This window comes from Thermobia domestica, chromosome 3 (genome assembly GCF_964235325.1).
Source record: "Thermobia domestica chromosome 3, izTheDome1.hap1.1, whole genome shotgun sequence".
Classification (NCBI taxonomy): Eukaryota; Metazoa; Arthropoda; class Insecta; order Zygentoma; family Lepismatidae; genus Thermobia; species Thermobia domestica.
The window spans coordinates 268966994-269039082 of record NC_137456.1 but is presented as its reverse complement, the minus strand read 5'-3'; positions in this window follow the sequence as shown (position 1 = coordinate 269039082).

Genomic DNA, 72089 nt, shown 5'->3' with positions numbered 1-72089 from the left:
GTATGTCTTGCATTTCTTGCATATGTCGTGTATAGCAACCACTAACAGAAAGGAAAACGACCATGTTTTCTTTCTTTGCACACCGAAGTTTGTTCCGTCTAGTTAGAGATTTAACTAGTTCAATTAGAAATATTCTCCTTCTGTAATTAATTCCGCTAATCTATTCAGGATTGAATGAAAGCCAAATGAAGAAAGCGTTGAGAGCACCGAAGGTACTGACCAAAAGACAGCGTCCTCGAAATGACACTAATTATTCATCATTATTAAAGTTATCATCTGCTACATATGCATCCTGTACTGTATTTACTCATCTACCGTATTTACTCTAATTTGAGATAATTTGTCAGGAGTACGATCTTTGCTGGGTAAGTGCAGGGTCAGTAAATCGTTTCTCAGCGCCATTGAACAAGAGGCAACGAAATATCTGTGTAAATTTATTCCTCGACATTGATTTGTTGGAAATAGGTCGATCATCTTCTTTACTCCAAAAATGTGTAATACCTTCATTTTAATCTTTGTATACACCCGCCAGTATAACAATACCTAAGTGAAGTACTCAGACATTTGGACATTGTTAGGTTACGTTCATCAATAACATGCTGATTGGTAAAACAGGTTTGAGCTTACTTTTTGTACTGGATTAGTAAATGACTGACTTATTAAATAGGGTATGGTCTGCTTATTAAGTAGAACGTTTATAATGGATAGCTCTTATCAGCAGGTGGAAAATGGCGCCATATTGATACAATTTTTATATCTACTATTCGGTGGAGTTCAGGATAAGAGATAAAGTACTTCATCTCATTAAAAGAATGGAAAACTGAATTCGGCTAGCATACAAGGGTTCGAATCATTAAATAAATCCTTACAAGGTCAGAATTGAAGCAATATTACCACTCTCTTATGTTGTGGGATATAAGCGTAACATAATTTGATGTTTCAAAGCAACCGACTCGAGTTTCGGCAATTTTGGAGATTGTTAACTTATCTTATATATATAACAGATTATAGCTGTCTTGACTCAGTTTACGTTAAACGAGAACGGCAGTTCTAGTTTGAGATTGAGTTATTTTCTTATTCTGGGAGGGATATTTTTGAGGAAACAAAAGGTTAAAATCAACTTTGTAAAGAAATATCTTAGTGTTCGCTGTTCAAGAAGATAAGTAAATCCATTAAGAATAATGTTACAAAACTAAAATTATACATGAAGATGAAAACAACGATTTCAAGGAAATTATATTAATCACCAAAAGAAGTTGCAGTTAGTATCCGCAAATATTTTAGTATTTATTATCCGAGAAACAAATTTAGCAAATTTTGTTAGTTCAATATAATGGGAAATAAACTGATATATTATAGTTATCAGGTTTTCATTCATGTGTTCAAAACAACTATTCCCTTTAATGATAATTTTTCCTCTGCATGCTTGAAACTTGTAACTCTGTGTCCTTTTCCGAGTGTGGTTTTTCTCCGGTTTTGGTACTTCAAATGCAATAGTGGAACCGGAGCATTCGGTCACTGGGGGGAACATAGAAGTGGTTACAGATGGAACTGATTAAAACCGTCATATGTGGAGATATTGTGATCCTGAGAAAAAGTCTCAATGGGCCGAACCACCCATCAATGACCGCTTGGCCACTATAGATTCACTTTTTGAAAACAAGCAGGACGTAACGGTATTCTGGATTTCTGTGCAATTGCTTGAAACTGTGATATGTGGTACGGCGTATTCTAGAAGTGGCCGTCAACCCTAATTGGTGTTTTCTGACGGTTTTAGGTTTTACCAACATTTGTTTGGTAACATTACTTGTCATGAAACACCAGGATGGGGCACAAACGCACTTCGCGGTTCCCGTACGCAATTACCTGAATCAGACGCTGCGTTGCCGCTGTACTGGAAGAGGTTGTGCATCTTCACCAGCTCATTTTGCCTGGCCTCCAAGAAGTCCAGATCTAACGACACCAGACAGTGCTCTCTGGGGTTTCATAAAGCAACAAGTAAGAACATTGGATATCACACAACGCAGGAATTACGAGCAGCTGTGTGACACGCCTTCAGCCAGGTGACTCCGGAGGTTCTCCGCAAAACATCTGCGATAACTTGGATCAGAATTAAGCTGTGTTAAAATTCTTAAGACTTCAAGGTAACTCCATACAGATATTCTACCATAACTAATACTATCTGTTGAAACTTAAAAGGGGAGGGTATGCCCATTTCCGGATTTGGAGCCACATTTTTTAAAAGAGCAAAATATAAGAATACTCTGCAATTTTGGTAGAATTGTATGAAACCCTGAAACGTCCTATAGCGCAACAGGATAAAGGGATGGGGAGAGTAGTGGCCAACATCATTTGAACATAGACAACATACATATGTTCGTCTTGCGGGACAAAGGAAAACCCTGAAAAGCCCTAAAAAATTTTTCTGAGGATCATGACATCTGCAACATGTCACAGTTTCATTCATTTACATCGAAATCAAAAATATCGTTATACCCGCCTGGTTTTAAAAGAAAATCCGGACCTGTAGTGGCCAAATGGTCATAATTCGATGATTTTGTCCTTTAAAACTTTTTCTCATGATGTGAAGTTCTTCAACATATATATTAGTTTTACCCAATCTAACCGCAATCCAAAACATCGTTATACACGGCTGTTTTCAAGAAAGATACCCTGCAGTACCCAAGCGATTAGTGATTTGTGGTTGCGACATTTAAGACTTTATCTTAAAATAACAATATGAACACCATAGGTATTACGGTCTCTGTCATTTTGACTGAAATCCTTCATATCACTATCTTCGGTTGCTTTCAAAAAAAGTGCCCTCATAGTGGCCAAGCTGTTAGTGAGTGGTAGTTTGCCCATTAACACTTTTTCTCAGGGTAAAAATATCTACAACATATCATAGTTTCAAGCAATTCTACCGAAATCCAGAATAACATTACCTTCTGCTGTTTTCAAAAATGTGGCTCTGTGGTGGCTAAACGGTCAGTGATTGGTAGTGGTGCCCCTTGAGACTTTTCTCAGGAACATCATATCTGCAACATATCACGGTTTTAAGCAATTCCACTGAAATGCAATTCCCGTAAGGATTGTGAAGTTCTTTTGCTGTTTCGAAGTAGGCCATTACCTTTATAACCCTTTTCTCGAAAAACGACAAAACACTTATTTCCTACTTCGAAGCCACCTTTTCATCGGCAGAGTTTTGTTTCTTTAATGTGTCCCTCTCAGTCTATTTTAGTCTAATGTGTCCCTCTTAGTCTTTGCCTCCTTAATTTATTTTTCGAAACAAACAAAAATACGTTTCGATTTATTTTCTATATAGTATATATTGCCATTCGTTGAAGAGAATCGGATGGGGAGAAACCCTTGTGAAACTATATCCTTTACACTTTCACTTTTTAGACTTAACGGGCTTTTGCCCCAAAGTCTTCAATATACAAGGCACGAATTTCAATTTGATCTGCATAACTGAAAATTATGTGCAGACCACACATTGTAACAAACGAGAGCATATATTTAAGCTTCATTTTAATTGATTTACCACTATGGACAAAGTCTGCAGAATATTGATCATCTGAGATTTATTGTATTACAGAATGGTTCGAAAAATACGTAAACAGTTCATTATTAAGCTACATATTGCACATAGACAATTTAGCAATAGTTAGACTATTAACAGTGAGCATTAGAAAACATATGTTCATTGTCAGTATTTCTGTATTTGATTGCACCTTTACTCGTGGGAAGAATTCGTTCAGACATATCTTACTGGATACCTTGATATACAGAATTATCCCTATAAAATTTGTTTCGATACAATGAATTTCATCATTTTTTAATTGAAATATAATTCTAATTTATTCATATACAACAATTCAGAAGGCCTATGGTTTATTTGCCTAAAATTGATACAAAATTTATGCATAACAGGATATTTACCCATCATCACAGGCTTCAAAATCCCTATGAGATAACATGTAAAATTTAATTAATTAATATTTTAAAAATGCTGCAATTAATAACTTGCTATTTTGTACACAAATGCTAAAGAGCAATACAATTAACGTTTTTGTCACAATTTTGCGCCTAATCTCTTAGCTTATGTTCATTGTCAGTATTTCTGTATTTGATTGCACTTTTCCTCGTGGGAAGAATTCGTTCAGACATACCTTACTGGATACCTTGATATACAAAATTATCCCTATAAAATTTGTTTCGATACAATGAATTTCATCATTTTTTAATTGAAATATAATTCTAATTTATTCATATACAACAATTGAGCAGGCCCATTATTTATTTGTCCAAAATTGATACATAATTTATGCATAACAGGATATTTACCCATCATCACAGGCTTCAAAATCTCTATGAGATAACATGTAAAATTTAATTAATTAATATCTTAAAAATGCTGCAATTAATAACTTGCTATTTTGTACACAAATGCCAAAGAGCAATACAATTAAGGTTTTTGTCACAATTTTGCGCCTTATCTCTTAGCTTAATCGTATTGTTTAATTCCGTAATGAGGTTATCACTACTACCGGACTCCTCAGAACACTTGCAGACCCCCTAATTTGCTACGGGTGACATTCTTTCAAGAACACATGCCCAGGAGGGATGCACTGTGGCATTTGAAAAGCGAAACTCATGTCTACCACCTCCATTTTCATAATCGTTTATGCCTTGAACAGCCTTTCTTCCTACCTCCAAGCCCCACTTCCCTAGTAAGTTCCTACAACTTTACAACGGCAACTACCTATTTTTTTTCGCCGGAAGCTGGTGTGACTTACGTGTCAACAAAACACTGGTAGAACAAATATAATGATCTTTGAAACCTCAATATCGAACATATATTTCCCAATGGTTGTTGCTTGAAACGGACGTATTTTTCTTCGAAGGAGTAGTTTTCAAATATGCGCTCACTATTATAAAACCCAGAAAAATTTAAATCTTTCTTATCTATGTATTTCTTTTGTTTTCTGGATTGGCAAGTTTCATTTCATATTATATTATTTTTCACAGAAAACAAATAGTACGCTATTTCTCTAGTTATAACTGATTAATTGTATGTAAGGGCAGCAGTAACCAAGTTTCTTTTTTTCTGAATAACTAGAGTTTAGTCTGCCAAAACTCCTTTGTATATATTTACCATTCCCTTGTGTGCGACAAAAAAAAGAAAGAAAACTAAAGGGCTACTTCATGGATCGTCACCAAATTTTGTCAAAATGTAGTCAAGGATTAGAAATTGAATTTCTTAGTAAATCCGCGTACTCAAACCTGAAGTTGTTTAAATAAATCATTTCTGGCGTGACCATTGATCATCATAGATCGAAAATGGTAATACCTAGTGAGATCTGGTTTTCTGCTTGATAAGAGCATATTTAATCGCTGTTATTAATTCTCTAATAAACCCGGAAGTGGTTCAAATCAACAACAATTTCAGGTTCAAATAAATATTGATTTATATACATCTGAAACGTTAAAAAATAGATTAAAGCAGTTTTCTCCAATCAGGTCGCTCTAAGGAGTATCAAGTGTGTTCTTCATCCAATATATTGATCTTCTATTGAAACCGGAATCCTTACAAATCAACCACTTCCGGTTTCAATAGTGATCTCCATAGAACAGGAAAGGTAATAACAATAAGTCTTTTTGCATTCTATTTAGTGTTCTAAAATAGCTAGTATGTCCCATCCTAAGATTCTATTCGCTACGAAAGAGGTAGAAATCAACCACTACTGGCTTTAACATTGATGGCTATAGAATAAAAACTGTAATAGATAAAACAAGCGATTTCATTAGCAATCGATTAGCTGCCCCAGAATATATTTCGCTCTAGTTTGATCTCTTTTCTAGAACCGGAAATGATATAAATCTACTTCCGTTTCTAATTTCAATATTGATTGTTAAAATATCTCATCATAGAAAACAAAATTCTTTGCGTGCTTTACATGTGGCTCTTCTACTTGTTTAGTACCTTTCTTTTAATTTGTGGATAGTCGTGGCCCCTATTTGTTAAACAACAAACTAAGTCAAACTCGATGTCATAGGTAAAGTAGTTTTACAAATGGTCTACCAGTAAAGCACAAATTATTTACCTGTCTCTCCATTCAGTATTGATAAAGGTTGACTAAGCCAAACTAAGTAACGCGTTTGAATAATTGATTGTGAGTTAGAGAAACTAATATTTGAGATTATTCGCATGAGAGTAAACCTACTTTAGATTTGCGATAAGGGAGAAGAAATTGTAAATATTTGATAGGTTATTTGGTACACACAGTTACAGTAAAGAATAAGTAAGCGCCTAAAATAGATTGGCGTAGAGCCTAAGTTAGGATAAAGCGGGAAGCATAAAACCTTTCATCATGCTGTCTTGTAACAACTAATTAGGTTATGTAATATCCAGTGAAATTCGTAAGTCCTTACCCACTTCCGTAAAGAAAGTGTTGATTCTGAACGAAAAATGATAGTTGATTTTTGATATCGAGTTGGGTTTGTTTGCGGTCATTTCTTGAGATTGAACCCAAACTCAGTCGAATTAACACAATCAAACCGAAGTCATTTATTAAAAAATGGAGCACCATGGTACAACATTTTTAGTTTATTTAGATTACATATAAATAGAGTTAAGTTTTTAGCACGTTCTTACGTAACAGTGGGCTACGAAAGACGCAACCTACAGTTTAAAGTGGGATACAACCCACTACTCGGTTATTCCTCTACCCAGTTTGGAGAAATATTCCTCTAGCTGGGCTCAAACTTGGGACTCCTGATTAAAAAATCCAATTATTTACACTCATTCACTTACAACACCTGATAAAAATATATTATCCTGATCTTGCATGTACTTGTGAATATTAAGGGTCACTTTACAAAAAGAAAAATACACGATTGCATAAGTGAAATCACTACAAATAGTGAAGATATAATTTAATTCCTCCAATTAAGATCACAGAGATCACAGAGTTTATACACAGGAAAGTTGGTTCATGGCGTTGAATCCATTGTTTCTATTGAATGGATATTGAAGTAAAGTTGATGTTTTTTCATTACTTTCAGAAAATTATTTAAATAATGATGGCTTAAAGTAGAAGTGCTTACCCGTAACGAATTTCAAATTCCAGGCACTAGAGCGAATTGTGAAGTTTGTATCCCTGCAAACGTCTCATACAAACTTAGTGGTGTAAAGGAACTCCAAATTTCAAACATGATCTGTATAATTGTTGATCCCGCTCTCCAATGTATATTTTCTACCGTTTGAAAGTGTTATTTCAAAGAGTTGCAACTTAGTAATATAAAATTGGTGGCTAGCAATAATTATCTAACTATAGTTATTAGTAATGAACAGACTGACGTTCTCTACTAGATCTTTCCTTTCCCAGTATACATCATACAGCAGAACTCAAGAAGCAAATAGTATAAATTGTTGCGTTCTTCTTTTGTGGCGTTAAACAGAAAATCTTCTATCCGCTCTGGAACGAAAGAAGGAAATGGGATGAGGGCTTCACCCTGCAGCGTTATACTACACTAATTGAAAAGGGAAACGACAGGGGAGGGAAATCCTGCTTATCAGCAGGACGTCTTTTTGCCAAGATCAAATTGGTAAAGACAAACTTCAATATATAGTTTATTACAATGTAACCAAAAGTAACTCAGTCTTGAAGTACGTCACTAAACTTAAAATTGAAAGAGCCACCCAGTCTACCGCCTTTATGTATATATGTGGAGAATTTACAATACTTCCATACTTCTCTAGATATTCATGATTAAAATTAACATGTTATGTGAACTGGGAAACGATCGGTAAAACGTATAAGATCCCCTTAAGAGCGCAATCACCTTTCGACATCTCTATGTCAGTTTATTACATCTACAAACTCGTTATATACAATTATCTCATTATGTAGCTGGAGACCAATGTGTATTTATACTATGTTATCTGTGTCTCCCGAAAGGTGTGCAAAATTAACGCCATTGTTCTAAAAAAATTGACAACAGGGTTTACAGTTTCTATTATTAGATACTGTTTAGAAAAGTAGCGCTTTCTGCATGAGCAGTAGCAACTTTTTGAATAGTATTTGATCAACTTTCTCCTGAAAAAATTGTAAAAGTGTTAAAATTGTCTATTATCTTTTAGATTGTGTCCGATGCATATTATTTTATATTTCGAAAAAAATAAACATTTCATTAAGAACACTGGAATGTTCCAAAGGTAATTAGTGATTAAAGAATCCTATGGGATACCTAACTCTACAAAAGTAATATACTTTCAAGTAGTGTTTCTCAAGAATGAATCAATTATTTCCGTTCACATATTTACTATACCTAGGAGGAGTTATTAATAAGTTTGGGTCTACTCTTGCGTTGTTATGTACAGCTGGAACTAACTTTTGTAATATATTTGTGTTTTCTTTCCTGGTTTTTATATACCTTATCCTAAATCTTAAATGAATTTATAGCAGGTTGACCTCTTTCTTTGTATTTCTCATATGTAATTCGATTGTTGTGTTTAATTTCCATAATTCTTTTCACTATTTTATTTCCTATCTTACGTTGAAAAAATTTCTTAGTTTTATTAACATCAGTTTGTTATGTAAATAAAATAAAAATATAACGAAACGTAAAACCCACCCTCATATACCTTTAGATATATTGAAACACTTTTAAGAACGTTTTTATGCGTTTACATTTCATTTTTTTAGAAATGTTTAGTGTTATTTTTATATTTAACATTGTTTGGTATTGTAGCCGTTAGTGTTAGTTGTCCTCACCCCACCTTGTGCATAATGTTTTTAAATTTTCTAATAATTATTATTTTGGTATTTTTGAATTGATTTGTCCAAAATAGAAATAGTTTAATCCTTCAAGACGACCAGCACTAAAGTATTGTATCAAATTGTTTTGCCCTTCTACAGTGAAATCATCAAACATTACTACAGAATCATTCTCAGATTCATCTAACGGAATAATTTCTTCAAACTCTCCTTTTACTATTCCTACTTCATCATTAATATGTTCTTCTATGTCTGGAAAAAGTTTTATTAGTTGTTGATGTTTAGGTTAATTTTGATTTTAGAATATATATATATATATTACCGTATTTTAACAATTCTCCTTTTAATAAAATATTATCAATCATTGCTGTAATTTTTCGTAGTAATAAGCACCTGGTCCTACTAATAAGCACATTCTATCATCTGGTAATACATTCCATTCTTTTTGGTAAATTGTTCTTACCTTCATGTCACAAATATCCATTTTATTTATTATATAATTTATGAGAATATATTATTTAAATTTGTATCTTTCTTTATTAGACATGAATCTGAATTAGAATTTGAAATCAGTAAACAATTTACAAATAGCTCTTCCAGGATTTTACAGAACATACTTAACGCCAACCATTACAGACGATAATAATAAATTAACAATTCTATATAGTTGCTCCACTCGAGAAGAATATTAATAAACCAGATATTGTCCCAGTACAAGTCACAGCTGCACCTGGTTAATATAATTCGAAAGAATTAGAAAAATATATTAAATCCCTAATTCAACCACACAATAGTAATTTAGAAAATAGTGTTAAATGAACTGAAGACAGAAAGAAAAATATGAAAATATTAAGTAAATGTTTTGACATAACCTCAAATGCTATTAATGCGGTATTACATTTTAGTCAGAAGAATTTATTTCCAACAAGTAATATGTTGTAAATAAGTCTACAAAGCTACATTCAATGATTCTATAAATATTTCCTTTGATTTAGAAGAAGATATGATTTCAATAGCTATCGATATAGTGCGTAAAAAACATATTTATTTGCATACATATTTGGCATATGTAAAATTAATACAACCAGTTATATGAATCGAAAGAAATGAGATTTCCTTGCAACATAGTACAATAATTTTAACAGTATCAAATTTTCAATTTGAGACAAGATTTTTTTGTTGATTTTGGCGGAGGTAGTATAACTTTTCATTTCACTGTTAAATATTTTTTATATGATAAATATGGGCCTCTTTCGTAATATTAATGTTAGGTAAAATAATACTTCATATGTTACCATTAGTTCGAACCAATTAGAATTATCTTAAATTATTTTAAGAACGACGAATTTCAGAAATATGAAATAGATGTTTTCAATATTAGTGGAAACTATTAAAACTAATAAACAACTTAAGTGATGTTACTGTTTAGAAAGTACTATTTGATAAAGATGATTCTAAATTTCCACATTATATGACTCGTTAAGCTTTCGAATTGAACTAGAAAAAGTTTTGTATCAAATAATGTTACATGAGTTTATTTTAAAAATAAAGATTTGTTAATGTAGATAACGCTTTAGATCAACACGATGTAGTAACTTTAGAGCAACTTCAGTCAATAAATTGAATTGATCAATTACAAAGTGATAGAAAAAAATGAAGATGTATTGAAATCATTACACGCCGAACAGATATAAGATCAGGATTGTCTAAGTTATATTTTATATTAGCAGATTGATATATAAATATGAAAAGTAGACGAATACAATTTTACGTGATGTAATCGCTAGTTATCATGAAGCACTAAATCAGTTTGAATCACTGAAAACTTTTTTGAAGGAAAATGTATTTGCGTCAACTTTAGATACTCTTGCTTCAGAAGAAGATGTTTAAAAGGTAAACAAAGTTGCAAATATAATTATTGCATAGAAAGTATCTATGAGCTTAGTATGTTAACTAAGAACTAAAAACTTTAAAAATCGAATCTCTCAGAATATTTGCTCTATGTAAGAGCTATAAATTTATCTATAATGAAAAATAAATACAGAATTGAGGCTTGATAAATATATCTCTATTTAATTTTAAACATATATATATATATATATATATATATATATATATATATATATATACAGATAGATAGATAGATATAAAGATAACTTTATAAAAATTGTTTTTCGAAGTTGTAATTTGATATATAGTAAGAAATTGATACCTTTGGTAACGTGAGAATGCTATCCGAGTTAAATCATACTGCAATAGAAAATATACTATGGAGTTAAATCAAGCGTTTGATTTAATTTATCCGTTTGAAAATAAACGATTACCATGTCTCTGAATAAAAAAATGAAGATCTCTTCTTTGTAGTACATAATTCATCTCCAGCTTACAAATTCCTTATAATGGAAAATAATATATATCGATTAAAGTCTTAATACATATTTTATAGACGTATTCTCAAGCGATAATCAAATTGAAAATTTTCCTTTAAATTTTAAAACAAGTGAAAAGTTAACAATTATACCAATTATACTAGTAATAATTGACTATTCTTCAAATCAGAATCTTTAAATATACTAATTAAATATTCTGATTTGAAGAGTAGCTGATTATTACTGGTAATTTTGTAAGTAGAAAAGGAGGATTGAGAGGCAAACGAATCAAGTGATGATGAAGATGTGAATAACGGTAAAGCAATATTAGCTGTCGAAAATTATGAAGTTTTAAGATTTCTGTATAATAAATAATAATCACGTATCGTGTTCAGTGCAGGCTATCAGGATGCGATGACAGATACTATTAGAGTACAACAATGAATGAGTTGAACATGTATGAAGAATGGAGTAATTGTTGTATGTGGTAGTACTAAACTTCAATATCTAAGAAGAAATTGAGGTATAATGTATAAGGGAATAAATACCAGCAAGAAGTATCTCTACGAAATTAAATATTGTTAAAGAAGAAATTGGTAATGTTTACGAAGTTGACCTTATTTAAATGGATAGTGATATACTGAAAGATATTTGTAAATTTAATAAAGTTTATAAATACCTACTATCGATAATTGAAGTGCTTTCGAAATAAGCATTTATTATTAGAGTTCAATATAATAGTAGTAAGAATGTTAAAGAAAGATTTTAATCAGGATTACAAATAAGAAAACCTGATAAAGTACATACTTATCACTGTGAAAAATTAAAAAAAGACTTCAAAGTGAGTAAGGAACTTAATATCAATCAATATTCAACTTATAGTGGTAAGGGCTTCTATCGTAGAACGACTTAACATAACTCTTAAGCAAAATATATGTAAAAATCACTACCCAAGAAAATTATAAAAGTATAGATACATTTGAAGAATTTTTAATTACCATAATAATAAAGTACATAGAAAATTGATATTAAGGCTGCAGAAGTAAATAAGAACGAGGAAATAAAATTGCAAAATGAGTATAACAAATAATACAAGCATGAGAAATATAAAGATAAATTTGGTGATTATGTTCGTTTAAGTAAATCTAAAGGTTTGTTTGAAAAAGGATAAATTGGTCAACAGAAGTACTTGTAGTTAAAGAGGTTATTCTCTCTAATCTACAGAATAAATGATTTAAACAACGAAGATGCATAAGGGAAGATTTTAGAAACCAGAGTTGTTAAAAAGTAAATGTAAAGTGAGTATATTGTAGATAATATTAAATAAGGAGAAATTATAAATTGTATGTTAAGTGGTTAGGTTTAATGATTCGCATAATAGTTGTATAGATAAGGAAAATGTATTGTAATTTAATATGTTTAGATTTTTATATATATATTAACCATTAAACTATCAATGTTTCTAAGCCAAGTATTTTCGGATTACAAAAATCAGTTGCTTTTATTTTGTAAATACTTTCTCTATAGTAAACATGAAAAAGCATTGTGACTTAATATATGATAAATTTATCCTTATTCATCATGACACAATACATATAGCAGCATGAATAGAGAAACAGCGGTTATCAAAAAAGGACATAATGTTAAAAGACAAAACATGCTAATAAAAGATCAGAAAATATAAATAGAATGTATTCATCACAATTATCTTGGAATAGTGATGAAGAAAAGGGAGCTGTAATTTATCGTGATGGCCATGGTGAGATAGATTCTTAATTATATAGTTTAAAATGTAATTATTAGAGACTACGATGGGTTATTTCAATTAGTTTTATATTTGAAAAAAATGAAAGTATTATATTTCAAAATGATCTATTAATAATTGTTCTAACCTACTTACGAAGAAAATATATAATGTGTAAAAATTAAGAATATATTTGAATTAAAGGAAATCAACGACTAAGGAAACCAGAATGTATTGCTTTGAGTTAAGAGGATGAGCAAAATGACCAGCATCAAATGAGAAATCAAAAATAGATAGCAATGTATTATGGAAGTTATTATAAGCCGACTAGATAATAAACATTTCGTAGACTATTTTGAAAACTCGGTTTGTAGAGATGTTGTTATTGAAGTGCTTTATAAGTTAGATGTTTACACATGAGAAGAGTTTTCCAAATACTCATCCGAAGAATATTTATTAAGTTACAAAACAACTAAATTCCAAACGTTGTTTTTTTTTCATTTCATTATCCACTTACACTTTACTTCTTAGAACTTCAAAACACTGTGAATTGAGTATCCACAACTAACAATAGGAATTTAGTGGTTTGTCAATAGAATAAAACGTATATATACAAATTAATTTTGAAACAGATATGTGAACAAAATAAGTATTGTTTGATGGAATATTCTGTTCTTACACCAGCGTTTATATTCGAATATGAGGACTATATAAGATCGCATTAATTGATAAATATGTACATTAGAACATTTTCGATCATATGTCTATAGATTTTTTAACAATTTAATGGTGATATAAACTGGCATGCATAACAGAAGAATAAATTTTCAACAAAATATATTCGAGATACGTAAGAAATATTACACTAGGATATTATCTCTCAGGAAACTGTTTATTTAAAAACAAGTTACGAACCATTAAAGAACACTCAGAGATGAATTTAATCTGGGTATGGTTTCAAGATGTTACAACTTTACAGGATGTGAACTAGTAGACTTTTTAAATGAGTTTGGTGATTAATTAAATTGAAAGCCTATTACAAGTTTGTTAGATGAAGCTATGATTGAGGAACAGCAGGGAATGCTCTTTGACGAAACCTAAGTTTGCTTGATAAATGTGAAGAATTTATTCTTACATATCTACATAAAAGTATAGACTTACATTAACTAATACATTGTTATAAAAGCAAGTTTTCTCAAGACTTTGTATTAGAAATTATTTGAACAATGTTTCTCTAAGCATTTTGATTCAGAATAATCATTAAAATAATATGAAAAATATTGTGGATTATTTTCTGCTAGTAAAGTAATACTGCCAAAAGAATGGAAGAAAATACTTGAATTTATTTATAACATACACTATTAAGAATACTTTTTCAAAATAGTTGCAGAATTTGAGTCACTAATAAAACAAATAAGCACATGTTAACCTGATCCAGAAAGGTCTTATTCTGATGTATATGAAATGCACAAATATAATAGTTTTACCGAAATAGATATATTTATTTACTTGGGAGAAAATAGACATAATTTTGGAAAATATTAAAATATATTAATATTAACAGAAAACGGATTACAATAGGTAGAGTAGAAATGAATGCCCGGCATGTAAGAAATTACAATCTGAAATATCTAAAAATATATGTAATCATATATTTTGTGTTAAATGTAGCGCCTATTTGTAAAGACAAAACACTTTCTTGTTATATTTGTACAAATACTTTAAAAGATTTATCAAATAGAGAAAAGGTGATATTGATAATATAGATATTGATGGGGATGTAATTATACAAAGTTTTCAACTTTTATTGCACCTAAAGATTATATGTCTTTTATGTATAAATTTTGAAAAGATAAAACGAAGTGCATGAACATAATTTTAAAACAGACAAGTAAATAATACATGGATCTACATATTTGAAAAAAATTACACAAGAACTTATACAAATTGAAAACAGAAATTGAATAATTCAGAAGATATGAACCTGACTAGATGATAAATGCTATTTTCTTGAAATTCATAATTAATAAATATGTTCAATGAACTGTTGTTGTTATATTGAACTTCCAAACATAATTACGAAAGACGAACATGCATTAATGCAAAAAACTAATGACCAAAGTCTTATCTATATTGAATTATACCCCTATAACATCCTGTCAATAATGGTGGACAAAAAGTTAATAAATATAAAATTCAAGAAGATAAGTCTAAATTAATTTTAATTTTAATTCTTCTTGTGTACAAATTAATGAAATAGCTTAGTTTGAAAATAAAACAAATATTTCTATTAGTGTACTTAGTTTTGATAAGAATTATTCCATTTCTCCACGAAGAATTACAAAAGAATATTAAGAAAGATATTTTATCTATTATACATTAAAGATAAAAGCAACAGCCATTATTGTTGGAATCGATGACTTATGGAAACGTGATAGACAAATGATTAAAAATGAACATAAAAAATTCTTATGTGAACGATGTTTCTCTGAGCATTTTGATTCAGAATCATCATTAAAATAATATGAGAAATATTGTGGATTATTTTCTGCTGGTAAAGTAATACTGCCAAAAGAATGGAAGAAAATACTTGAATTTATTAATAACATACACTATTAAGAATACTTTTTCAAAATAGTTGCAGAATTTGAGTCACTAATAAAACAAATAAGTACATGTTAACCTGATCCAGAAAGGTCTTTTTCTGATGTATATGAAATGTACAAATATAATAGTTTTACTTATTATGTAAAACGAGATGTATAAACAAACTTGCGAATTTATTAGTGAATACCTTCTAATCAATTTGTAGAGATAAAATTAAAAGCGATTAAAATTGCAAAAATTCAAAATTCATATAAGACTATGAACCTTCTGGCAGAAGAGGAAAGCTTTGTACGTGAATCAGTTGAAATTTAATTTTTTGTTATAGAACATTTAGAGAATTCTTTCATTATTAGAAAAGAAAATAGAATGTTTAAATATTTAGTTATCTATTTAAAAGAGAAAATTTAAGAAAGGGGTAAAACATATGGATGACAAACTGTATACAGAAAAATGATAATACTGACGACGAAGAAAGTTAAATATTAATAAAAACGAAAAGTGAAAGGAAATGGATAAAATATTTACTGGGATAAGAAATGTTTATAAAAAGCTTTAAGTAATATACAATCGTCTATAGGATTTTGCTAATCGTAAGGTCAATTTACAGGTGCTGCTCATTGTTAAAATAAGTTAAAATACACGTGCCCAAGATTTCTTCTGGTATTTATTCATATTTTATATGGATACTACACACATCTATTCATTAAATGTTTAAAAGTCGGAGTTGAGATGAAGAAGATATATATATATATATATATATATATATATATATATATATATATATATATATATATATATATATATATATATATAATTCCTAACACCGAATAGAAATATACTACATTCTCAAAAACATTAACATATACCGATAAGTGAAAAGAAAGATAATTCAATTAAGATTTCTTGATCCACTTAGATTCTTATCAAATGATGTAGCACTATTAGAGGAGAAGTTAAAAACCAGAGCAATTTAGAGAGACGTTGAAGTTCATTCCTAATATTTTACTTAATCTAGTAAAAAGAAAAGGTATCTATCCAAATCACTTTGCTGATTCATCTAAAAAAATTGAAGAAACTCTTTGAAACTGTTTCATTATCAAGAGATACGTTTAAGAAATTAACAGGGGAAGAGATAAGTCATCAGGTCTTTAATCAACCTAGATTAACCTTTAAAGTATTCAACTTGTAAACAAAAAATACTCAATTTTATATAAAAAAAGCAGATGAGCAACAATTAACAAATGTTGTTGAAAATATCAGAGACATAGCACTAAAATCATATTAATTGGTTCTAGAATGGCATGTCGACACTCTAGGATTTTTGTTGCATGCTATTTTAAAGACGACAAAAATTGAAATTACTGATTATTTATCATAAGATACCTTTTAAAGAAAATGTTATCAAAAGAGAAATTTCCCAGTCTTCCAAAAATTATTTAGAAAATTAGGATGCTGAAAGCTAAAGTCCTTACATTATGTATATGCATGCAAGCAATGAATATAGATGGGCTACGAACATATACTTTATATGGATTTCGAATGTAAGAAATGTATTAGCGGTGAAAATTAGCAATATTGGATGAATTAGTTAGAAGAAACTGCAGACGATAATGTTATTTGATATATACTAGAATTTTATTGAGAATATCCAAAAGAATTTCATAGTAAATATTAACATTTGAAATTCGTTCCAGAAAATTGAAAAATAATACGAAACTTCCAAATTCGTTTATCATTCTTTAGAATAAAGAAAATTATATATCAAATTTTAAAAAAATTACGTTCTGTATCACAGGTCGTAAACCTAAAGGATACAAAAATGTTATCAGTTAAACAATCGGCGTGGTTATAGAAATATATGGACTCACATAAAAAATTCGAACAATATTAAAAATCAATGCTAAGAAAGATTTTTACAAACGAATGAATAAAGCTTTTTTGGTAAGAGAATTGAGGATGTAACAAAGAGTGTGTAAATAAAACTTGCACATAATAAAAAGTGTACTAATTAATTGCAAATCCTCCATTTAGAATGGAGCAATATTTTCTGAAAATCTAGCTGCTAGCAATATGTATAAAACTGAAATATATTTCCATAAGCATATCTATGATGTAATGACACTTCTTTATAGATCTTTAATTGTTTGTGCGATTTCTACTATACTGTATTAAAGAAAGAAATATTTAGATAAAGTAAAATTATTAATGAGTGATACCGAATCTGTTGTAGCGCATTTCGAACTGATAATACTCGTATATACGAAGAAACGAAACGTGTTTGTAAGCCTTTAATTATATGTAATTACAAAGAAAAAAAATGATCGTTGGCTGAAACAGGTTAACAAGAAAGTATTAAGAACATTTTATAGGTCTTAAATAAAACGTGTATGATGTTAGGAAAATGTTAGATGGAGATAACGAAGAAAAATGCAAACATAATGCTAGATCAAGTAAGAGGAGGAAAAGGAATAAAATCAAATGTTTGTAAATCAAATATTTTCAGCTATTATATAAATTGCGTTCTAGAAGGAATTATACAATATGTAGATTATAATTTGAAGTATAAAACGTAACACATGCTCAGTAAGTGATAGAAATTAGAATTAAGTACATACGATGATAAAAGGTATATATTAGAAGATGGAAAATATACTCTAGCTTGAAGGCATTGCAAAGCAGGATTAAAGAAAGAAGAATTAGCAACAGAATTAAAAGAATTAGAACATGAGTATATGAAAAGAAGACAAGAAGGATCAAATAGATAATAGAAGAGATAAATTAAATATGTGTAATTAGGTTTAAGTTCAGATTAAGTATTTTATAGTAAAATCATAGAGCCTTCGTATCGTGAAGACGTGTCTGCAGCAAGCTCCGGAGTGCGACCAAGACTAACATGGGAGATACAATAAGTGCGTTGAGGGCCAGAATAGGCCTTTATATTGGGTTAGTGAAAAACAGTTTTGATGTACAGTATGAAAGGGGTACCAAACGCCAAAATGCATATTTTATATACAGTTTGGTTCTAGTTACGATGCTTATAATTGGTTGTGTGGAAAGCAATCCAGGCCCCCTCAGAAATCTGAATTGGGAGATATCAAGAAAATCCTTAAGAATGTTCGCAGTTCCAACGAGCAAATTGTCGTAGACATAAAACAATTAAAAACGAGTATATGCGAACTAAGAAGTAGGTTCAACATCGGTGAATTACAGTTATAAAAACATGTCCAGTGAAGTGAGTGATTTACGAGAATATGCTAAATATTTAGAAGACAAAATCGACTATCTTGAAAACCATTCAAGAAAACAAAATTTAGTGATATATGACAAAGATGACAGTGCAAAAGAAACGTTGGAAGGAACCGAAACCAAAGTGAGAGCAGTGATGCAGGATAGACTCCATATTGAACTACGAGACAAAGACCTACAGCGAACGCATAGAGTGGTAAGGAAAGCGCCAGGAAGAAACCGACCTATTGTGTGCAAATTTACTAGTGATAAAAAGAAGGAACTTGTGTTGAAGAATAGGAGCAACTTCGAGTGACTAAAATATACGTCGACCAAGATTATTCAAATAAGGTGCGTGACGAACAGAAGCAACTTCAATTTTACCTAGATGAGGCTGGAAGAAGAGGAAGATTCGCGTATATGCAATTTCGGTTTTTATTCATAGATGGGAATAGATTCACTTTTTGGGACTTGAAAGAAAGAAACCAGCAGCAAACAACAATGACTGCATTTCAAAGTGATTGTGTGCCACCTGAACCGCCCGGGACTAAAAAAATCCAGCAGATGAGTTCTGAAGGCGCCACAAGGAGCAGGAAGAAGAGTTTATCTTCCCCCTCTTCGTCCAAGAACAAACTTATTTTTACAAACCCAGTAAAGTGAAAAATGTGTATCAAGGACTCTCCATCTGTAAGATAATATATAACAATATGCATGTACCAGAATGTTTAGAAAAGGTCAGTGACACGTTAACACAAATAGGTAGAACTAGCTTACAAATATATTTCCAGAATAATCTTAGCTTACGATGTAAAAGTGAAATATTTTATACTAATGTTTTATCTTCTAACTATGATATTATAGCTGTTGAAAGTTGGTTGTGTGAGGGTTACTATAATTCTAAATATTTTGATGACAGATACACGGTATTTCGTCAAGACAGGGACTTGAAACTATTTGAGAGATCAAAGAGAGGGGGTGTAATAATAGCAATATATTCAATGTTCAGTTTCTTAATTCATATGATGCAGGATTTGAATGTGTTCTAATTAAACTTATAAACAAATCATTAGTTGTGTATATTTGTGCTTTGTATATAGGGCCAGAATCGAAAATAAGCACTTACGAAAACTTCTATCAATTCATTGAAAGTAATTGTCCAGTGGGTAGCTCTATTCTCTGTATTGAGGACTTCAACCTACCGGAAATTAGCAATTCTATGTTTGACTTCACCCATTCCTCAACTAAATGGAAAAGCCTCCTAAATTTCCTGTCACTCTATAATTTAAATATACATAATGATATACAAAATACCCATAACCGTACACTGGACCTAGTACTCTCAAGTGCATGCGAAATTGAAGTAAGCCGTGAAAATTCACCACTGGTCCCTGTAGACAAACACCATCTTCCCTTAATTATCGCGCATTCAGTCAAACGTTTTCCGAAACAAAAAGTAAACAATAGATCATCTGGTTTTAATTTCAGAAAAGCCGATTATCATAAATTGTTCCTAGAATTTTCAAAAGTTAATTGGAATTGCCTTTCATATTTAAATGACGTAAATAAAGCTGTAAAGACTCTTTATTAATTAATTCACGACGTATTTAAACAATGAATTCCAACTTAAAAGAAACCCAGTAATAAAATCTTTCCTGTCTGGTTTAACTCAGAAATAATTCGAAAAATCAAACAAATATCGTACTATCACAAAAAGCGGTAGAACACAATAGACAATAATACATATTACCGTGATAAATTCTATAATTTAAGGACAGAGGTAAAGGCAAAAATTGCGAAAACATACAAAGAATTCGTAGTTAACTCCGAGAATTGCAAAGCATTTGATCGAACTAACTTTTGGAATTTTAACAACAATAAAACAAGGCATTTGACTAATGATCCCCTTATATATAATAGTGAAATTCTACAGCGTAACAGGGATATTGCGGAGGCTTTTTCACATTATTTTAAGTGTGTTTACAATCATGAACCTGTTAGTTATAACACTGATGCTCTAATGTCACATGAACCTAGAAGTATATCACTTGATATTTTCCTAATCACTGAAATAACAATATCAGAAATAGAAAATGCCATTAAAACTTTGAAATCTAGAACAGCGATTTGCCCTTATGGTATTCCACCTTACATAATAAAGGGAACTATTGATATCATAAAACATCCTATACATATACTATTAAACATGTCCGTAAAATATAATGTTTTTCCAGACCGATGGAAAGAAAGCTTGATATGTCCTATTCCATAACTAGCAATGCTAAAAATATAGAAAGCTTTAGACCAATTGCAATTCTATCCCCATTTGCAAAAAATTATGAATATATAATACAAAATAGCTTACTAAATCATGTTAGATCCAGCCTCTCTGTATACCAACACGGATTTCTCAAGAATAGAACCACTTCAAATAATTTGACAATTATAACAAGCTTTACAGCTTCAGAACTAGACAAAGGAAGGCAGGTGGTTGCAATATATACAGACTTTCACAAGGCGTTCGATTTAGTTAACCACGACATTTTCCTTGAAAAACTACCTCTTATGAATCTTTCTAAGCAAGCATTAATACTTTTCACATCATACTTACGTGATCGTAAACAATCTGTAGCTTACAAAGGTCATATTTCCAACAATTTTAATGCTGCATCGGGAGTACTACAAGGATGAAACCTTGGGCCTTTATTATTTCTCATCACTATCAATGACACAACTAAGCACATCAAGAAATCGCATAGTTTACTCTTTGCAGATGACTTAAAATTATATACCCAAATTAAATCACTTGAAGACTGTAAACACCTCCAGGAAGACTTGGAGAATGTAAAACACTGGTGCCACGTGAATAAACTTACTCTAAACATAACAAAATGTAAAGCTATTATATTTACTAGAAAAGGAAAATACATAAATTATGAGTATACTATTGAAGTTATAAATCTTTGTAGGCCGGAAACTGTTAAAGACTTTGGTGTTACCTTCGACCCAAACCTGACTTTCGCAAATCACATTGAAACTATTGCAAACAATGCTTATAAGAGTGTTGGATTTGTTTGTGGTGTAAGTAGAGACTTCCGTAGCCACATGACAATTTTGAAACTATATTATTCGTATATCAGACCCCAACTGGAATACGCTTCTGTTATTTGGACTCCTCATAATGGAAAATATATCCAAATGATTGAAAGAGTGCAGGGCACGTTTTTGAGATTACTAATCTATAAAAAGCTGGATTTTACCCAGCATTCATTTCATACCCAGAACTAACAAACAATTTCAATATACCGACATTAGAGCAGCGTAGGTATGTTAATGATTTAGCATTTCTACATAAAATAATAAATAATAAAATTGATTACATAGAACTAAGTTCTAATTTATTTCTGCATCTTCCGACGTCTAGAACGAGGTTGAGCAATAGCAGTACCATGTACTGTAAGAAAGCACGTACTGACATCCTGTATAAATAACCTTTATGGAGAATGAGCTCTCACTACAATAATATTGAAAAAAAGTGTGAAATGATGTTTAGGAATAGAATTTGTAGTATGATGAGCTCAGTTAATTAATGAAACAATAAAAAATTCTGTATGTTCTTCTTTTGTAAAAATAAGGACATTTCACCATATAGGCTATATAAACAAACACTGTAAATGGGCAGCACGCCTGTTGTGTTGTTACAATAAATAAAAAAAATAATTATATCACTTTCGTTAAATAGTTTTGCGCTATTGTAATCTACAGTTGGGGCAAAAAATCTACACTTGCGTGGGAAAAAATACATATAAAATTGAAGTCACCATTTTAGTTGACACCCACGTCATTAACCCTACAATGGTCGGGAAAAAAAATTCATAAACGGTCGGGCTAGGTCTGGGAGACCCAAGAAAATAAAATTGCTTAATTAATTTGTGACCGGTATTTTAAAAATAAAAACACTCTTTTATGTAGTTAAAGTATTTCTAAAAGAGAAAAAAAGCATTTCAGCTCGAAACAGGTGTTTTCACTTATTTTTAAAAATATATTTGTAATTGATTACATATTTTTGTCTGTAAATTATATGAACTTTTCTAGAAATTTATATAAAAAAAGTACTTGCTTAAGTTTTGTTATAGATAAGTAATATTGTAAAGGACACATAAGTTTATTTAACATAACTTAAGGTACCACTTGCGTTGAAACGTATTGAATATCAGGGGGTAAAGTTTTTTAGTTTTTATTGTTTACAAAATTGGTATCTAATGACGGAGTTGGTGGAGTTTTCTCTGCAGTGGCAACAGATCGCAATTCTTCACTCCTATCATAATCTTCACCACACTCACTATTAATATCATGATCACTAAATAATTCAAAATCACGATCTGCATCGAAACCATCAAGTTCACTTTCATTATCATATCAAATTCTTTGAATTTCACTCACAGAAATTGTTTCACGTTTCTATATGTTCTAAAGTTGCTCAAAATACCAACTGATAGGTTGTTCGTATACACACGCTCAAAAAATTTCAAATAGGTAATCACAATAAAAAAGTAAACTTCCTACAATATTCTTGACACTAGCAAAAAGAGGTTACTTGAACGGTCGGGCTGGGTCTGACAGGCCCACTCGAAGTTCAGAGGTCTATTAAAAGCAAACTGACAATAAATTAATCTGGTTTGCAACACTAGCGTCTCTTGTCGGGCGTTTCAGGAAGGTATACGAAGTTACAACTCTAACCGCTAACTTTAACTTGAAAATTTTATTTAAAATATATGTAGCTTGGTCTCACAGACCCGACCCGACCGTTCTAGAGTTATTATGTCTCGGAAGAGTAGTGATCACATACGGTACTAGTGACACTGAGGCGACTTTCACCCACCCAGCCAAAAATCAAGAAGTCTCGTGGGTTTTTACAAAGAAGTAGAAAGTACTTTGCTCTGGCCGGACAGTGTTTATTTTTAAAAATTGATGTTCTCACCTTTACTCCCACTGCAAACAATGGGCCATAAGAAGACTAAAATTGAAGGGAAATACCTTACTTTGACTCATCTAAATATAAGGTAGCCGGTGATTGCCGTAGCGGGCGTGTCAAGGGAGACAATGTATCAATTGAAGCGGTCAATATCGTTGTTAACTCCGGGTCGGTATCCCAGAGGAAAACCGGATTTGGAGCAAATAGAAAATTTATGAAGTGCAAAAAGCTTCTGAATCGCGATGTCAATCCTTCGTTGAGCTCAAAAACAAACACTTCCATGCTCCTTCATGATCTCGTTATTGTACAATTCGTCACAAAAATCCATCTACGCACATCACAATTACTAAAGTAATTTTTGACTTCTGTAAGAAATATAAAACTTCGACATCTGAACAGTGAAAGAAAGTAATATTTAGTGATGAGTACACTTCCAGATTGGTAAGGAGATACCTAAAGGTCGTCAATTTACCGTATCACGGTTTGACCCAATATATGAGATAAGACTGTTAAACGCCCTGGAAGTGTGATGGTATATGATGCATGCAGTTGAGCAAGGACACGGATGGTTTGTACTTACTTTCTAAGAATGAGACTGTGAAGGGAAACTGTTACGTTAAATTTTGTAAGATCGTTTGCTTAATTATTTATTGTTCGTCAATGTCATTCATTTATAAAAACCGTGACCGAATTTCTTAATGGCCATAACTAAGGTTTTAGAGTGTGCAAGTAATTTTCCTGACCTTAACCTCATAGAAAATCACTGGGATTTGACAAAAATGAGAATGTAAAAGACATGACCCAGCAACGTCAATGATCTAAAGTAGGAGTTGAAGACACTGTGGATATCCATGGACTCCAACTACTTCGCCAGCCTTGCGGAATCAATGCCGACAGGAGCAAATAGTGACAAAATATAAAGGTGACATTCCAAAATTCGAATTGTAGCGAACAAACTAATAATAAATACTTAAATGTTATAATTTTATAGTTTCACTGCCATGTCATGATTTTTTGGCAGAGTAGATAGAAATTGTCACATGTTTTCGAAAATACGTTTTGATGAAATGAGTTTTTGGAAAACGAAAAATGGAACTCGAAGCATTTTTCGAAAAACGAAAAACGAAAAATTTCTCTTACAACAAGAAACGAAAAATATATTTTCAATAAAACAAAATTCATTTCAGGTTTCAGCACTCACAAACTATACTACGGGTAGTTCATCTGTCTATATATCCGTCCGATTGTCTGTCAACAGGCGTCAGAGCAAGAACGGCAACAAATAGCGCGAAGCGAACTTTAGCAACACGAATAGATTCATCTAATCTATTTGCCTTTTATTTAATGTGAAAGTGGTAGAGATCAATCACATGCGATTACATTGTCCATCACCACAGAGAACAAATGGCAATATATAGTGAGACGCCATTTTCCAGAGTCAAATTAGTGTCCCAAGAGTGTATTCAATTTTCATCCTTATTACACTTCCAGAATTGCTATGCATACATGTCGGAAATCGTAAAGAACGTGCTATGTTCATCCGTCTGTCAGCAGATACTAGAGAAAAATAATAGATATTGAAAGGCGAGTTCTTGAAGTCGATTGAGAGGCACAACAACAGGGTTCTTTTCCCACATTAGCCCTCTATTTAAACAGGAAGGGGTTCAAATTCCACTTCTGTGGTTTCAACTTTTCTCATTATAGAAATGAAGTGGCAATAGATAGTGAGAAGCTATTAATTGAAAAAAAAAGAAAAAAAATAGTGTCCTAATGAAACATGTCAAGACTATCCACAACAATCTAAATCAACCAAGACTGGTTTATAATTACTATTATGTCAGCATCCAAATAATATATCCATCTTTTTCACTTCTGTTCTGTTTATACCGGAAAATGTTAATTATTTTCATGTTCTGCCTTTGACCTTAATAATCTATTGCAACCAGGGGCTTTTCGTGCACTTGTACTGGAAGTGTAGGTGTTAAATTCGCATAAATCGGAAGTCTACCAAAGTTTCACATTGTGAAACAAAATTCACTTGTTTCTCTACTAAAACAGTATGCGAGAAATTTACTACAACTCCCGGTATCAGTATTGATCACCATGGAACAAGCACGCAAGAGCTAGCGAGAAGCATATATTTAGTACCTTGGGAATATTCTATCTCCAAGCTTTTTCCTCTGATAGAGATTTACTAACTCTTCTAATTTCAATGGTAATCACTCTAGAGCAAAGATGGTTAGAGATATCGAGATATGTTTTTTTTTAAGTGAAACCAGTAATCGAAGATTCTCATCTCGTTCTTTATCTCTTTGTGTAAACTGTAAATATTGAGAAGCTACCATTTCCAGTTTTATAGCTAAGACACGATATCCGGGAGCTGTATGGATGGGGTTTTTTTAGTTCCCATCTTGTGAGTTTAGTGCAACAGGAAGTGATAAATTCTTACAGCAATCTCAGGTTACAATATTTAATCTCATAGAACGGGAAAGGTACTAGGAGGTGACAAACGTTATTATTAAATATATAATTTTATCATACCACGAAAAGGTTCCAAGCATTGCCCGCTGGTCTAGTCGCTAGCACGTATTCCTTTGGTGCATGTGGTCCCGAGTGGGAAAGGATTGAACGTGTTACAGTGGTTCGGATTCCACTTTAAAATGTATGCCCACGTCTTGAATAGTCTTGATACTGAAGACAAACGCAAATTTTCAACAACCAACCTAATAAAACTTGTTTTATATCAGTAGTGTTCTCCTAATAAAACTTATAGTAGTAAAAACTATATGAACAGGAACACACAATATTTAAAAATTGTGTTCGCGTTAACATTCAACTTCCACTGCAATCTTTACTAAAAACGCTGAATTATTAAAATAGAAGCAAGAATTTCACGAACAGTAGGAATCATCCATCATTCTGGATATTGAGTAATAATCACCCCCTAAGATAAGCTGTACTTTAATCGCAAAATATTAAGTGCATCATAATAAACTAACATCAACTGAAATTGACGTGAAATACTAGAAGGCATATTAATCAGGATGAATTAAATTTTAAGCTGACGGTGGAACCACGTATATTTTACGGTTTCGAGGGGTCGAGGTGACTCTGTATAGAGAGCTAATTACTGGTGAATGGTGTCCTAGATTCGATCATAGTTCGTGCGAAATGGACTTTAATGAGGAAAAACACAATGTACATTTCTTAAGTTTCCTGTCACTTTCTTCATTCCATGATTCTTTTATAATCAAGAATTCAGATAAGTAATATTGTAAAGGATATTTATAGGTTTATTTAATATAACCTACGTTACCACCTATGTTGAAATATACTGAATGACAGGGGTAAAGTTTTCTACTTTTCATTGTTAGTAAATTTGTTATCTAATGGCGGAATGAGTGGAGTTCTCTCAGCGGCTGCGCCAGATTACAATTCTTCACTCTTAACTTCATCTTCACCACACTCACTGTTACTAGCATGATCACTAAATAATTCAAATTCTGGATCTGCATCATAATCATCCAGTTCATTTTCATCATCATATGAAATTTTATGAATTTTACTCACATGAACTGTTTCACGTTCCATTATGTTCAAACGTTGCTCAAAATACCATTTGAAATGTTCTTCATATATAAATACTCAAAAAATAGGTAGTCATAATAAAAAAGTAAACTTCTGACAAGATTCTTGGCACTAGCAAAAAACTGTTACTTGAACGTTCAGGTTGGGTCCGACAGGAGCGCGCGATGCTCAGGGCTCATTAAAGGCAAACTAACTATAAATCACACTGGTTTGGGACACTAACGTCTCTTATCAGACGTTTCAGGAAGGTATAAGAAGTTACAACTCAAACTGCTAAATTCTTAGTTGAAAAAATTATTTATAATGTATGTAGGTGGGTCTCATTTGGTGTAGGAGTAGGTAATAATAATAATAATAAAATGTGCGGAAACATGCATTTCGCAGGCGTTCGGATTCAGAAATAATGGGACTTACCGTTCTGTAGAAATAGGTCCTGCCAATCATATATAGATGGGATGGAGCCTTAGCTCACTGTTGCGACCGATACAGAACAATTAAAACACAATAAAATGAAAACAGAAAATATAAGCTGAACAGATTTGAGGCAATGTCCTCCCTTATTCCCATCAGGCGAATGCCGAAATACTAAATCTCTCAACTGGCCTGTCCTTCACGTTACCAATTGGGTATGCATCACTAGTTAGCTTAATGAAATTATATTATAAAATAAAGAACATATATATAAAAATGAATCATGGGCGTCGCTAGAATCTTTCCAAGGAAAGGGTCGAAATGAAGTTGAACTACTTCTTCATAATGTAAAATGCTGTCAGTACGCAAGTTTTAAATGTTTGAACACACCAATATTAACTGAAATCATTAGTGGGATGTTAATAACAAAAATGATCGTTTGAATACATACCTAGGTAGAAGATTGTTCATTAACACAATTATGTAGCTCAAAGGATAAAGGATATATTTGGATTTTGACTACTCGATATTACAAAGCAGCAAACTGTGTTTGACAGAAACAGCCTCGTAACGACTGTGTTAATTCATCAAATATAACTAACGCATGTTTCACAAACACAGCAATTTAATAGTGTGAACACAAAATGAACATGAACATTTCACTTCTGTTGCCTAGCAAATATGAGACCGAACGTCTTCACTGTCTACACACATGACGTGTTCGTAAAGTTAGCTTCTAAATTGGTATCAATAAGACTAGAAAATACCGTAGTTATCCTCAATATACCATACAGTGAGTTATACGTAGGTGTACTGTGTTTTGACATAATGAAACAGTTGTTAACAGAAGCATAAAAAATATAACAGGCGCACATAATACCAGGAACTGTATTCAAAAACATATATGCTAAAAAGAAACAACGCACGTCCATTCGGAAGCAGGTTAGACTGTTTTTTTCTAAAAAATGTATTTCAATTATTCTTTATATAGATAAGGCGGGTAATGGCAAGGGTACTTGATAATTTAGTATCTCGGCATTCGCCATTGGAACTGAGGACAAACATTGGCGCATTATCTGTTCAACTCATTTTTTCCGGTTTCATTCTTATTTATTTAATTTCTTCTTCATTGGCTGCAACAGCGAGTTAAGGCTCTGTCCCATCAGAACCCAATTTTTTCATGACTAATAACTGGATAAAGAAAGAACTGTATATCGCAATGCTTCCTGCTGAGCTCTCGAGCGTGCAAGGCTCGACAAAGTATTTTTCAATATCATTTCTTGATTTTATTATGTTTAAACTCGTTTTCTGGAAAATATTTTGAACAACCAAAGTTCATACTTGAAAGATTAAAACCATTAATAATAAATACGTTAATGTCAATAGCTGTGCTAATTTTAATCACGATCAATTTTTCCGTCGAAATGTGCGTTACCAAATGTCAAGTCGTTAAGTCCACACGTGAAGTTGATGACCAACAACTCGATAGTCAAAGGTGTGTTCAACATAATATTACATATAGTTACTAATCTCGTAAACATCTACCACCATGCCAAGTTTGTGAAAGCTCGGTGAGTTCCATCTTCCATGCTTTAATGAAATTTCTTGATTACACTGGAACTTCTGCGTGCCTAAGCGCTTACCAAACTCTCCTTTTGCGTGGCAGCCCCGGGTTCGAGTCCTGGCGGCAGCGTATGTTGTTCGGATTCCATGTTAACCTGTAGTTTCAAGTAACATAGTTTCACTGATGAAAGTAAGTTAAAACTCAAATTCAGCTCAACTCAATCTTGATATCACTGAGTTCAAACTTAACTTTGGTGGGTAATAACTCTGGAACCGAAAGCTTTGTTTATAATAATATTTGATACTGAGTTCCACACTTAGTCATAATTTAGTATCATACCAACTTTGGTAAAGATTGTTTGAGTTTAATCAAAGTGAAATTTAATGTCCCTAACTCAAAACACAAATTTGATGGACAATACCTCTGGAACTCTGGAAGGCCCGCACAATATAATCTTTAAAGTGCCTATTGAATACATCGCGATCGATAACCACAATAATATTGGTCGTGATTTAATGAGTTTCGTCTATAGTGAGTATTATACAATATTCTTTCAATAAATAAAAACCCAAGTGAGCACGGTGGCTTAGTGGTAGAACGGTTAGCTCTTGTGCATGAGATCCCTGTAAGTTTGTGGGTAACATCATCGTGTTCACGGGTTTCGCGGGGTATTCCAATTTCCTCTGTTATTAACATTACACTAAATCCGAAAAGGTATCGAAAAACGAAAAATTGAGAAAGATAAAACTTTTCAAAAAACGGAAAACGAAAAAAATGAATATGAAATTTCCGAAAATTAAAAAAAGCAGATTTCTCGAAAACGGAGATCCTAAATCTAGATATAATAAATACTGTATATTGTTTTATGTATATGTGTATTTAAAAACTTTAAAAGTGACAATGCTTTTCATACTGCGGTGAAACAGGCATTACTTATAATACTACTGAGCTTTTATCTTTGTGAGGATCCTATACATAAACGTACAATTGAGAATAATGCTTTGTGTAGTTGCAATTGAATACTGAATCTATTGTCAAAGATAATACCGGGTGTTTATGAAAGAGCTCCGGGGTTTTAAAAATTTATCTTATTATAGAGGGCAAAATTTAGTTACTTTCTCTGAAACGAGTAGCTCAAAATGTTTCAGCCATACTAATTGGAAATGTTTTTATCAACAGGTGGCAGCGCTGCGGAGCGTTGACCTTGAGACGACGTAGCGGCTGCGGTAGTCATTGAATCAGTGCCGTGCCGTGTGGATTGTTGCGGTTCGCGCTATGGTGACGCCACAACAAAAGGCTCAATGTGTTATTGAAGAAATAGAGTACCGTTACGATGTGTGCCGTGCCACTCACGGGGCTCAATTTGAACTTTATTAAATTGTTAAAACAAAAGTGAAAATGTAAGCTTTCCAATCATGTATAACACATGCATGTACGTTTTTTACTTAATTAAAATATTTTGCCTCAAAACACCGGAGTTCTTTTATAGACACTCTGTTTAGTCATTGTAATTCCAACACATGAACCACATTTTCTCTATGTGAGGGGAAATAAAATAAATCAAGAATCTAGTCTCGTACGCGGAAGAAGAACGCTGTCCACGTGAGATTAATTTAAAGGTCATTGTATTGAATACAATGTACAACACTCAAGTGACTTTTCTTTACGTTGTTACAGGAACTAGAACAAGAAGTTGCATGTTTATTTGGTGCGAGCGAAATTCGAGCATTTTCTTATTTACATCTCCATATGTTGCTGATGGTTCCTATGAGTGAACATGGTGGTATTGTGTTAATGACTCCATTAGACATAACTGAATACAAACTAATAAGTATAAAGGGGAACAATTTTTTGTTGGGATTGGGGCGAAAATATACCTAAATACGGATTGAGTACTTACTTTGCATTTGAACGTTTAAGGAACCATATTTTGGACGATTTTCTTCTCTTCGTCTTGCTTTTTATTGAAGATCAATGTATTAAAAATATATTCACAAGAAATCGTCCAATAGATCCACATAGGAGATACATGATTTTTAAAAATCTACATATTTGTTACATTTTCTGTGCGGATTTTACTTTACATACACATTAATATATATTTTAATATCTTTGCAGATTATTGGGTCTGTTTTACTGGGAATACAAGTTTTGCTTCTTAAAGCAATAGATTCCTCGTCTATTTTATCTAAAAGCACAAAATCAAGTAAGTACTACCAAATGTACAACTTCAGACTACAAAGCAACATAAAATTTACAATTCAATGGGTCCTGGCTCGAAGCCAAAATTGATTTTCAAAAAAATCGTTTTTGAGATCAGGCGAATACCTCTAGTGTTTGGTACAAACTTAAGATTGATTTGCTCATTGCTAAGCATCCATCTGAGTACATTTTAATATGACAGTTCACTAAACTGAAGGGAATAAGTAAATATTGGAAGATGAGCGCACTCATATGCTTGTGTACTGCAACCCAGACAGTAAATTTCACTTTTCACACTGGGTTTTGTATAATGAGTCCAACTTAAATTAGATACTATACCTTAAGAGGATGTAAGATATTAACTGATAAAATGTTTACCGCATAAGGACTAACAGATATTGTTACAAATAATACAAGTGAGCGACTTGCTGTAAGTTTAGGGACAAGCTATGTGTATATTTGGAATTTTAATAATCTTATCTGAACTCAATAATTTCAAGGACGGTTACTATATTTTTTGACAGATTTTGCCGGTTTTGAAGAAGGATATGAAAAATATTGAGAACGCCAATATCTCATTCGCATTTGACGTGTACATAATTTATACACTTATCTGTACACACTGGTGAATCAACATAGGAAGACATTCCGTTAGTTATTTTGTTTGTTTGTCGTATTTTATCTTCATTCTTTAGCAGCGCGGTTTTGCAAGATGTGATTCTACTACAATTATAAGTGTAAACCAAACTATCGTTACGCTACAAATTTCAATGCTCTCCAACAGTTAAATTTAAATAGCATAATAGCATAATTCTCTCAGCCCGTACATCATATAACCTCAGACAGCAACACACACTCACTGGAAACAAGGAAACAAAAATCTAAATTAATAGCCAAGTGGATTGTATAATCGAGTTCGGCATTTTCAATTAATAAACGAACAAGCATGTAATTCTTACTTAGTGGTGGCGATGATGGGAAATGTCTCATCAGGACATATTGTGAGTGAAAAGGCGCTTTACAAATATAGAATCTTAAAACGTTTATTTTTTGAGCACTATTTATGTACAGATTGTTCACAGTCAAGTTACCCCCTATCGAGAGTCAACGTATTCATAGATAGTCGTATTGAATTAATTTGGGATAATGGCAGAGGCCAGCTTTGAAGTAGCGTGACTATTATTTACTACTTATTCCAGAGTGTCTATGTGTACACCATGATTTTATAACCGAGTATGATTCGTCTCCATGTACAATGTTAAATTCTCATCAACATTGTATGCGTGATTAAAGTAAACCCACGTCCGATAGCATTCTTAAATTCGCCAAATTTCTCGTAACGTGTAGCAGCAACCTTTTGTTAAATTTAACCTCATACTACATTTCACAAGAGGATAGATCAGAACTTCGGGTCGGCCACTCCAAAGAAAAAGGAAATGGAGGAACCACGTCCAATCCAATATACGGAAATATCTCACGGGATATTCTCTAATGGTTGGTTGTGTTCCAGTTCTTCATAAAATTGTAATTTTCTTTACTACAAACATTAATGTTTCTGGATTTTGCACGGTGATATATTCCATACTCATTTAAGAAAAATACTTTACCAATACAAGATCTATAGAAATATCGAGCATTTACCCAGAAGCCTGCTGATGTTTTTGTTGTCACTATCACTATTTTTTTTTACAAACAAAGGTTTCATCTGCAAATCCTTCCTCATATACAGTATGGTGCTAAATTCATTGTACAAAAGCAGAGGGGTGATTCCCGAGAGTAAACCAAACAAAAACGTACCAATAAATATAGGGCGAAAACCTTATCGTTTACGTGTTGTAGGCTGCCGAAAACATAAAAAAAATGAATTCTAAAGGTACATAGCTCCAAAACTATCGGATCTACTATTGTCGGGTCAAGATTTCACTTAAACACTAGTATGTGCTCTATCCAAAAATACATATTTTAGAATCCTAAGGTGTTCACGCAACAATTTTTATGAAGGTAGTTGGAGAGTATATCATAAGCCCGTAGTCAAACGCCCTATATAAAAACTGTTGTGACGGCACCTCAGGATTCTGAAACATGCATTTTTGGGTAGGTCACGCACTACTTCCTAAGTGAAGTCTTGAACCAACTACAGTATGTCCCATAGTTTTATAGCTATGAACCTTTAAAATTCATTCTCTCATGTTTTTTGAGCACGTAAACGATGGGGTTTTCGCCCTATGTTTATTGGAACTTTTTAGTTTGGTTTACTCTCAGGAATCAGTCCTCTGCCTTTGTACAACGAATTTAGCGCCATGCTCTATTTCTATAATATCCAGTTTGAATTTACCGAATTCGTTTGACAACATACGAATGATTTTTTTCGCGAACGTTCGGCAGACGCTGCCCCTTCCACACACGTATCCAGTAGTGTTGGTGGTCGACTTGAGGGAGACTTATCTTTCATTGTATCAGGTGCAAGGAGCTTTTCCTCCTACCGCATATTTTTTTAGTTTGAAGGGAAAATATCTGAAACCTTACAGTGAATTAATGATGAATATCTCACATTAATTTTCTTTTATGGGATAATTCCCTAGCTCACGTGCTTATTACGATTCATTCCTCCATGGTGTGAGTGGACTCATCAGTCATGATACAGATGTATATCAGTAAGTTCAACAAAGAGAAACCAATTCATTAAATTTATGTAATTCTTAAAATTTAGAAGTAACGGGACATTCTGGTCACTATGTAGATGCAAATATATCGTCAAAGAAATTTAACTATACAATCATCATCCACTAAATCCGTGCTATATTAACGGACTGTTGGATGAGATGTAGCTAAAACATTTACATTTTTTGAAGTAAAATTTGAAGTTACAAATGTAATGAAAGATTTATATTTCTGTTGTTTCGGTAACCAAAATCATAAATATGTTGCTTATTGTACTTGGGTAAGTTTTCGCAAACATATTTCTATAAAATGTACCCACTTATAGAGTTAAATGGACGCATTAATCATATTTAAAAGAATATTTGGAGTTAGGGCATTTTTCATTCAAGCGGTCTTTATAATTGTGTATATCAATATTAACTACTTGTATGACATAAAGAAAGTTACAACTGTGAAATCTCTATGTAGGAATGTATATTTCTTAGTTTTGCTTTTTTATATATATATCTATCTTAGAATCTCTGTAACATTGAAGTTAAGACTAACACGAGAGGACTATTGCTTTTTTCAAAATCAGTAGTCACAAATATAAGATGGAAAACCACCCATTGTCTTTGCAAATGATAAACAACTTATTGATGATTATAATTTCACTGAAAATGTAAATGAGAGTTTAGAAATGAAACAATCTCTCAATATATCCTCTCATAACATACACGATTCGCTCCACAATATGTTAGATTCTGGTTTATTGTAAGCGCTGTGATCTGTTTGACGGAAATATTACACGAACTAAGGTATTTCTAAGCGTTTAAACGAAACAAAAGTAATTCAAAATACACATTATGTTTGTCACTCCTGCGTTTTTGAACATGCACCATCTCGTGTCTTATCTACGATAGAACACCTAGACCCAATCTATACAATTAAGGAGTTGCCTTCTTTCCGAGACGATTAGATTCCATTTGTCTAAGTAATGCTTGCTTATGTACTATTATAAATCCACAATATTTATAACAGTATAAGACAATTTTCTACATCTGGGATATGGACGTATGATTTATTTTAATGAAGTCATGACAAGTACTAACGTAATACAGCATCCAATATATTTAAATATGATTTTTTATTTTATTAGTTATTAAATATACATTTAATTCCGCTCTTTGAACATCTCCTGAAGTTTATTTACTCATACAACCTGTCTGAGCCAGCTGCCCATGCTTGCAAGACCATAGAAACTAGTAGGAATAATGTGGAATGCTTCGTTTAATATAGAATGGCAATAAAACAGTACGGGTGAAACTACTGGAATTATAACACACTCATTTACAATATTTAAGTAAATCTACCTTCATTCTACCCCTCTTCGAAATATATCCTACATAGTAGTTACATAGTAGTTAGAATGTCACTCTAGAACAAAACTAGATGCGCGAAATTACATAAGATATTAAGATATGTAAGACTTAAATTTCGTGCGATTACATCGTACGGGGTGCAGCAGCATTCACAGGATATTAAATACACTCCATCAGACAGTAACTCTAATTTATTTATTACCTCTTATGTCAATTAATAGTTAAAGGTATGCCATTTACTAATGTGTAAATCATTGTCCATTGTGTGAATGACTCCTGTCAAATTATACCCCATCTGCACAACACATTCATCTATGAGGCGTTGGAAGCTTTCCATAACTTGTCGTAACGTATTTCCTGGGACATTGATGCGATCCTTCAACTCAGAAATGGTGGCTCAACGTGCGCGGAACACTTCTTGCTTCAGGTATCCACAAAGGAAAAAGTATACACCTGAAAGATCAGGCGAGCGAGGCGGCCAGGAAATATCACCAAAACGGGAAATTACTCTACCTGGAAATGTCTGTCGCAAGAAATCTAGCAAATTCTGGCTGCATGCGAGGTCTTGTTGAAACCATAATTTCCTAACATCCACATCAACCATACCTAATTGGGGAAGAACGAAGTCTTGTAGCATTTTTAGGTAGCGTTCACTGGTGACAGTTACAGCCACACTGCTGTCATCCAAAAAAAAAAGTGACAGCCAATAATCCCAAAGGAAACAACTCCACATCACGCTGTGACACGAGAACTGTGCAAGGGCTTGATGTGCAGTTCATGCGGGCTTACATCACTAATATAACGCATAGTCTGTTTATTCACTGAGCCACATAACTCAAAATGAGCTTCTCCTGACATCAGGATGGTGTGCAACATTTGTGGACTTTGGAGAAGGAGATCACGTGTGGTTAAGCAGAATTTTTCTCGTGAAATCCAATCGCCAGGTCTAATTTCCTGAACAATCTGCAGCTTATATGGGTGAAAATAGAGATCTCTTTCCAATATTCTCTTGAATGAGCGATCGGACATATGCACAGTTTGCGAATAACGACGAGTAGATCTTTTTGGGCTAAGCAATAATGCAGCACAAACATTTCCCACGGCTTCTGGTGTCCGCACAGTTCTTTCACTTCTTCAAGGCTTGCCCTTAGAAGCAGAACCTGTGCATCGAAATGCACGTTCCCACCTTACAGTGGTACGTCTATCTGGAACTTTCTCGTGACGTTCCAAGTTGAAATGTTGCCGAAATAGACGCTGGGTAGCAATAGCAGAGTCGTTATTCTTGAAATAAGTTTCAACAGCAAAGGCACGATGCTGTGCACTCTACTGCTCCACAGCACTTTCACACTCGAAATGGCAGCTCTTTAGTGCACGAATGCGGTACTAGCTGGCACGCATTCCTGCAGTACGTCATTGTACTATGCAAGTCAAATTACGATATGAACGCTGCCGCACCCTTGACTGCACGCTGTGGGAGGAGAATAAAGTCTGTGTGTTGATTAGTTCATTGTCTCGACTTTTAGTGTTTGGTTAGCGACAATGACAAATACTAGTGACTTTACCTTGAATTAGCGCTTAGTTGCAACTGTGTGGGTCAGAAAATGGAAGCGCAACCACGAAAATATGCTGTAGATGATGGCCAGGATTCGTGAAATCGAAGAAAAAATGTGTAGAAGTTAGTGCATCAGAGTTGCGTTCACCCTGCAAGTTGACAAGAAGGCAATCTGTGGAACTTGGAATTGCAAAGAGCACAATGCCCTACACATAAAAATAACTTGAACCTGCACGCATTAACTTTCTTGGACCAACCAAATTGGCAGACACGGGTGTGCCACATTTTACACCGCTTAGTGCGGACACTAATTAAGATCTCGAGATAATTCTTTTTAACCAAGTATGGCTGAACTACAATTTATCATATTAGTTCATTTTCTAATTATTTTTTTATAAAACCGTACGCATACGTACGAATGCAACTCAACTTAAGTCAGTCAAACAAACATGCATCCTTTCTGAAGAAAAGAAAGTGCAGATTATTACAATTGGTTAATTAGGGAGAGCACGTAATGATTCGAATTTTGGTTATAAACTTTGATGCTTTTACTTTTCTGTTTACCAAAACATGTTTTTGTTTTTTAATACAAGCTTCGTTTCTTAGATATCACATATTACATGTAGGATATGTTATTGATGTACCAGTTAGTTTTAAGGTAGTTTGTGTCTGTCTGGTAGCAGTGTTTAAACCCATAAAAGATTTAAATTTCCTATTTTTGGGAAATAATGATATACAAGGTGTTTCAAAACAACACCGACAAGGTTTGGGAGGTGATTACTGATACCAAGGTAAGACAAAGAGGACAGACCTACCTGTGTGCACAAATGTTTCTTTAAGGTGTTAAAGCTCACAAAATCTTAAATAAATGAACCTTAAAGGTCCATAGCTTTTAAACTATGGGACCTAAAATAGTTGCGTCAAGACTTCACTTAAAATCTAGTATATACCCTATCCAAATATCAATGTATCAGAATCCTGAGAAATTTATAGAGGTAGTTAGAGAGTACTTCAGATTATATGCCCGAAGACAAGCTCCCTCTATAAAAAATGGTTGCGTGAGTACCGTATCATTCTAAAACATGTATTTCAGGTTAGATACTTAGAAACTCGTATTTGAAGTTTTGGCCAGACTACGTTTGGTCAGTAGATTTGCATATGATTCTCTAGAATCATGAATATTCATGTGTCGCTATTCTCGTTTGATAGGTCCTAAATATATATTCTGCGGAGAGTCTTGAAATTTGACAGTTCTTAATGATATATGTTTTTGCAATTCCTGAAATGTTACATTCACGAGCGGTCCTCTATAGTATGACTGTTTACATAAGTTATGCTACTTCTTGCACATATTAAGGCAGCACTTTGTCTATTTAGTAAGTGTGACAGTTAAATAACACACATCAAAGCAAACGAAACGTACTAACGTTTTTAGAGAACGAGAATTTGACGTATAATCAATGATTTTCGCCTTTCTTTTTGTCGAATACTAATAGGATAGCGATAATATAAATTGTATTTAGGAATGAAATATATAGACTCCAATCGTATAAGAAAATGGCTTTGTAAATTAGGTTTAATTATGGATATTTAAAAGAGCGAAAAAATGAAATTTCTTCTCAAATAAATATGGAAAGGTTTGTGAGAAACGTTTAAAATGTCGGCATTTGTTTCTTTAAAAGGCTTTTAAAAAAAGTTTGTCTTAAAATATTCACGACACATAACACGTAAGTAACTACCAGCAACTTGAGAAGTTCAGGGAAAGAAAGTGTGTTACCCAAGATTCCAAGGTGAATCTTTTATTTCCGGTATATGAGAGAATGGTTTTGTTACATTTTGAAATGTCTGCAATATATTGTGCTGTATTGTATATATTCGTATTGTAGTAGATATATGTAATAAAAAACTCAACTGCTTGAAAATTAGATTTCTTTTCTTTCTAAAGGTAGATAGTTTATTCCTTTCTGCTTCTTTCTCTTCATCTGTATGTTTGTGAATGTGGGACCTTTTAAATGCAGTTGAATAATCGAGTCTTTTAAATTGAACATATTTTTTCATTTTCAATTAAGATCATAGACTATATTATACGTGAGGCCTCATAGATGTAAAATAGATTAAATAAGACACTTTATTTAATTTGTGTGTGAGTAAACAATGATACCATAAGCCTAGATCATAGTGCAGTGGTTCCATATTTATTGGTACTGCGACTCCACATTAATAATAAAAAGTATTTTCTGGCATACCTAGTTTTACTCAAATACACATTGACATTCTACGTAATGGTGGTGTATTATAAGCACTTAAAAATTGTAAATCCTGTCTCTAATTTCAGCTCGTTCAATAACAGTCCGTGTGAGTGATTAACATGAAATTTATTTTGGGATGTTGTACACTCCTCAAGTGACCATATATGCTACAAAGTAGAAATCGATGCTTATATTTTAATAATCAAAATTTAGTTGGTTCATTTTATGTCTATCGTGAATATCTCACTTTCAAACTAAATTGTAATGTAAATTTATGAATATAATGGCCCTGTTGGTACGAGAATGTCAGTCGGTGATGGTTAAACAAGTGTAATATATGTTTTCGTAGTAACTACAGCGTATGAAACTGTACGCATGTGCAAAGAGATTTAAAGTGTTAGACAAACTTCGCAGAAAAGGTTAGACAAACTAACACTACTCAGGACGCAGTGGCCTACCTCGTGACAGATTTTGACTCTCTCAGTCTATTTCCCTCTTAACCCACCATCTATAGTGAATGTACAACAGTTCAGCACTCTGCGTAACCACTTATTCATCACCTCATAAAACAAATGTTACCAAGTTTTATTTTCTGATTAATACACCAGAACATATGTTTCTGCATCAAAGGAAAATTTTTAAAAAGGTATACTTCTTACAGCTCACCAAGAAACGACTTGAGACCCACCAATAGGTCGCAACCCACACTTTGAGAAAAACTTTAATAGTGTACTTACAGTTAAGGTCCGAGTTTACTGAGAACTAAATAGCTAATTAAGTTGAATTAAAGGTATATTTACAGAAATAATACGTAAGACTTGGAAGCTAACGTGCTTTTGTTTTACCATTGATGCTATTCAGAACATGGACATAAACGTTAATTAAGAGTTTACTACGAATTGAACACGGATCCCTAAGAACAAGAGCCAACCCTAACAATATAATTTTATGACTTGAAGTTTATTGAATATATGTTGTCTGAAGTGTAATTATCATCTAGGAATGAAGTTATACGAGACAGACGCTTTGAATGACATGATCTACCGGAAATGGAACTGAATTTCTTTTACATAGAAGACATTTATTTAGAGGTTGTAAATGTATTTAATAACATCGGGTTTAGACCTTTTAATATTCAGTTTAGCACACAGGTTATACGAGACACAGAGTAAAGTTACACGGGATAGAATATGCCATTCATATTGAAGGTGTTTTAAGTGTAAAGCATATATTTAGCGGACTATAGATGTATTTGACTATAAAATTTGTAGACTTTAGATTCCCTTTCATCATACAGATTAGAAGAGACTTGCAACAGTTGACGCGTCGAAACGTGAGCACGGAACTACGTGCAATAAACCCGTATGCGGTTGTCACATTTAAGGGAATATAAGAGATAGACGACTTTTTTCGTAGCGCAGATAGCAACATTTATTAGTGTGTTGTTTATAAGGATTATCCTTAATAATAGTTTGATTTATTTGAATTATAATAAGGAATAATAATAAGGATATATGGTTTTCTACATTAGCTTTTAACATCAGCTATAAGACAAACAACAGTAGATGGGCATCGCCTGACCTACAGTACCCTAAAATTCTACTGTTTTTCAGGGCCTCGTGATAGCTAGGACTCAATTTTCTAGTGTCGCACGATAAGTGATGCTACTCATATCGCCCACTTATGGAAAATCGTACTCCCAAAAACTCGTTATCTTTTACGAGGGTGTAGTCGTTCTCGTTTATGACTCATACTTAGGGGTGTGTTCGTTCTCTGTTACGACCACTTTTTAACTCCTTTTTTAACATAGCAAAAATTATATAAGACTATGAACACAGAGACAACGAAAGTATATTTTAAAAGCACTCCTATGTAACATAGCAAAGGCTACTAACATTACAGAAAATAATAGGTTTGTATCCGTTCTCGTTCATGACCACTGTTTCAACCCCTATTTTCACATAGCAGAAATTACTTAAGGCAATGAACACATTATCCAATCAGAAATTACACAGATACTACGAACACAACTATGTAAGATGGCACAACTAATAAAAGGCTATGAACACATTTCCCAACAACTATGTAACATAGCAGAAATTACATAAGACAACGAACACGTAGCATAGCTAATAAAAGAGTTTGGCTTATTTTTCCAACCTTATTTTAACATAGCAACAATCACATAAGACTATGAGCACAGAAACTACGAACGCATATTTTAGCACCACTCATATGCATCACAGATGATAATGGGGATGTATTCGTTCTCTTTATGACCACTTCTTTCAACCCCTACTTTAACATAGCAAAAAATACTTAAGACAATGAACACATAATCCAATAAGAATTAGACAGAGACTACGAAAACCTTTGTTCGCATCCCCCTATGTATAAAGGAGTATGGCTAATCTCTAAACCGTATTTAATACAGCTGATAATATGAACCAATAGCATTGGACATTCGTTCCCTTTTATCAACCCCAGTGTAACATAACAGAAATTACACAAGAATTACTCACCTTCTACATGTCTCAAAAGGACAGACCATCGAAATAAAGAGTCAAATATTTAAATCCGAATAACTCGTAAACGGAGCCACCATTTGAGGTCCTGTTTCCACATTTAGTAATAGCTTATGAAATACTACATGCCCCAAATAATACTGACCTTTGAGCTCAAAGGTAAAAAATTTAAACCCGGAAAACTCCTAAACGATGACAGATTTTGAGGAGATGTTTCCACATTTAGTAATAGGTCATCAACTTTTGCATGTCCCAAATGTACTAACCATTGAGGTCAAAGTTCAAACATATAAACCCGTATAACTCGTAAACGGCGAAACATATTGAAGTGGTGTTTCCATATTTAACAGTAGGTCAACAACTACTAAATGTCCCAAAAGTGCTGAGCATTAAGTAATGCAACTTGTTTAGCATTTTGGTGTATGATCCTAGAGTTTTACTACACACGAAGTATCACAACAATGAGTTCCATATTTAAACGGAAAATTTTCTTCTGTTGATCCAAAAGATACGAATGGTATACAAAGAGCGCACAAACCTAGTAATATGGCTCTCCTTGCACAAAAAGACTATAGAATTTGAATTACAAATTGGCATCAGAAAAATTGAACTACAAAACTTCAAAAAAAGCCCTTCCTCTGGGTTACACAAAAATATTCAAAATATTACAAAATCTAGGATCACTCAAATATGTCACACAAATTTATTCCTTCGTTTATTTGAATCCTCCAGAAAGGTATAAAATGCTGTGTTAGTTTAAAGGGTCTTTTTCTCATTGTTACAAATATACAGAGGCCACTCACACTTATTCCTTCGTTTATTTGAATGCCACAAAATGGTAGAAAATTTTGAGCTGGTTGAAATGGAGTATCTTCGCTTTTTTTCTGGTTGTTGCAAAATTTAATATGTCACACAAATTTATTCCTTCGTTTATTGGAGCATTACTAAATAATATAAAATTCTGAGTTAATTAAAATGGCCTATTTCGCTTTTTCTGGTTTAGAAAAAACTTATAAAGGACCCAAATTATCCTCAGATTAAAAAATGAATATAGAAAAGTTTAAAATACGGAGTTAGTTAAAATTAACCTTCTTTACGTTTTTCTGCTTGGTACAAACTGTTATAGAAATTCTGAGCTAGTTAAAAATAACCTCCTTCTGGTTGACACAAATATAGTCCACTGAAATTTATCCCAGCCTTTGTTTAAATAGTACAAAATGTATAAAATTCTGAGCTAGTTAAAATAGCTCTTCGTCAATTTTTCTCGTTGGTATAAAAACCAGAATACCAAAACTTATAATTTCGTTTATTTAAATGGTACGAATTTATATAAAATACTCAGCAAGTTAAAACGGTCCTTCACCTTCTTCTGTTTTTTTACAAAACTAAATAGATCACCTAAATTATTCTAAGTTTATTTAAATGGTACAAAGGTATGAAAAGCTGAGTTACTTAAAATGGTTCTTCTTCGCGTTTTTTGATTAGTACAAATTTATTTCTTTGTTTGTTTGACATAGTTATAATGTTCCTTCTGCTTTTTCCTGGTTAGTATAAAAGTTGGACATTTCAACTTATTACTTCGTTTATTTAAAACATACAAAATAGTATATAAATTACGATCTAGTAAAAATGGTCCTTCTTCATCTAAGTCATTCAAAGTTATCCATTCGTTTTTTTGAATGCCATACAATGATATAGAAATTCTGAATAAGTTAAAATGTCATTTCTTCACTTTCTTCTCCTTGGTACAAAATTGAATAGTAAGCTAAATTTATACCTACGTTTATTTGAGTAGTGCCACAGCTATAAAATTCTCTTGCAGTACAAAATGGTCCTTCCTTGCTTTTCCTCGTTGGCACAAAAGTAAATAAGCCACTTAAGTTTATTCCTTCGTTTGTTTGAGTTAGTTCAAATGGTCCCTTTTCGCTTTTTCTTGTTAGTACAAATGTATTCCTTTGTTTATTTAAATAATACAAATTAGTATAAAATACTCAGCTAGTAAAAACGGATCTTCTTGTTTCTTTGGTTGGTATAAAAGTAAATAGACCACTCAAATTTATTCCTTCGTTTATTTGAACACCCCGAAAATGTGCAGAACACTGAACTAGTTAAAATGACATTCCTTAACTTTTTTCTGCTTTGTAGAAAACTGAATATGTCACACAAATTTACTCGTCGGTCAGTTTACAAGATATTAAGGCTTAAATATTCCAAATTTGATGGTCAGTATTTTTGGAACATGTAGTACTTGATGACCTATTAATGAATGTGAAACACCACCTCAATACATTGCTCCATTTACGAGTTTTTCTGGTTTAAATATTTGAACTTTGACTCGATGGTCAGTACTTTTATAACTTGTAGTACTTGATGGCATGTTACAAAAAAATGAAACAGCACCTCAATATATGATTGACTTTAGGAGTCATTAGGGTTTAAATATTTGACCTTTGAACTCGTTGGACAGTACTTTTGGGACATGTAGTGCTACATGACTTTTTACTAAATGTGGAAAGAGCACCTCAATCTGTCTCTTCGTTTACGAGTAATTTGGCTTTAAATATTTGACCTTTGATCTCGATGGTCTCCACTTTTGGGACATGTAGTACTTGCTGAATTCTTGCGTAATTTCTGCTAAGTTACGTAGGGTCGATGGAAGGAACGAATGCACTCCAGCTGTCGGTTCATATTCTGTTTTGTATTTAATAGGGGTTGTAATATAAGTGCATTGTCTTATGTAATCTGTGCTATGTTTAATAGTGGTTAAAATAGGCCATACTCTTGTATACATAGGGTATTGCGAGAATAGGTGTTCATAAAATAGCGGTTAAAAATGATCATAAAGGAGAACGAATACACCCTCATTATTCTCTTATGTTTGTAGCCGTTGCTATGTTGTGTAGGAGTGCTGCTAAATATGTGTTCGTAGTCTCTGTGTTCATCGCCTTATGTAATTTTAGATGTGTTAAAATAGGGGTGGAAAAAAGCCAAAATCTTAATAGCTCTACTACATGTTCGTAGTTTTGTGTAATTTATGCTATGCCACATAGGGGTTGGAAAATATATTGATGGTCTTTCATTAGGTTGGCTATGTGAACATGGGGTTAAATGTAGTCGTAAATGAAACAAATATACCCCATAATTCTTTGCTATGTGTTAGCAGTCTTCTGTATTCTCTGCTATGTTATACAAAGGTTGGAAAATAAGTCATAGCCTTTCATCAGCTCTGCTATGTTAAAAAATGCTAGTAGGCTTTTTTGTGTAATCTCACCTATGTTCTATAGGTGTTGATAAAAGTGGTCATAAAGAAAATGGACACACCCTTAAAATGTGATCATAAAAGGGTTAAAGTCCACCCCCTAAAAGGGGGTCGTATTAGAGTACGAGTTTTCGGGGTGTTCAACTTTTCCATAGCTGGACGGTACGAAAACTGAGTCCTTGCTATCAAGAATCCGTGGAAAAAAAGACGATAATTAGGGTAGTATAAGTCAGGCTTATTTACTAACAACTCGATTGGTGACAGCTGACATCGTAACCTAATTATTAGGAATTAGAATGACGAAGAGCCCGAGATGTAATGTGTATATATCGATAATAATGCGCATTACTGTCTAATTTGACACCTAGATAATTAAGCAATCAATAGTTCATAACTGTTTTAAAGGTTGCATATGATATTACCAGTCGGTATTAAATGTTTTAAATATTTTTATTTTGTGCTTTTGACTTACGAAGAATGGAATGAGTTACAAGAACAGAAATATAATAAGGCTACTGTCTGTAGTAGTAATCTTATAACAGTTATGCCATGTGTAGAAATCTTTGTTTTATGAGAGGAGAAAAGCATTGTTATACAAATTATTAAAACTACTTACCAAGATCGAAATAACTGTAATTCTGGGTAGTATTCTTAGTAATAACATGAAGTGCAAAGGTGAAATAAAAGCAAGGATAAGAATGGCGAAAGAAGTCTTTAGAAGGAAGAAAAGTCTGTTTTGTGGGACCTTGAATAGAGTTGAAAAAGAGATTCATAACATGCTTCGTGTGGAGTGTTGTACTGTATGGGGCGGAAACGTGGACATAACGTAAAGGAGATGAAAATCGACTGGAAGCCTGTATATATATGCCACACTATGAGCATTACGAATAAATTTTGATGGTATATTAATATCCAAATACCACGCTGAAGTGGTAGTTATTTTTTATTTTACCTATATATTGGTATAGGGGTGTCACTGATTAAGTGCCAATACCTTGTTGCCAAAATTGAGATTATAGGCAGCAGTGACGAGCCCGTGTAACGGATTAATGGCTTTTACGAAGTGGTCATGTAGTGGATTAATGGAGGCACTAGCGGTTCAGTGGAGGAGAAACGACTAATGCTGCTTTATTACCTCCATGACGGTACAATTGCGGCATTCGTGTAATTTCATAATGGTTACCCCGAGTCCGGTTCCGTCAGCCCGTCAAACGTTTGGCAGTAAACCGCCACGGCAACCCTCAAAATAGTTATGGACTGTAGGTTGCTTAATCTTCTAGGAGGCGACATTAGATATTAATACTCGTTATTATTATATACACATGATATATCTGGCTCTCCGCCATTCGAATTCATAATAGTTCAGTCAGGTTATTTGCTGCTGCCAATTGAGTTGTCTTATACCGACGTTGAGGAAATGTCCCTAGAATAAAATAATTTAACCGATCTATGCGTCCAAAGTAATACACCTTATTGTAGTTCAAATGATTCAGTCGGTTAATGAGGATTATAATTATAATCAATCACAGTAGTAAATGTCGTTATCTCGGCTGCCAAAAAGCAGTCTATCTTTTATATTCCCTAACAATATATATAGCTACCGCATGCTGTTTTAGTGCAGGTAGTTCTGGGTTCACGCCTCAGGCGCGTCAAGTGTTCCAAGTCACGTGTAACATTTATGTTGAAAGGAAACATGAATGTCTACGTGTGTTCTTTTCAAATATATCTCTAGTCCGGTAAATACCATAAATTATCTTAAATTCGATTCCACGTAAAAGATCTTAAATTCAAATTCCGATCCGTTCATATGAGTGACTTCTCTCTCGTAAAACTTTACTCTGTGTTTTGTGTAACGTCTGTGCTAAACGAAATGTTAAAAGGTCTAAACTCGATCTAGTCAAATACATCAATAGTCCGATCGGATTTGCTTCCCATTTATAAGCAATTCAGCTGGATTCCTGGTAGATCATGACATTGAGAGCTTCTGTCTCGTATAACCTCGTTCCTTGATTATAATTACACATCACACAACGTACACTCAATACTTCAAGTCATACAATTATATTGTTAGCGTTGCCTTTCATTCTTAGAGATCCGCCTTCAATTCCTAGTAAACTCTTAAAGTTAACGTTATTGTCCATGTTCACATAACGTTACTGTCAACAGTGAAACATAACCATGTCATCATATTAGTGCAGTGCATTAGTCCTGAAATATCTCTCCAATTCAACACAGTCAGTTGTTTAGTTCGCTGTAAACTCACACCCTAACTATAAGTATACTATTATATAGGCATATAGTATGATTGATTACTCATACACAAAGTTTAATAAAGTTCCTTATTGCATATATTTTTAAATCTGTTTATCTTCACATATAATATAGGCTATGATATTTCCTTAAAAGGATAAAGATATTCAATTCAGAAGACCAGTTTCTTCCACTGCGTTTAAAAGGTCACACATACATAAACATACAGAAGAATAGGAAGAAAGAGAAACGAAAAACTATCTACCTTTAAAAAGAAAAGAAATCTCATGTTCAAGCTGTTGAGTTTTTCATTACATATACCTAATACAATATTAATATACGACAATACAGCACAATATATTGCAGACATTCCAAAATATAACAAAACCATTCTCTCAGATATCAAAGATAAACGATTCACCATGAAATCTTGAGTAACCCAGTTTGTTTCACCTGAGCTTCTGAAGTTCCTGGTTGTCACGCAGGTGCTATACGTCGTGAATATTTTAGTACAAAATTTTTAAAAGCCTTTTAAAGAAACAAATGCCGACATTGTTAAACGTTTCTTACACACCTTTCCATATTTATCTCCAAAGAAATATCATTTCTTTCGCACTTTCAAATATACATCATTAAAGCTAATTTACACAACCGTTTTCTTATACGTTTGAAGTTTATATATTTCATTTCTAAAGACGATTTATATTTTATTTATTGAATTAGCATTTCTGAAGAAGAAAGGCGGAAGTCATTGATTATACGTCAAATTGTCTTTTCCTAAAAACGTTAGTACGCTTCGTAATTCATAGCTTCATATATTAATATTATCATGTTTTTCTTAGATGAGTTCCATTTAAACATCACATTTACTTCAATAGACAAAGGCTTCGATAATATACGCATGAAGAAGCGTCAATTATCTAAACTGTCATAATACAGAAGACCGCAAATGAATATAACTACAACATATCAGGAAATGTAACAAACATTTATCATCAAGAAGTGTCAATGTCAAGAATCTCCACAGAATATATAATTAGGATCTATCAGATGTAGAAAATAACGACACTCATTAACATTCATGATTATAGGAAATTGTATACGAATCAGCTTTGGTTCCATAGTATTGGAGCTCTGGACTTTTAAATATCACTTTTTCATGTTTTTGGCAGCCCGTAAATCCGAATGGAACCATTCGTGCATCACGGTTTTTCTATACTTTTTGTCTTACCTAGGTGTCTGGAAACACCTCCCAAACGTTGTCGGTAATGTATTGAAAGACCCTGTATATTTTTTTAAAAATTAAGTAAGAATTGCAAGACGTTTAAGAAACCACCCCCCACCAAATAAAAAATTCGCCATCAAAACTAAAATATTGCATGGCGATTTTTCTACCAAATTACTCATTCTCTGGTAAGGGTTATTGTTGATATATAATTACATTAGTTGTTTGCGAAAACTGTTGAAAAACTAAGCCTCTTTGAATATTATCATGGCACTGGTAGACGTTTTACAAAACATGTATTTGTTAGCTGTGTACAAAATCGTCTGAGTTGCTTATGGTGAAATAATATGAGAAAAATTCACTCAACAACTACTAATTACATACTTTCTGTATACATAATTTACCCTATAATCTCTAGTTGTTAGTGAAATCGAAATGTATGAAATGAGAAAGAAATGTATTGAATCCTTTGTCGTCTTTTCTAATAACTTTTTCTCTGTGCGAAAATTCAGATAAAATTTTGTTTTCATTCTTGATCTAGATGTAACGGAACATTAAGGTGGAGCAGATTTTACTTTAATTTTGTTTACAAGATTAACAATTTAGAATTTTTCTTATTATTGAAATGTAAAATGGTATTTACCAATTTTGTTATTTGTGCAAAATAAATTATTCCGATTAAATGTTTATAACCAAACTAACTTCAAATGTTCCATTCCCTAACTAGAATATAATATGGTTGAAATTGTCTTTTACATAAAGAAGAAGAAAGAGTTATACATAGGTGCGTGAACTTGGTCCCCCACTTGACGCACTAATTAGTGTCAATCGTTAGTGCTTCTTAGTACACAACCCATAATGTTAGTGCTTCATTACTGTAGGAGCTACAAATAAAAACCTTTGGGTGGCCAAGTTCACGCTGCCCCCACTTCAAGCACTAACGAAATAACTAGTGTCATTCGTTAGTGCATCCTTAGTGCTTCGTACTGCACCAACCCGTGACGTTAGTGCTTCATTAGTGTAGGCTCTAGAGCCAAAAAATGGTACACGCTGCCCCCATTTCAATCAATAAGGAAAGAAATAATTTGTTCGTTAGTGCATCGTTAGTGCTTCTAGAAAATACTAAAAGTTTCGTCAGTGCTTCACTATTGGTGTAGATATAGCAAGTTAAAAGTCACAAGACTTCCATAAGAAATTCAAAGGACATTTTTCATTGTGTCTAATTACTGCCAAATTTAAAAGCACTATTGACCTCTACTAGTGCAATCGTTAGTGCATCGTTAGTTCTTCTTACTGCGCTAACAGCTAACATTAGTGCTTCATTAGTATACGTGCTATAAGTAAGAACATTAGTTGGGCAAGTTCACTCTGACCCCCACTTCAAGCTCTAACGACAAAAGTAGTACCATTCCTTAGTGGATCGTTAGTGCTTCTAGAAAACAGTTATAGTTTCGTTAGTGCTTTAATATTAGTGTGGTTATGTCCAATTACATGTCACGAAATTCCCATAAGAAATGCATGGGGGATTTTTCATCGTGTTGAATTACAGTCAAATTTACAAGCAGTAATGATATATTTTAGTGCAATCGGTATTGCTTCTTAGTGCGCCAACACTAACGCTTCATTAGTGTGGGAACTACAAGTAGAAAACCCTTTGGGCCAAGCTTGAACTTGCCACCCCACTTTGAACACTAACAAAAAGATTGGTGCCATTGGTTAGAGTGTTGCTAGTACTTATAGAAAATTATAATAGTTTCGTTAGTGCTTCACCATCAGTGTAGATATTGCCAATTTTAAGTCACGAAACTCCTATAAGAAATTCATATGGAATTTTCATTGCGTTGAATTACGCCAAATTAAAAACAAACTAACGATCTCTTTTAGGGCAATCCTTAGTGCATGATTAGTGTTTCTTAATTCACCAACTCTAACCTTAGTGCTTCATTTGTGTACGAACTACAAGTAAAAAATCCTTTGTGCATAGCGTGAAACTGGCCCCCCACTTTGAGTACTAACAAAAAGATTAGAGCCATTCGTTAGTGTATCGTTAGTGCTTCTAAAAATACTAATAGTGTCGTTAGTACTTCACTATTAGTGTTGATATAGCCTATTATAAGTCACGAATCTCCCATAAGAAAAAGTTGGTGAGTTTTTCATTAGGTCAAATTCTCACGAAATTCAAAAGCAGGAGTAGTCTCTTTTAGTGTCATCGTTAATGTTTTGTTATTGCTTGCTAGTACACCAAAACCGAACATTAATGCTTCTCGTCGTTAACGCTTTTATGGCCTACCGTATAGTTAGCTTCCCCTAAGTTGTATTTTCTACCGTCCGTACTGTTAAAGCACTAATATTAGGAGCTCTGCATTAGGAACTACTAGCAATACACTATACCTATTACACTATATGTGTTTATTAGAGCTTTTAAATATGGGGGAATTTTACAAAATGAAAAATGCTACGAGTGTAAATTTAGTCCCGCACCCTTCTCAAGTGCTACTAAAACTATTTACATATTTAGTGCTTCGTTGTTACACATTAGTGCCCAAACGTTAGTACTATCATACTTTAGAAGTTATTAATGAATAACTCGGGCGGGGCTAAATTTAGATTTTTCAACTTTTACACAATTTTTTAATAATTGTGCCACAAAAGTAAGACTAAGATCAGTGGTTAATGCATTAATAGAGCTCTATAAAACACTAAATGCAGTCATAGTTTAGGAGTTATAAGTGGTTAACACACTCGGGTCTAAATTTAAATTTATCGAAGTTTAAAATAATTGTTTAACAAAGGTTTAATAAACATCAAAGGTTAGTACAGCGTTAATACTCCGAAAAGCTCTAACGTTAATACTACTTCAGCTCTAACGTTATTGCTACTTCAGCTCCAACCTTAGTGAAATCGTAGTTTAGGAATTATTAATAACTTGGACCAAACTGAGTGTAAAATTATCGAATTAACATTAATTTTCTCACGAAGGTAGGACAACGCTAAAGGTTAGTGCATTAATAAATATTCAAAAATAATAACTACTAACGTTAGTGCTATCATATTTTAGGACTTATTAATGAATAACTCAACCCTGTGTAACTTTAGATTTTTCAACTTAAACAATTTTACACTAATTGTCCTCCAAAAGTGGGACAAACACAAGCGCTTACTGCATTGCTAGAGCTCTATAAAACACTAAGCATTGTCGTTAGTGCTTTCATGAACAATCCGAATAGGATTGAATTTGAATTTATCGAACTTTACACTAATTGTCTGACAAAGGTAAAATAACCACCAAAGATTAGCGCACTATTAGTGCTTCATGAAACACTAATCACTTAACTTGAGTGTCGTCACAATTTAGGAATTTTAACAAATAACTCGGGCGGGGCTTACTTCAGTTTTTCAATTTTTACACAATTAGTGTAAAATTCGATAAATTTTAAATGAGTTCTACCCGAGTTATTCACTGGAAACTCCTAAATTATGATAGCACTATCGTCAGTGCTTAGTATTTGTTTTAGCACTCAAAAAGCACGAACTTCACGTCACGAAACTTCCATAAGAAATGCATGGGTACTTTCCATTGCATTAATTTCCCGTAGGTAATAGTAACCATTACACTAATATATGATTATTAGTGCTTTTAAATTTGGAGGAAAAATTTTTGAAAATGTTAAATGCTACGTGTCTAAATTTAGCCTCGAACGCATCTCAAATACTAAAAAAAAGTTTCACATGGTTGGTCTTTCGTTAGTGCTCATTAGTGAATATCATTTGCGAGACTAAATTGAAATTTTTCAAATTCTACAATCACTCTCCTACAAAGGTGAAATAGAAAAGTTAAAAGTTATTGCAACGTTATTGCTTCCCGAAGCACGAAGCATTAGTGTTAGTGCTATTATAGTTTAAGAGTTATAAGTGAATAACTCACTCTGTACTAAATTTAATTTTAGCGAATTTTACAATAATTGTCCGACAAAGGTGGAATAAACGTCAAAGATTAGTGCATGGTTAGCGCTCCCTAAGAAACTAAGCATTAACGTTACTGCTACCGTAGTTTAGGAGTTAAAAACGAATATCCCCGGGGGCTACTTTAGATCTTTAAATGTTATACAATTTTACGCTAATTGTCTGATGGAAATTGGACGAAACCAGAGTTTAGTTCTCCGCTGACTAAGCAATAATGTTAGTTTTATTTAATTTACGTGTTATTAACGAATAATACGCACGAGGCTAAATTTAAATTTATCGAATTTTACAACAATTGTCCATCAAAACGTAGGATAATCACTAAAAGTTCGTGCTTTTTTAGTGCTTCAAAAAATACTAATTACTGAAGATAGTGCTATCATAGTTTAGGAGTTATCAGTGAATAACTCGGGCGGAACTCTATTACAATTTATTGAATTTTGCACTAAATGTGTAAAAATTGAGAAACCTGAAGTTAGCCCCGCTCGAGTTATTTGTTAAAACTCCTAAACTCAGACGACACTGAAGTTAAGTGATTAGTGTTTCATGGAGCACTAATTGTGCACTAAACTTCGGTGGTTATCTTACATTTGAGGGACAATTAGTGCGAGGTTCGATAAATTTCAATTGAATCCTATAAGGATTATTCATGAAAGCACTAACGACAATGCTTAGTGTTTTATAGAGCTGTAGCAATGCAGTAAGCCTTGTGTTTGTCCCACTTTTGTAGGACAATCAGTGTAAAATCGTTTAAGTTGAAAAATCCAAAGTTACACAGGGTTGAGTTATTTATTAATAAGTCCTAAAATATGATAGCACTAACGTTAGTAGTTATTATTTTTTCAATATTTATTAATGCACCAACCTTTAGCGTTTGTCCTACCTTCGTGAGAAAATTAATGTTAATTCGATAATTTTAAATTCACTCTCGTCCGAGTTATTCATTAATAATTCCCACACTACGATTTCACTAATGTTGGACCTAAGGTTAACGTTACAGCTTTTCGGAGTATTAACGCTGTACTAACTTTTGACATTCATTAAACCTTTGTGAAACAGTTATTTTAAGCTTCTATAAATTTAAATTCAGCCCCGAGTGTGTTATCCATTTATAACTCCTAAACTATGACAGCATTTAGTGCTTTATAGAGCTCTATTAATGCATTAACTACTGATGTTAGTCTTAATTTTGTGGCACAATTACTAAAAAATGTGTAAAAGTTAAGAAATCTAAATTTAGCCTCGCCCGAGTTATTCATTACTAACTTTTAAAGTATGATAGTACTAACGTTTGAGCACTAGTGAGCAATAACGAAGCACTAAATATGTAAATAGTTTTAGTAGTACTTGAGAAGCGTGCGGGGCAAAATTTAGACTCATAGCGTTTTTCATTTTGTAAAATTCACCTATAATTTAAAGCACTAATAAATACATATAGTGTAATATATGTAGTGTAGTGTTAGTAGTTCTTATTGCAGGACTTCTAACATTAGTGCTTGAACACTACGGACGGTAGAAAATAAAACTTAGGGGAAGCTAACTATACGGTAGCCCATAAAAGCATTCACGATGAGAAGCATTAATGTTAGGCCTTGGTGCACTAGCAAGCAATAACAAAACATTAACGATGACACTAAAAGAGACTAGTACTGGTTTTGAATTTGACCTAATGAAAAATTCACCATATTTTTCTTATGGGAGGTTCGTAACTTATAATAGGCTATATCAACACTAATAGTGAAGCACTAACGAAACTATTAATATTTTCTAGAAGCACTAACGATACACTAGCAATTGGCTCTAATCTTTTCGTTAGTACTCAAAGTGGGTGGGGCAGTTTGACGCTAGGCACAAAGGTTTTTTTACTTGTAGTTCCTACACTAATGAAGCACTACTGATGCACTAACGATTGCCTGAAAGAGTTCATTAGTGTTTGTAAATTTGGCGTTAATTTAACGCAATGAAAATTCCCCATGCATTTCTAAATGAAGAGTCGTGACATATAATTAGCCATAACCACACTAATATTAAAGCACTAATGAAACTGTAGAAGCACTGACGATACACTACCGAATTGCTCTAATCTTTTCGTTAATGCTCAAAGTGGGGGGCCAAGTTCACGCTAGGCCCAATGGATCTTTTATGTGTAGTTCCTACACTAATGAAGCAATAAGATTAGATTTGCTGCCCTAAGAAACACTAACGATGCAGTAACGATTGCTCTGGAGGAGGTCAATAGTGCTTTTAATTTTGCTGTTTTTTGACGCAATGAAAAAAATCCCTATGAATTTTTTATGGGAGTTTCGTGACTTATAATTCGCTATATCTACACTAATAATGAAGCACTAACGAAACCTTTAGTATTTTCTAGAAGCACTGACGATGCACTAACGAACAACACTACTTCTTTCCTTATTGCTTGAACTGGGCGGGACAGCGTTTACCATTGTTTTTGCTCTAGAGCCCACACTAATGAAGCACTAATGTCAGGGGTTGGTGCACTAGGAAGCACTAACGATGCACTTACAAATGACACGAATTATTTCGTTAGTGCTTGAAGTGGGGGAAGCGTGAATTTGTGCCCCCTAAAGGCTTTTACTTGTAGCCCCTACACTAATGGAGCACTAACTTTACGGGTTGGTGCACTAAGAAGCACTAACGATGCACTAACGATTGACACTAATTTTATTATTAGTGTTTCAAGTGGGAGTGCCAAGTTCACGCACCTGTTATTCATAAAGATAATTTTGCATACAATTTTTTGAATGGTTGCAACTTTTGCAATTAGGATATCCAAGAAAAGTTATCCGTAACAATGAAAACTTAATTATTCAGGTGCATTATGTATCAAATTGTTGTATTATGTGGATGAAAGTAATGAACCTTAAGCGTCCTTGAAATATTATTTTTTTTACATTGAAAGAAAACGCTTACCAAAAGAAAGAAAAATGATGATTTTTTCGAGATTTTGAGAAAGAATTCTTTCTGTAAGAAATGAATCAATTCCAAGGGAATTGCAAGGAAACACCTGTATGTTATTACCTAATATGCTAATGAAGTATGGAAACCATACTCAAATTAACAAATATCTTGAGAAGTTGACTGTAACATCGCATTAATACACTGCCCTCGCTTTCTGTTTCAAAGTCAAGGGGGGTTAAGAAACAAATTATACTGACGTTAGTATATTTTTCTTGACTTAGTGTACTAGGGTTTTGAATACTCATAAATGATATAGGAAACATAATTTGGAAATTCTAATTGTATGAATATAATAATTTACAATGAACAGAAACATATTAGATATTTGTTTATGCCGTCATGATAACTCTAACAACGGACATAATCAAATTCTGACAGCTAGATATTTATTAAAATTTGCACGTTTTGTTTGGAAGGCATTCAGGATTTTATGCAGTGCTGCAATCCCAAAACAGATCGTTTTATAGCTGTCGTGAACTGAAGGCTTCCTCTTCATATTTCGGCCTTATGTCACATCGGACTTCTTTCATGTGTCTTTTTAGGGGAGTCCTGTATGAAGCCTCTTAGTCACTAGATTCTATGCATGCTGTGGATTACTCCCTACTGTACATGTTTCCTTCTGCAGTCTTGTTGCTGTTGTACGTTTTTTTTTTGTTTCTCTTCGGGCCCCATAATTTCTCAGCATTATAGCCTCGTACCTCCGTTATTTGCCAAATTTGATAACTTACCAATTGCTTATTTTTTTCCCGTTTTATTCCAATTAATTTAACGTCATAAAATGATATACGTTCTATTTAAAAATTATGTTTGTGTTCGGGTGGCAACACTGCTTGTATGACACTACTGCCTTGTTCTTGGTCATGTGTTCTCGTATCATAGGTATCAGGTAACCTGCACGCATTTTTCATTTTCTGCCTTTTTCCAGCGCTTTTAGAGTATAACTAGGTACAGCATCATCCGGTCATTGCTTGTTATACATATTATACGTAGCTGGAAAACAAGATATTTTCTTACTGAGTGATTATCACTACTATGATTAGCGATCCACAATTAGCAAGTGAACCACTTTTCATAAATATCTAGCTGTCACGATTTGCATACGTCCCTTGTAAGTGATAAGGCAGAGAGAACATAATTATTGCAAAATTGATGTACACTGCAGCAAGGAGAAATGCACATATCCAATAGAAACATCCTAAGTTATATAAACTTAATAAACTATCTCTACTTGCTGCACATTCCAAATCTTATTTTTCTAAACTTCTTGTTAGCATGGTTCTACATTACTAGAAACTTCAAATTGGCGTAATCAATAGTTAAACAATAATGAGTAAGTATCATTTAATGAATGGATGCAAATAAGAAACAAAATTTTACTAGCCCAAGATAAAAGTTACTAACCCACATTCCACAATAGAAACAATTTACTTATCTTTGGTATGATACTGAATACTCGTCCACACTGATGAACCACTCGCCCCGGGCGAGTGGGCGAGTGGTTATTTGCATTCCTGATTTAATGTACCAACGAAACTAAAATTAAAGGAGAGGATATAAAAATATGTTTTAATCAATAAAAACATTTCATTTTGCGGAATATAATCAATCCAATCCGCTGTTCTCGGCGTAACACAAAACGTCATACTTCTAACTTTAGAGATTCACGAAGAAATTCATTGTACAAGAAAGATCTCAATGAGTGCATACTTGAAACCGTAATGTATAAATCAATATTTATATATATAGCAGCAATTTCAATGTAGATACATCAATTATTACAATTACTTCATTTTGTAAAAGTGTCACCTAGGAATTTAATTTCCGATGTAACGAATGTTTTTGAAACTAGACCATAAACTGTCTAAACGCGCGCAATTGGAAAATCGTAATTATCTGAATTCAATATGTGTGTGTTGAAGCAGACGTTATTTATACATTAGAACATGTACATCTGTAACAGCTTTTTGGTAAAAGGAGTTTATGGTTCACATAATATTGCTTTGAAAAGTCAACAAATGCGTTAGCAGCAGATTTACAATGTGTATTTGTTAGTTAAATTTATTTCAACACCTTGTTTTTTCTTATTTCTGCATGAACTTGGGCTCTTCGTATTATTAAAACTTGTCCCACCCATTTGAATGAAACTGTAAGTATAATCATTTGACATGTTAAACATATAATTCTGTTCTTTTGATCTCACGAATTCTCCCTACAGAAATTCAATATATTTGGGATTCATGACTTGCCTTTTATATTATTAGTCCGTTCCAATTAAACCACTCGGCATGGTGTAAGAAATACCAAGATTAAACACTGGTATTACGTTGATAGTTTAGATTCAGTATTTAAAAGCTGAATGTCCATTTCCCAAAAATTGTAATTGAAAAATACCACCTCCCTTCTTCCGATCATACCATTGAAAAATACTATATAAATATCACGATTTTTTTTTAAATATTTACCGCAAAACACCATACAATGCTCGATCATCTTTATTATATTTGAAGGTTTTTTCTAAAGAAAATAACATCTGAAGTATCTGTTCTTTGCAAGGAGAGAAAAGGTTTTATGATGCAAAATATTTGAAAGTAAAGAAAAGACAAAAGTTAATAAATAAGAAGTACCCGTGTTAATGTGAGTGAAATAAATATATAAGCTTTTCGTTAAAATTTGATATAAATAAATCAGTAAATAAACCACGAACATCAACGCTTTTGAATGCCTCAATTAATTTCCTTGCACTCGGAAATATCCCTTCTTACCTAAGATTGGGTTTAAATTTCATAGAACCTGTCATCAATCACGCTTAGGGATCTCGAAAACTATGCATTCGACATTAATGTCGATCTATTTCGATTAACATTTCACCTTTGCAATCTCCTTGTTCCTTACTCTCTTAAAACGGGAATTGGGCGAGTTCAAGAATACAAATGAAGATGTTTTCATGTGGATAAAGAATCATTCCATTGGCGGTATTTATCCTGTGCTGTTATATGCACACAGGACACACATATAATATTGCTTGCATATATAAGGTTATTCAACTCTTGTTCCCACCCCAATTCAAAAATAAAAGCATACGATTTTATTTGATTAGAACTAGGAACTGACATACAGACATGATATTGTGTTATTCTTAAAGAGTCAGTATAATTTAAATCAGATATTTCATTTTTTCTTCTCTTTGCATTTCTTGGTATGAGGACCGTAACTTATAATATTTATTTTTCTTTTACAGCAGATAAAATATTGATCTATTTAATTTGTCTAGCCTTAGGATCAACAGTAATCACCAGCTTTATTCTCATTTATGGAGTATGGAAGGTGAGAGTTTTTACATAGTACCTCTTTCATAAAAATACAAATACAGGACCCCAAGCTAGTAAAATTCAACCTTACTTCCAACTTAAGTTTTATAATGCTTATTGTAAAGCACAGGCTGCATTTTTAAATTGATGTACATGTATATTAAACTCATTTTGGCAAAGTATGCTAATTCTTTGCCGGTGAATAAATACTGATGGTAAGAAAGGTTGATGTTAAATTTGCATTGGAGTTGCGTGATTGAAATGTTCGACTGTCTATCTGGTAGTAAGTAGCTCTGTAACATAAACAATGGATGTAGTTAAGTTACAACTAAGTTCGAAACTCCGTGTGTGTTCAGAAAACAGCTGTGACGCTCATTAACTTACGAGACAGCCCGTTGTTGGACAGGGTCATGTACCATGCTTAGTTTTAAACATACAACTGTAAGAGATTTCCTTTTACAAATTTAAAGTTCGACATTCTGGACTTCTAATCCCGTAGAGGTTTCAAAGTGCATTTGGCCAAAGAGTAGATAATCACTGTGTCATACGCATTTATTTTTAAAATTGCATGGTAAGGATACAAGATTCAATAACGATTTCACAACAAAGCAGCAGTATACTTTGATTAGCTGTCAGAAATACTATGCTAGGGGATCCTTAGGAAAGTATTTATGCAGATGTACTTAAATTACGCAGATATGAAACAGTAATATTGATCTACGTCCATTCTATTCGCATGGTTACATTATAATATCACAGGGCAGGATCATACAATAACATTTTTCTTCAAGTTTCGGAAGGGGTTCGTTGGTCTACCTATATAGTATAAGGGGATATATATATAAGACTACCACTTTAAACTACCGATTATAAAAACGGGTGGTAATAAAGGACCGAGGTATTCAAATTTACAAGTTTAGGTGGTGTTTATCGTCCCCTTCTTTGCACAACTAATTGGCAAAAATTCATAATTTGGAGATAACCTCTATATATATTTAAGGCTATCATATAAGATTTATTCATGTTATTTGATTATAAGATTATGTAAGCTAATCTGTTCTCATGAATAGAATATGTGCATAGAATATTGATGCTACTCTCCGAAACTTTAGAAATAGTGTGTTGCCAAAATCCTTACATTTGGTAATAAAGCATGAACTTCGATACTTTTGAGTGTAAAATTTTGTTTTTATATAGTTAAAAAGCTGTCGAAAATATAAGGATATTGAGGTCCTGGACCTATATTTACTTATGCTTATCACTATAATAATAAATAGATATTTGCTGCAACTAAAGAGGAGACTTACGAAAGTGTAAGTCACCGATTTTACTGAAACTTTGCATACTTGTAGAACATTAAAAAAAATGACACATATTTTTATTTCGACGATGGTGCATTTTAAAGGATAGAAACCACCCTCTTAACGTTAGGGGTGTTCTACAATCATAAACACAAAACAATATTTTAATGTTGAAGATGTACTGCCAGGGAATATAGGACAGTTGATTCAGAATCTGACGTCATACTTACAAAATTCAAAATGGTGCATCCAATATAATGACTGCAATCGAGAAACAGTTGCATATTATTGCTCATTAATGTGCTTTCACAAACAAATAGGTAGAAAAGAAGCGGGTAATCGTAATTCCATTCAAAAGTGAAACAGCAGACTCATTATACCTTCACCTAAAACGAAACAGGATTACGATTCCCTGTTTTTTCTATATACTTTTGTGAAAACATTTTAATGGGCAATAATATGCAACTGCTTTTTGATTCGGATTGGTTTGGGTTAACAGCTAGAAAATGTAATCTTTACGTTTAATGTCCCACGATTATGCATGTTAGGCTGAGGAGAACTATGATTAAAGCAAGTGACCTATGATTGACAAATTGGTAGAATGAGAAACTGTGAGTGTCCCGAGAAGATCCACGAGCACGATGTTGTCAGTCTCAATTTTACTTGCCTTGGGAACGAACCAGGCACCCCGCTCTATAACCGATGGGAGAACCTATGAAATATTAAATGTTCTCGATATATTTGTGTTCGTGTCTCTGTCGTTCAACATTACTGGGAATAAATGTAAAACGAGAATAATCGAATATAATAGAGGTGAGTTACGGAGAACCTTTCGTTCTTTTTTATAAAAAATAAACTTAAATTCTCCGGACTATAGTATTTTATCATGACCGAAATCAGTGCTTCATCGTTAATAAAATAATGCAATCGTAAACGTTTGAAATTTGTTATATAGACGAGTGTTTCTTTATTCTTAGTTAGAAGAGCAGTCTTAGGGTACTGGCTTAAGTACTCGTTTCGTGGGTCAGTGGTCCACGGTTCGAGTCCCGCTGACGAAATTCCGAAATATTTTATAATTTACAAAGTTGATATTTCTGATGTATAATAACATAAAACATAGTCAATTTCTTTCGTTCTTACAAGTTAGAAATGAAACGACTTCCTTCAGAGGGGGAAAACTAACATGACGTCACGGTTTACATTCTCGATTCCTACTGTCTGAAAACGGCGTGCTTTGCAAACAATTTATCCATACAAAACGGTAATCCTTAAGGTCTAGTATGAGTCATAAATTTGACTGAAACGACATTGCGAAATTGTTTCTACGTTCTTCCACTCTTACTAAAAATAATAATAATATTTCCGTTCGTCATTTTCAAACACGTTCCATATATTCGTTCAACCAAAATTGGTAAATACGAACTATTTATATATATATATATATATATATATACATATATATATATATATATATATATATATATATATATATATATATATATATATATATATATTGTTAAAATATCAATATAACGCAAACATAATTCAATGTTTTTACTAAAAGAAAAAGTCGTTACTTTTTATCATGATGAAGATAAATAATACTTAGTTTCTGTTAAGGCAATTGAAGTTAGATTTTCATATTGTTCAGTAGCTGACACCTTCTTTCCCTCTCCTCTTTTCCTCCCAAAGTATCTCTTATAAGGCAATTCATCCTTATAGAGTGTCCAACAAATTTCTTTTGATTTTTCTTAACTTCAGTATGCTTATTTGCATTGGAATAAGACGTAATAATTAGGTCTCAAATATTCAGTAATAATAATAATAATAGTAATAATAATAATAATAATAATAATAATAATAATAATAATAATAATAATAATAATAATAATAGTAATGGTATTAAAAGTTTTAAAGTAGGTATAAAATTTAGAAAAACTTACTTAAACGTAGGGATTTCGGAGAAGGGTTTCCGTAACTTCAAGATACACCTCTGCAACTACCCACATTTTAAACAAAAGCATTCCACTAACGTTTCATGTAGAAAGTGTTCTACTGTATGTTTTAAGAAAAATAACTGTAATAGAAATAATTGAATATCACTCAACAGTATACTAATTTTTAAAGATATGTAGAGGTAAATATAAAAGATTTGCTAAAAATGCCTACACAGACCATAATTCATTGAGCTGTAAAGTACAAAGTAACAAAATACTTGTAAGATTTCGTCTACAGAGCAATTGTTGTCTAAACAATGGGCATGCACTATTTCGAGAATTGTAACAACACGAGAAATGTTTACGATACTTTTCATCTAGTCTCGATTTTCATCTCTAAAGCGACATTATAATTCCAGTTACCCTTATCCCGTCTCGAATGTAAAGTGTTAATTCTCATGTTATTTTGTTTGTTTTAGAAACAAGATGAGAAATTTCTCTTCTCGTGGGCAATATTAAAGAAAACAGAAATATTCTTGCCAAATGTCACGTTCCTGGTTGTAACGGTATGACCGGAGCGATAATTAGCTCCTAGCTTTCAAACTTCTACGAGATAATGATAAGTATTATTATTACTATTATTATCCCTGAAGATCTGGTAGTTCAAGTATTAAGACATCCGAGTATTGAAATGTCTGAATATAATAAAACGTGTGTAATCGTCGATCAATCGCCATCAAAAATTCTAAAGAAAAAAGTGCCCGACGCGGATTCGAACCACGAAAATCTAGTTTACTAATCAAGTGCCTTGCCCACTCAACCACGATCACCACGCAGTAAATAAATAGTCTTTAGTCTTGTTACGTTAGGTTTATTTGCAAAGTTGTATGTTGTATTTCTTCGGAACATCGGACAATCAATGAGTGATCATCGGACATTGAAATATGATGTTCCATTAACCATTGATTGTCCCACCATTGTGGGTTCATTTCAGGATCCAGGTTTAGGAAGTGCTAATCAGAATAGTTTAAACTATTTTATAGTTGGTCCTGTTGAGGTCAGTGGCGTATCTGGAGGATTTTAATTAAGATCAAGAAGTTAATCCAGGTGGAACCAGAGGCGGTGGACCCAGGTATACACTCAATCGTCAGGGGTTGCCAACATGGGTTAGGCCTATCCATGGTCAACAGTAGCAGCTCTTCCAATTCCAATATGGATGCTACAAGGGTGGAGGTGCCCTTGATTTGCAGTGGAGGTCCAGATGATCCAGTCCATATCTCGGTGTGCAGTGGTGATTCTAGCGATACAGTGGTATCGATTGGAAATAAAGATGAGCAGAATGGTTCCATGTTACTTCATTTTGGAAGGAATGGTTGCAGTGGTCCAATAGGATAGGGAGATGGTGGTCACTATCCGGATGCTGAGGATGTGGTCAACTTCCAGAGTCAGCGAGTTTCTCCGGGAGATTCCAGCCAAGGAGGTGCATGGTGTGCTGAGAACTTAGGCACTAACTTCCAGTCACGGGAAGTTCATACTGTTCCTGTTCAAGTGGATCCTGAATATGCCAAGTTGATTCCAAACTTGCAAGGGTACGTAGAAAATTTGGTTAAGAAATTTTCTAATGTGTTTTGTGATCGTGTAGGTCCGATTAAGAGCTTTAGATACACCATACGTCTTAAGGATTATGTTCCCATAAGAAAAAAGCTTATCCTCTCTCCAGAGCAGACCAGAAAAAGCTAGATAAAATTCTTGATAATCTGATAGCAAAAAACATATTTCAGAAAGGTCAAAGCCAGTGGGCTTTGGTAATTAATTGTCAAGATCTGAATAAGAAACTCTGTATCAATGTGCAGTATACGCCAAGGATAGAAGATGTATTAGCGAGTTTGTCTAAAGGAACTATTTATAGCCACTTTGATGTACAAAAAGCATACTGGCATTTGAAACTTTCCGGGGAATCTACTCAGTACAAAGCATATTTAACCCATAGATTCTTATTTGAATTTAAATTTCTTTCTTTTGGGTTAGCTACCGGATCTTATATGTTATCCAGGGTTTTAACGGAAATGTTATATCCATTGGAGAATGAAGGAGTCGATTGGTTCTTTGATGACGTTTATTGCGTTTCCACAGATATTGAATCGCATAAGCATATTTTAGAGAAGGTTTTGGAAAAATTTGACGAAGCGGGTAGAATGTTATCTGTGAGAAAGACTAACTTCTTTCTCAAGAGGATTTTATATTTAGGGTGTGAAATAGAAGGAGGAAATACGTATTTAGACCCTTCTCGGCTACAAGTGATCAAGAAATTACCAGCACCGAAAAATAGAAAAGGGTTAATATCATTGGTTAGTTTTCTCCAATATTATAATAAGTTCATCCCTCAGTTCCATGAAGTCATAGAACCTATGACTCGACTTCGTTCACCACGGCAGGAAGATTATTGGGGTGCCGAACAGCAAAAGGCTTTGGAGGATATTAAGGAACTTTTCGAGAGTCATGTGATCTTAAAACTTCCGGATTTGGATAACACTTTTATAGTCAGAGCAGATGCCAGTTTAAAATCCTTTGGCGGCTGTCTTGAGCAGAAGGATTACCAGGGTAGGAAGCGTCCAATTGCGTTCTCTTCCAGGAAACTGAAGCCTTATGATAAAACTAAGCCTATATTTATTTGGAGCTATTAGCGGCTATCGAAACAATGGAACGGTTTAAAACGTACCTGCATTCGAAATTTGAATTGAGGGTGATCATATGGGACTAGTGTATTCTGTGCGTAACCTGCGGAGAGTTGAGAAATAGAGTAGCTCGCTATATCCTTTGTTTGCCTTTGATTTTGAAGTTTGTCTCCACGAATATGAATATCTCCGCGGATTTCCTTTCTAGGTTTTATGATACTGAAAATTTTGAAGCAATGCATTTGGAACCTACATATGAAGAAGAAATGACAAACATGTGTATAGTTAGTATGTAGGCAATGCCATTTGCTAGTCAATCGGTGCAAGAGCATCAGTTGATGGACACTTTATTAAGATCAATCATCTACAAAATAAGGCTGAAGGAATCAGTTGATCGTTATAAAATGTTGCAAGGTAATAGTAATCCATACAAGATCTGTTTACCCAAGAAGTTAGCTCCGAATATAATTGAGTATTATCATTCTCCTATTTTGCCCAGAAGTCACATAGGATTGGGTAAAACAATAGGAAAGGTGTCCTCAAGATATTCATGGGAAGGGATGCTGGACCAAATTAAAGATTATGTGTTATCATGCGACTTGTTGCAGAACAACAAAAGTAGTAACAAGAAGCCTATGGGTCAATTGATTGCGAGCTATGCTACGGTAGTGAATGGATTATGGCATACAGATGTCCTTCGACCAATGCCAGATTAAAGATCGGGAAGATATCGTATGATTTTAGTTGATTCATTTTCCAAAATAGGGTTTCTGAAAACTTCCAAGAATCTATCTAGCTATACCTTGATAATTAAGTTATACAAACTGATGTGTCTAAGGGGGTTTCCGTTTGCAATTGGTCACGACAATCATTCAGTTTATACGTCAGCTAAATTTAAGGATTACCTGTTTAGTAATGGAATCAAGGATGTGCATATATCCCCTTATCATGCTGCTTCCAATCCGGGGGACTATCGAGCGTACTGTAAAGGATAGTCTGAAAATATTCTTCGGAAACAAGCAGAATCAATGGGATCAAGGATTACACGAGATTGAGTTTTCGATAAATGATGCTCAACATGCAGAAACGAAATTTACTCCGATAGAAATGGTATTTTCCTATAACGTTTGTGATCAGTTGGGTGTAAAATGGAATGTGCCCAGTGCCGATGTAATGAAGAAAGATCCTCAATTGGTAAGAAAGGTGTTGGGCAGAAAGTGTTTACAAATGTGATACTTGCGGTTACCAAGTAAATGAAGTTAATCCTGTGCAAATAAGTATTAGAGATGATATAGATTTATGACAGTTTGGTTGAAGATGGATTATGATTTAAGATTATAAAGATATAAAGAAGTATTTGTTAAGATAATGATATGAAATATAAATGTGAGTTCAAGGAAAATTAGATGTTAAAGAATTAGAAGAAGGATACGGTGATGAGTAAGAATAAAGGGATATATAAGATATTGAGTTTGTTTAAAATTATAGAAGGCTGTCTTGGTAGTAGTAACATCTTTTCTGGTATTGCTATTTTTGGAAGCTAACAAATTTGGCGCAGTCGGTAGGATAGGCTTTGAGAGCGCAGGATTAACCAAAGATCTAAGTAACATTATGGCAGCGATTCCAAACTTCCCACCTTTTAATGCTGAAACAGGTAAGTTACAGACTTATTTGGATAGATTTGAGCATTTGTGTATTGCGGCGCAGATTCCTGACGAAAGAAAAGTTTCAACCTTATTTAATGTAATGGGAGCCGAAGGCTATGATCAGTTGTGTAATATTTGTTGGCCCATATCTCCTTCCGAAAAATCATATTCTGAAATTAAGGAAGAGATGAAAAAGTATTATGCAACCAAAGTAAATATAATTTCTGAACGTTATCAGTTTCGCACACTGAAGCAGAAGGCGTATCAAACACTTACTAGTTTTGTGTTGGACTTGAAAAGGCAATCATCTTACTGCGATTTCAACTGCTGTCTTGACGATAATTTGCGAGACCAATTTGTTTTTAGAATTGCAGATGAATCGATTCGCCGGAAGCTGTTAAATACTAAAGAATTAACTTTTCAGAAGGCGACTAAAATTGCGTTGAACGTGGAAAGCACGGAACATCAGTTGAGATTATACAAGCACATGTCTAACAGTGACATACATGTGGGGCAGTCCTCCAGAAATAGGTTCTCCAAACCAAACAAAGGGCAGGAGTCACGTCCCAGTTCCAGTTCTTTGTCATCCCAAACATCACCAAATCGGTGTAGTTATTGTAAATTGCACCATAAAAAAGGAGAGTGTCCTGCATGGGGGAAGCAATGTCTAAAGTGTGGACGAATGAACCATTTCGCATTAGCGTGTCGTTATAATACTTATAAGGCTCAGAAATATGATCAACAGGCTATGAGGAGTGAAGACGGGCACAAACAGGAATTGGTGGATAATCAAACAGAACAGGAAGAGTTACTAGATTTGGCAAGAATAGTTCATTTAGATACAATATCTTATGTGGAAGATGAGGATCAATCATCTTCGAATAAGACGTCGGAGGATGGAATGTTTGATTTATTATTCACTGATCAGAGAGATAAGCAAAAAACTAGGTATAGGGAAGAAAAGAAGGTGTTAGCGAATCTATATGAAGCTACCGATCTAGGTAAAACAGAATCTTCAGCCGAAGGTGATCTTGCATCGAATTATATTTCCCAGGAAGAAAAGTTTGAGATTATATCGGCCAGGAGCCAATGGGAAGGTAATTTTGAAAACAAATCAACAGGTTCAACTAAGGGAGACAAGCGGGGTTGGACTCATTGGTTTGGTAAACGGAAAAACAGAATGCCAAGGAAGAAGATCAGTTTTGCTAATGATACAACTTCTCAGGATTCAGCGAAGTTGATGTAATCTATTTGGTATAAATCGGGACGACAAACAGATGAAGTTAGAAGATGTCTGATAGAGAATCAGAAACACATAAATACTTCGTTACCGGATCAAGGTCAAGTGAACAATGAACTAATTGTGCGGTTGATAGAGCAGCAAAAGAATATGCATGCGCAAATTGATTTTCTGAAGGCCAAGTAGTATGAAAAGCAGAGAAGCAGAAAGTCTGGGAGATGGCATGTAATCGACTCTTATTCTGATTCTTAGATTTGTCATTGTAAAGTGTATGTTTGAGGATTTTCTTTTGTAAAGGGGGGAGAATGTTGTGCATTAAGTGTTTACAAATGTGATACTTGCGGTTACCAAGTAAATGAAGTTAATCCTGTGCAAATAAGTATTAGAGATGATATAGATTTATGACAGTTTGGTTGAAGATGGATTATGATTTAAGATTATAAAGATATAAAGAAGTATTTGTTAAGATAATGATATGAAATATAAATGTGATTTCAAGGAAGATTAGATGTTAAAGAATTAGAAGAAGGATACGGTGATGAGTAAGAATAAAGGGATATATAAGATATTGAGTTTGTTTAAAATTATAGAAAGCTGTCTTGGTGGTAGTAACATCTTTTGTGGTATTGCGATTTTTGGAAGCTAACAAAAGGCCTTGGAGAATTTAGAACTATCCTGGCGAATAAAGAAGGAGCAATATAATAAATGTAGTTTATCTACTTCATATCAAGTGGGAGATAAGGTTTTGTTGAAAGCCCAAGTCAAGTCGTCGCTAGCAGATAAAGTTACCAAGTCATTATCTAGCCGTTGGACTGGTCCGTTTGAAATTATATGATTCTTAACTCAGAATACCATAGAAGTTAAAAATGTAAATGGTTCTCGTGATATAAGAAAATCTCATGTGTCATTAACGAAGAAGTATCTGGAGTTAAGACAGTAATTGACACTTTTTGGAATGCGAAGGATGAGATTAAAAATACTTTTAGAATGTCAAATTAAATGTCGACCTTCTTAATATGTAAATATTGTAAAGTGTATATATATATATATATATATATATATATATATATATATATATATATATATATATATATATATATATATAAAAGTTATTAACAGCTGTTTCTAATTGCAGATCTGGATGTGTGATAGAGGATAGGATTACGAATGCACATTACTGTCGGGATCGATCCAATGTTTTGTAAATTTGGTACCTATTGAATTGTCATCGGATTAATAAAATTGAGATGTTTTTAGACAGTCTTCCAAAAACAGACAAATAAAAAATTGAAATTCTCTTCTGTAATTTTAAATATTTATATTTATTCCAGTTTATGTAAGTTACTAGAATTATGAATGTGTTTTTTCTACTTTGGATTTTATATGGTGGTTTAAGAATATTTTTGTTAAATTGTTGCCATTAATTAATTTTGGTTATTTAAATAAGCTTGTCGTACTGATTTAAGAACAATTCTAATTGGTTCTGGGTCGGACCTGATTCCGAGATAGCTATTAGACTAACCAAAGACTGATTGTTGGAGTGTGTGTGTGGGAATTTAATTATTTTTAGTTCCTTTAGTTTAATTAGTGGATGAATGATTCGACAGGATGCTAGTAGGTAGCGTAGAAGGTGGAGGTCGTAGATAAGAACTAATTTAGACGACTAGACCAACGTGACCCAGACTTAGCTAAGAGTATATATAAACATATAATTTAAAAATCTTAGATTTTTCACTTGGGGCGCTGCGATGTTCTTACGTGTCGTAACTTTATATATATATATATATATATATATATATATATATATATATATATATATATATATATATATATATATATATATATATATATAACATTAAAAAAACTAATGAGAATAGTATTAGAGTTGCGTCCTAGTTTTCTTGTGCTAAAGGGTTAAACAGCGCCGCCAAGTGGTTGGTAGACGAACTATACCAACAGGGATGTGAAATATGTGTGAGGCCGCTTCATACTGAAGTTGGTGATAGCAAGGGAAAAATATATCTAGTGTAGAATTGGATTTTAAGTGAAATCCACATTGTTACAACGAGTTTGAGCAGATTTTGTAATGGAGTTGTGTTTTTTCACTCTTTTTGTTAATAGAAATTGGATTATAACATTGATATAAGGTTGTGCAACGAATTTTTAATACTGAATATTAGGATTTTGGAAAATTTAATAGATTTTCTGTGACCATGTGGACGTTTAGATGGAAGGTGGTAAGTCTGATTAGAAGCATATGTTTGATGTGGATAAAGACTCCATTGTTCAATATTTGTCAAGTTTTTGTTCATTCGTTGCTTAATTTCATTCCTGTAAAGATATATTCATACATAAGAGCTTATCATTCAACCTGAATGGAGAACTTGGTGATATATTTTTTAGTGATCAGTTTTCTCAATATGATATTTCGCGGCAAGTAAGTAATTATCCAAGTGAATGGATGCTTTATGTTATATGGTCTTGGAATATTCTGATGAATTTACTGCTCTATTATTTGTTTCTCTCTGCTTTAGTTTCACAATTTTATTAAATCAAAGGGGGGTTGATTTCTCGACTGGGATTGCCTTACCCTATGCGACTGCCCATGCTTACTTCGGTAAGGAAATATGAGCACATCATAACAGTAGTTACCAAGGAATATAGTATACATAATCCGACCCGATTCAATTTGGCCTCGTTTTTTAAATAACAATGCTGTTACAATATTTATTCCTCTGACAACGAGCTATTCGTCCCCCTCCAATGGTTCATATCCGGCCAGTAGTTAGGTCAACGTGAAGTTCCAGAGAGAAAGAACGGTATGTCTACGCGAGAAGCGAAATTTATAAACCCATCTGCGTATTTCCATCCCCTATATACAATGAAAACAAAGGGGGCGTGGTGGCTCAGTCGTAGAGCGTTTACCTCCGGGGCTTGGAGTTCCAGGTTCGATCCCTGCTCGGGCCTTGTGGAGTTTGTGGTGGACAAACACCGTGATCGTGAGTTTTCTCGGGGTTTTCCCGTTTCTTCCCACTTTCTTCATTCCACCATTTTCACTCATTTCTCATCATCACCATCTTCTTTAGCTTAACTGGCAGAAGCTTGCAACGTAAAACTAAAGATTTCATTTCATTTTCACAATGAAAACAAATATTTATTTTGATGACTCTTTTTGACGCATGCCTATCGTTCTTGGTTCATTAATAGCTCCGTCCTGATATTGTTAATGATATTAAGTTTACATTATATTAATTTCTGATTCTTTGGTGATTACAGGTAATGTGTGTTTAACTATTAGAAATATTTGTGTTACCATCTTTGATTATGGTTCTCGCCCCTAAAATATCAAACAACAATATATACATTAGAAAGTATTCTAGTTAGCATCGTTTTGCATTTTTAACATAGGGATTGTACAACACACCAATGAACAATCCATAAATTGGAACTGGTTTAATCGGTGTCTTGCACTAATTAATATTTCTCATCTTTACACACATTTTTAAAGTGCATGCCGTAAGGTAAATTCCATATACCCAACACACAAAGCAAGGAAAAATCAATAAAAAAATGCTGAAATTTCATGTTCTACTATGAGTGAATTATATCAGACGCACATTGCCCTTCTGATTTTGTTAAATACTATCAGCTCCGATTCCCTTATTGAAATTGGATACGCTTTATGTTAAGCTGACAAGGAAGGGTCACGCAGTGGCTCCGCTGAGATCTGAACGAGACAATTATGTTTTCATTTGATATGTTATAACGAATTCCAAAGTTATACGTGCCACCGGGCGGAATGTCGTGAGTTACAACGTACTTTGTAATATAAACGCTACAAAGCTGGAAGAATAGTTTGAACCGAGTCATTTGTTCGGAAACGGTTGTGTAAGTGGAAAACTCGGACAATACTTATCCCATCATTTTCAAGGACACATTTGTCTGATAAAAAAGTTTGCCCACGGTTCTCACAGGATCCCAGACGGTGCGCAACTCAAAATTTTTAAATGGCAAGAGAGGTTAAGTAGCACATCGTTTGAAAGCTGTTTAAAATGAAAGAAAATACAGCAAGTCTCTACTCTCTACGACAACCCTGTGCAAAACGGCGGAGGGTCAAAATATAAACGAAAATAGAAAAGAGAATGTGGCATTATTTTCAAAGTACAACATTTAAAGTTAAAACGTCTTGTCCCAGGGTCCACACAGGGTCCCAGGTGTGGTCCAACTTAAAGGTTTCAAATGGCAAGAGCAGTTAAGTAGCACATCGTTTGCAAGATCTTGTTAAATGAAAGAAGTTTGAGAAAGTCTCGACTTTCTACGACAACCCTGTCCAAAATTGCAGCAGGACAAAATGTAAACAACAGCTTAATTGAAAAACAATGGCCACCTTCAATCCAAGATGGCCGCTTAAAACCTATGTCATTCATAACAGTACAAATCGCAATCTCTATTTTTCTCTATTATGGATTTAAAATGAATAGCAAGACTAA